We start from the raw sequence: 70974 nt of genomic DNA, 5'->3' as shown, positions 1-70974 counted from the left end.
AAAAGAAAAATCACACAAAAAGAGTTATATCTGCTCTATGTCCAGAAACCCGCAAATAACTCCAAATTCAAAGAGGGGACACAGAGAGATCACACAAGAAGACACACACACAAAATAAAAAAGTCATCAGCTACCGCCACACATAGATTCTAACTCTGTGGGAGCTAATGTGTTGTAACTAATTTTTCTAATAATACATTTTCTTAAATTTGTAGTGTGTTGGGTTTAGTGGCATATAGAAGGTTGCAGAACTGAAACTTCTCCCGTGTGCCAAGCGTGTAGAAGAACTTCTGTGAAAAGCAAACTGACCTATCTAGAGCCAGTGTTTGGTTTGTCCATCTTTGAGCTTCTGTAGAACCACATGGTAGACTCTATGGGAGAGAAACAGTAGATATAGATGGCTTATTCTTGGGAACAAAAACACATCAATCTTATTTTCAGGTGATTATACACTAATGAAAACAGAGTTATGGAGCCATTTTGGCAAGTAGATGACCCTAAATCCTACACACTGGACCATTAAGTGAGATTTTAAATCCCAGACTTTAACATATATTTTTTTGTATTTTGACATTGCTACTTTTATCTTAAGTCAAAGATCTTAACACTTTCTTCCACCTCTTGTATTAAACATGCAACAGCATAGTTCATTTTACCATAATTGCCACAGTGTCCTCAATCCAAAGTGTGAACTTCAAAAAAGCGAGCTTCCTTTTTAAATGTGAAGCTCTGCAGAACCTCTCACCACAAATCTGAAATAGGCAAATAGCCATCATAGACCAGAGGGCAGCGAATTGTCCTATGTATTCTATTAATCGTGACAGCCAACAGATGGACGGCAGTCAGAGGTTTCGTTTTTCTCGGGCTCTGTTGTGGAGGCAATTTGTGCATAAAGTGGATTGACTGGAACAACACCGCATCTAATAATCGTATTATGCATCATATGCTGCTGGTGATTAGGGAGACTATTTCAGTGAAGAATTCAGTGGATGTACAGTAATCAGGATTCTATGAAACTTGAGAAACAGGAAACAATCACTTCATATGGAAATTACCATGCGTGTCATTTATGTAAATCGAGATTATGTCCCTTGTTGATTATTTGAGTGGTCCTACACATATATAGGGAGCATTGTATGGCATGATTATGTGTGAAGATTGTCTGACGTAGAGAAACTCTTAAACAAATGTTCATCAGGGATTTAAATCATGCACATGTTCACTGGTTTTAGCTCTAAAATGTGAATATTTTCTGGTTTATACTACTTTTTTATTTGCAAGTTTGATATTCGGGAGTTTTATATTGTTATTTCGACAAATAAATTTGTGCAAATATGTCAAATTAGGAGGCAACAGAAATTATGATATTTCACTATTTTCTGAGAATTTCTTGACCAAACAATTGATTGAATTAATTAGAGTAAATTTTAAAAGCCAGTTGTCAAAATATAAATTAGGTAAAGCTTGCAATAATCACAATGATGTCCTCCAGTCTTTCCTATGTTATTTCCTTCTATTCATACGTATCAATACGTGTTACTCGTCATTCAGCAACTAATATTAAAGGGTACGCAAAAAATGATAATACTAGTAATATTTAAATGTAGCAGCAGCTTTTTAGGATTGATTATGCCTGCGAGGGAAGGTGTCCAAATTAAAAATAACAGGTAGCATAGGTAGAGTAACAATCCATCAGCTAAATGTTCAATCAACAAGTGAGGTGCTCGGCTCTACTTATGCAGCGTCAGTGTAATCCTAATGTTCTCTATCTTGTTTGGGGAAGCTCTTACAATTAAAGTTTATGGAGCTGCAATCGTTTGTGCTTCTCAATTCTTCCTCATTGAAAGTTTTAAATGGGATGTAATTGAGAAGACTGTCTTTGCATGCAGACATAATTATAAAATGCAAATGCTCCTCCTGTTTACGATGATACCCCACACCCCCTTGATGAGATGCGACCAGAAATCCCTGGGGCTACAGAGCCTCCGTTTAGGCGTCCACTGTTGGAGAAGGAGCCGACTCCAATGAACTCAGGCTGTCAATAATTATGCCTGCATCCTGACAAGAGTCACACAAGGGCAGCTAGCAGTCCACTGCCTGCGCCGTCTAATTGGCGTTTACGGTTTCCTGACAAAGTCATGTCCTGAAAATATTCCTTACAATGCAGCAGGTGTGGGCAGATGTTTTTCTGAGGTAAGGACTGAGGCTGTCATTGTTGGTATTCAGTCACTGGTTTCAATGTCACATCCAAAATGTTATTCAACTAACTTGTGCTGTAACTTAAATCCAGTGCTGTCTCTAACGATTATTCTCAGTTTCATTTTCAAACTACTGATTTTTTTTTTTTTATGTAATAAATAGTTGTTTGGTCTATAAAATGTCATAAATTAGTGGGAATGCCTGTCATTTTTCAGAAGCCTGGTTATTATATTTATATTCCTTGTTTTGCCATACCAACAGTACAAAACCCCAAAATATTCAGTTTACTGACACTAAGAAAGCCAGTACATTTTTGTCATTTTGCCTTAAATGATTTCTTAACTTGTGATGGAGCTTGTGCAGCCCAATCACCAGAGTAAATGTTGGAATTGTATGTTTCCACAAACCATGAATATGTTACATTTTTACACTTCATCTGAAGCAGATATGTTGAAACAGCATTTCTTTACAATTCTATTTCTGTTTTATGTCTGATAAACAGAGCTTTGATTAATGTGTGTTTAGGTTTAGGTGCAATAACCACTTCCTAATGGTTAGGAGAACATCATGTTTTGACTTTAATTACCTAGGTTGGTGATGTTTATTATTGTCATTTTATTATATTTTTCAAAAAATGAACACTAAAAGATTTACTTTAGACAGATTTTTTATTAATGTTCAGATTTAGTCATTTTTGGGCATTTTAACTAATAAATTCTCACACAATTAATATTTTGGTCTATAAAAACTCAATGTTTAAAATGCCTTGGCAAGTTCCTTTAAATTGAGATCTTCATGTAACTATTACATAAAACAAGAAAAACCAACAAGTCTTCACAGTTGAAGTAGTTAATATTCCACATTTATACTAAAACAGTGACTCTAACAATTAATCAATTATAAAAGTAATTGCTGATTACTTTTCTGTTGATCAACCATAACTTCAGCTCTGATCTAATCTCGTGAATTAAGACTTTAATGGCCAGTGGTGGGTGTGCCTGGCCTCCTAAAGACAGCTATTGTCACTACATTATGATGATAAGAGCACATTAAAAAGGCCATATTTCATGGTGAGTGAATTGAAGATGACAGCTAATGGCACATTTCTGTACAGTTTAATGATGGTAGTTAGCAGTCATATACATTACTCTCACACAGGACAGTTAGCAACAATAAACTGGGTGCCTCGTGAATACTATCTGTCCATCTATCTATCTGTCTATCTATCTATATGTCTGTCTGTCTGTCTCTCTGTCTCTCTGTTTTTCTCTCTGTATCTGTCTCGCTGTCATATCTCGAAGTATTTCAATACTTTCTCAGATGTTGCAAAGATACATCCTTGCAGCTGCTTGCTCTGTTTAAAGTCTAAACTGGATGCTATGTGTTAAGAATTCAGCAGCAGGAAGGTGTTACACTGTCAGAAATAGGACGAGCTGTTTGAGACGGCGCCTTTCAGCTTCCATTTGATTCTTACTTGTTTATGACGCCCTCTAAGTGAGCGGCTGATTATTTTAGAAATTGCACAAGTACCCGCTCCTCTTTCTAACAGAGCTCCATTGTGAATTTGTGAACCAAAAGTGCATTTTTAAGCAGCAGCCGAGTTGATCTTTTGTTCGTGTTTTCTGTCGGTATGTTCGGGAACACAAGTACAAACACACACTAACGGTGGTACATCTCAGCCTGGAAACTCAGTTAATTTATTCTTTTCTTTGTTTTCTCCTCTTGGGCACTTTCTGCTTTTTATCTTTGTTCAGTATGTTTGTCTTTGTATCAATGTGTAGATGTACATGGATATGTTTTCCCCTGTGCTTGTGTGTGGGCGGTTGCATGTTATAATATGCTCATATAGCTTTATGCAGAATTGTGCTTGTGTGTAAATTTGATGAGAGTAGTGTTTCTTATGTTAAAGGTAACATTTTATGATAGTATCTGTGTTCAGCATCAGGAACAGCATGATCCAGCAAATTTTCTCCGTGGATATCTCAAACTTACAGAGAAGCACAATGATGCCATAAGGGCTGTAACTAATGGTCATTTAGATTATTTATCACATTTCTGATTTTTTTTTTTCAATTTAAATATCAGAAAAAAAGTGGAAACTGTCTTTTGCAATTTCCTTAAGCTTAAATAAGCATAGTGAAGGGTTCATTTTTCTACTACTTTTCTAGCCCAAACAGACAAACAGTGTCGCCAACTGTTTTCCAATAGAAGTAGCCAACACTAGCTCCAAAAGTGGCCGGATGACATCATATGCTCATGTGCATGTTGGTGATGTCATTTTGCATTAATTTGTAAATAGAATAATGAAAGCAATGTAACTTCGAAGGCCATGATTGACTCAGAATAATGCCAGTTGAATCAGATTTGGCTGTTAAATATACATATTTGATTACTCTTTGCTTTTTTGCCATTTGTTTAAAAAATGACTTCAACATTCCCTTGAAAATAAAATTATGTCAGTCGGATCAGGTTTGGCTTTTCAATATGAATATTCACCTCTTTATTTGTTTTCCCCCCACAGCCCTTTTAGCCCTCCGAGCTAATGTATGATAACTAATGACAAAATTGGAAAAGTGCAGCAATAGATTTTGCCGACACTAAAAATATGTATTTTTTAAAAAGCTAGTCTAAGAAGTCCTTAAATTTGACCCAAGTTATTATTTTTTTTTAGAAATTAAGTTGCTAAAATGGTCTGGTCTCTAAATATAGTGAGAAAGTATATATAGTATATATGGTATATATAAGTATCAAATCTTCAGATTTGAGAGGCTGGAACCAACAACTGTTTTTCACTTAATAACTGACTTAAATGATTCATTTTTCTGTCAATAGACTTATAATTTCAGCTGTAGTTGTCTCTGGTGTTTTTATTACAGTTTGGTCCAGCATTAGAGGCAGGAGGACAATCACCACACAGCCAGATGTTCAGTAGCAAAAATCCCTCTTGTGCAGTGTTTAACTGCCCTCAAAACCAAGAATCATATATGTCTGTACACACCCACTGGTTACACTATAGCTCTGATACAAAATGCACAGTAATAATATATAAATCAAATATATCATCAGATACAAAAGTGTCAAGTCATGGCATGAGCCACATAAAATTAAAATCTCTCACCTCTTTCCCTTAAGAGGTACCTGATCTGCTTACACAGGAGCACCTCCCGCCATAGTTAAATGTCTTTACTGACGGCAACACTGTACGTTGCAAACAGCTCATCGTCCCTGTCCCCCGAGTGCCACTGCCATAAAAAAAACAGCTTGTTATCTCACACAGCCTTTCAGCATTTAAATGAAGTCTTTTTTATTCATGCTTGTTTTCCCACCTACTCAAATACACCTCTAATACAGATGAGAGAATTCTGGTATGCATTTTTAAGTTGTGTCATGGGGGCAAAATGAAAAAAAAAAAAAAAAAAAAGACGAAAACAAAACTTGTACAGGACAAATGCTCAGTATTAATTATTTAAATATTAAATATTTCGACCCATGTAATGCTTCAATACTGACTAGATTAGTAATAAAATGTATTTACAGGGTTTCTGCAAGTACTTAAAGAGTCTTAAAATGTCTTAAACATAAACTATTATGCATTAAAAGTGACTAATTAGTCTTATATTTGAATTTGTGACATCTCGATTGCCACAAACATTTGATCTAATTTCATTTATCCATCTTTTGATTTCTTTTTGACAGAATGATTCAAGCTTTTGTGCGTGAAAGCCGACAACTGATTTTACAAATCTTTAAACCTACCATTGAGCGTAATACAGTCTTTTTACTTTCTACTTGTTTGAAAATGTAGCTAGATTAAACTAACTCACTTTATTAATCACATTCTTACATAAAATCTGTTTTATCATACTTACCTGCAATGCTTGAATAAGAACAAGATGGGTTTGTCCAAATATCAGTCTTAAATTTGGTTAAAATGTACCTTTAAAAGGTATTTAAGAACATTACATGTGTCTAATATCTGTAGACACCCTGATTTATTTTAGACACGGGCATGTCGTTTTATCAGTGTTCGCCAGCTCAAAATTTGATTCAGATTTTATATCATATGCTGCTCAGAACTCATATTCAGGTTGTGTCTGGAGGTCTTCAGGGCTTTTAGTGATTCAGCTTTTTGTAGCTGGCGGCAACAGATGTCAAAGGAAGCTCTGTGGATTTCGGGATGTAGGATGATCCAGATTTGGAAAAACTAAGTGGAGTGTTTAATGTCAGGTCCACTCTTGGGTGGCTTAGGGGAAGCAGATATCCCAATTTCATTCACAACGAATAACACTGTCATCTCAGGGAAAATGGAAAAGACTTTAATTGGAGTTTACAAATAAAGTTTAAATGTAACTATGTTATTAAACCAGTTTCCAGAGGATTATGCAGATGTTAACATCTGTTAACATGTTTATATGTGTATACGGGTTTTGAATATTCATATCTTTATATATGCATTTATAGCTGTAAGCATGGATGTATGTTATTGTATAATTTCATTTGTATATTTAATTTCTGAACATAGCAGAATGTGAATATAAGCTATTCTAAATTTAAATTGAAATATTTTTTAAAACAGTATGTCCAGATATTTCAGGAGCTGTAAGTGAACTGTGTTTGTATATTATGAAAATTGTTGAAAGAACTGAATGTTAACCTGGTTGAAGTCGAACTCCCCCTCAGAAAATAATGGGGTGTATTTTTTCAATACCCTATTTTTTTTTTTTTTTAACGAAAGCACAGAAGGGGTAGATATATAATTCAAGGTCAGTAAGACAAGGATTCACTGTATGTTTGTTAAGAAATGCTATTTATGTGTTTTGCATAAGGCTTAATATTTGCTAAAAGGTTGACAATTTTGTTTCTTTTCCATACTTAGCTGCTTTGTTTATGTGTTATATTGTGTATGATGGTGTATGAATGTTTGTGTGTGGACACCAGAAAGAACAGCAAAAGCTTTATAGGTATATACAGGTTGTGCATATTTGTATCTGAATGCACGTATACACTCAGCCAGTCAGTCATTTTCTGTAACCGCTTGTCCTTATAAGGGTCGCAGGGGGGCTGGAGCCAATCCCAGCTGTCATCGGGCGAAAGGCAGGGTACAACCTGGACAGTTCGCCAGACTATCACAGGGCCGACACATATAGACAGACAACCATACACGCTCACAGTCACACCTAAGGGCAGTTTAGAGTCACCAATCAACCTGAGCTGCATGTCTTTGGACTGTGGGAGGAAGCCGAGACCCACGCAGACACGGGGAGAACATGCAAACTCCGCACAGAAGGGCTCCCGCCCACATTCCGTGTATATATATATATATATATATATATATATATATATATATATATATATATATATATATATATAGTTCATTTTATTGTCCATTTTACCTGTTCATTTAGCTTGGGAATGTAGGAATATTTTAATACAAGCTGCTAAAAGTTAGAATTTTAAAAATGTGTTAAAAACATCTCCAAACATTACAAAAAACGTAAATGGTGTATGTATATTATGAAAATGGTGTAAAAAATAAAATCTAAACCTGGGTGAAAGTAGAAGTCCCTCTTGTAAGAGATTATTGTAGTATTGTATTTTCTTGAAATTTAAATGTGTGAAAACACTTGAAGGTTAAATATATAATTCAGGGTGATTCAGACAGGGATTTATATTTATTAAGAAATGCTTTTTATTTCTAGATAGAAAAAAAAACGATCAAGTCTGCTATGAAAGCTTGAAGAATTGTGACTAGTTTCTAATTTTGTAGCTTATTTTTGGTATATTTGTTTTTTTTTCAGTACCTTAATGTTAAACTTATGAGTTGAGCTGCTTTGTTTATTGTGTTTATATGGTATATTGTGTATAAGTGTGTATGAGTGTACGTTTGTTGAAGAATCACCAATGCTATATACTGGTGCTAATGGGGCTCAGTGCAGACTAAAGAAAGGAAGAAGATTGCATTGAAGTAATTCATCAAAAGTCTTCCCTGTGAAAGGTTTTGCTCCTGCATGACTGGACACAAAAACCAAACCTAAACTCCAGCTCACCCCGTGCTATCGATTCGCCGGCTGGCGCTAATATTAAACAATAAAACAGAAATAGAATTGTGAGGCAGAGCTGCCCTTTTCTTTTAATTTACTCGGCCATTCAAACATCCATTCACGTCCCTCCTCACCTTCTCAGCACCCATTAAGATTGAGGCCTTGCTTTTTTTTCTGGGCAGCTCAACATCGTCTTAATGCAATTCAAAGACCTACATTCTACACCAGAGTTGCCGTGGCAACAAAGTCCCCCCCTCCCTCCCTTCCTGAGATGCTGAAAGATCAATAGAGTATCCTCGACGGTGTGGCAGGAAATGCTCGGGTACAGATGGTCCTCGGAGAAACCATGAGCTTTGTGGCCTAGTTACCATCTTAAAACTAACACAATCAAGCAAGAACACTGATATATTAAAACTTCAGCAGTAGTATCACACTCAATCTGAACCAAAGATCACAAAACTGTTGAAATTATTTCACTTTAGTCTAGCTTTTATATAGGAGTCTATTTAACAGGAAGTATGATCTGCACTAACCTACTTTTTTGTTTTAGCTTTTCCAGCATCTTTAAAAAGGGAAGTTTGGGGAATTAATTTCGACAAGGCAGGCACCTTCCAACAATAAAGGAGCATAGCTAAATAAATAAATTCTCTCAGGGGAGTTTTCTCACACAGTGTACCACATGGTGTTTGTTTCTGCACATGGAAGAGGTTTAACTATGTGAAGTGCACATGTTGTATTTTTATCTCGCTTGTATATTCTTTGTTAAATTAAGTGCACAGGAAAACAATTTCAAATGTGTTATGGTGGTTGTGTTTTAGAGATGGAGGTTATAGCCAAGCCTGCAGAATCATAACAAGGAGACAAGAAAGTGTAAACACAAACCAAGTGAAGGTGCACCACCTTTTATTAAGTGCAGTCTTATGGTCCACTGAGTAGACGACAGTCAGTTTTGAGTAATTTTGATGAACAAGCTTTGAGGAACTCTCCCACTGGTTTGAGCTTCAAACTGTCCTACTTTTCTCAGAAAAATGACATCACGCAAACCCAGATTTTAATGAGAGCTCTGATTGGACAGCAGTGTTTCATAGTTAACGAGGTGCCCTGTTGTTTGTCAGATGGTAGCCAGACAGCAGCGTGTGTCTGTGCAAGAGAGTGAAAAAAGGAGAAGTGAATTATCATTGCCGGGCTGGCAAATGCAATGCAGGTTGATGTAAAATGGCAGAAATGCACTTGCACTTTCACACTTCTCTCACTATCTTGAACAGCATAACAGCTCTCATCATACCAAGTTTGTTTAGTTTAGGACAAAAGTGATAACATAGTCGCTGTGCAAAGCAAGCGAATGGGGAATAGCTTGAGAGATGGAGGAGGAGAGCTTTGCTTGTGCTTTATTTCTGCTATGAAATTTGACATGTGGCATTTAGAATACTCCATGAATCTCACCGCAGGCGTTTTTAAATCAAATTTAATTTAGGGTTATCAGTACTTAGCCATTAGATGCTTTTGCTTTGGGCACAATGGGGCACGAAATCAGTGGTATTAAGGACATCAGCAGCACCTCAACATGGTGAAAGACAGATAAAGCCACTAAAATTAGTCATGACAAATGGGATGACACATCGAAAATGTTTTAAAAACCAGACGCTTGTTATGTTGAGCGACTTGAAATAATTATGCTGGACCTCTTAAATATGGGGATCAAAAGTGTTGTCCTGTGGGGTTGGGTGGGGTGGTTTCAACCCAAATGTCATTCTCTAAAAGTAGAAAAGAAAAGTCAGTTGTCATCCGCTTACTTTATCGCCGTTAACAGGCTCTCACATCAACTGTGAAGCTTAAGGCGTCAGCAATCAAGATGGATGCCAAAGAGGGTAAAACCACTGACAATGTGGCATCAGCACATCACTGTTTGTGCTCCACTGGGGTCTCTTATGGTTATTGCAGCCAAGGATCACTTCTTACTGCTGTCACCACAGGCGTGTTCTCTGCGAGACGGAAATCAATACCTCTAAATAGAAATCAGAGAATCAGAACATCCTCAATGTCTCCATCCGACGGACTCGAAAACAAGCCACCGTTTTCTCCTTTTACTTTTTGTTGCCGTGATTTACATGACAGGTTTCTGTCTAATTTTGCAGTACATCTCTGAAGCACAGGGAGAGCAGAGAGCATGAAAAGGTCATGAAAATCCTTGAGCGCTGCTGACAAGCGCCCTTTTCTACCTTTAATTCTCCATCCTGACGTGGAACTCAGCAGCAAGAAAAACACACAAGGCTTGTTTAATGATGGAAATGTTCATGGCACATACTTGCCTAATACAGGAAAACTGCCCTGTGATCATTCAAGAAATTAGATGGTTCAGTTGTGATGCAGCCTGGTGGCACAAAAAAAAACATTCTGTTATTTCCATTAAAAGGCTACAGAGACACGGGCTTCTGACAGTGTTGGTGCAGCCTTTCATCATCCCAGGTGCCATTATTTCAGAAAAGCTCCATTTCATTTTGTGATTGATACCTTGCTGGCAGTCTCAGCAGTCTTGGTCAGACTCTTGATTTTTGCAGCAGGCTCTCATAAAAGCCGCGATGCTATTTATTTATTCAGATATCTCTATTTTCCGACTCAATGCTTCTCCTTTTTTTTCTTTATCTGTCTCACATGCAGGACCTGAAAACTGATCAACAATGGACCGGTTGGTTCTGTGCGTGCTGCTGTGTGCAGCTCTTGTGAAGGGATACAGCTGCCCTGGCCGCTGCATTTGTCAGCACCTCTCCCCCACCCTCACTCTGCTCTGCGCCAAGACTGGTCTGCTGTTTGTGCCCCCCACCATCGACCGCAAGACAGTGGAGCTGCGACTCACTGACAACTTCATCACCATCATCCGCAGGAAAGACTTTTTCAACATGACCAGTTTGGTCCACCTCACCTTGTCTCGTAACACCATTAGCCAGATCACCCCCCATGCCTTTCTTGGACTAAAATCCCTGCGGGCGCTCCATATGGATGGAAACCGGCTCAGCGTGATAAAGACGGACCATTTTAAAGGCCTCATCAACCTGCGGCACCTCATCCTCGGAAACAACCAGATCCACCAGGTGGCACCCACCTCGTTTGATGAGTTTGTTTCCACCATAGAGGACTTAGATCTTTCCAATAACAACCTGCGCAGCCTTCCGTGGGAAGCCATAGCCAGAATGACCAACATTAACACGCTCACGCTGGACCACAACCTGATTGACCACATTGGAGCGGGGACATTTACGTTGCTCACCAAGCTGGTACGCCTGGACATGACCTCTAACAGGCTGCAGAAGCTGCCACCAGACAGCCTGTTCCAGCACGCTCAGGTCCTGTCTGATGCCAAGGGCTCCAGCTCGTCCACTCTGGCGGTGAGCTTCGGCGGAAACCCTCTCCACTGTAACTGCGAGCTACTGTGGCTTCGCAGGCTGACAAGGGAGGATGATCTGGAGACCTGTGCCTCGCCTGAACACCTCATGGACAAGTATTTCTGGTCCATCCAAGAGGAGGAGTTTATCTGCGAGCCTCCGCTGATCACCAAACATCTTTCAACCAAACCCTATGTGATGGAAGGGCAGGGCGTGACTCTCAAATGCAAAGCAGTGGGTGATCCAGACCCAGATATTCACTGGCGATCACCAGATGGCAAACTGGTGAATAATAACTCCCGCACCATCCTGTATGATAATGGCACCCTCGACATTCTCATCACTACGCTGAAGGACAGCGGCGCATTTAATTGTGTGGCGTCCAATGCCGCAGGCATCGCCACAGCTGCTGTTGAGATCAACATGATCCCCTTACCCTTGTTTGTTAACAACACAGGCCACATGCGTGAGGACCCCGGCCTCTCAGACATCACCACCTCCTCCAAATCTGGCAATGACACCAAGGGCTACGATAAGCAGGACAGGAGGGTGATGGTCACTGAGCTGACCTCCTCCTCCGCTGTGATCCGTTGGCCATCTGAACGCCACATCCCCGGCATCAGGATGTACCAGATTCAGTACAACAGCACGGCGGATGATACTTTGGTGTACAGGTAAGCCACAGTGGAGGGGGTGTAAGGATGAAGAGAGGGGAGGGGGGTAGAGCAGGGACACGAGTAAAGGTGAGACATCTGGAGTTACCATCTGCTGAATGACACAATGGTGCATGATGGCAGATTGACAGATCCCAAAGATGCAAAATGATTAAGTATTTCCAAAAATAAGCAGAACCCCTATAGCGTAGTCTGAGGAACAGAGGAGAAATATTTTTCCATAAATTTAAATGCTTTCAAATGAACAGTAATAATCATATGCATAAAATGTACAGTTCAATTAAGATATTTCCAGATCCAGTAAACAATTTTTGATCTGTGATATTTGAGTAGGCTGTTGCAATCAGCTGGCGAGATTATGGAGTCCAGCGCTCTAAAGGACTAAAGGGCCCTTTCAGCATCATTAAAACATAATATGACAATAAACAATAACATGAGGCCCAACTATTTGACTGCATGTAACTGTTTGTATCATTAGCAAGTGCCTGCATTAATTGGTGGAAACACGGAGTGCGATTAGATGTGGTTGTCTAATGATAGGCTTGGTTGCAGTGGTGGGAGAAGTTTTTAATCATTTACTTACCCAAGTAAAGTAGCAATAAAGTTCAACACTTGCAATTTCTAAGCAGCATTTTACTGTTGTAGCGGGTTGAGGTGGAGCTACTTTTACCTACTTAATATACAGTTAATTTGATCAGTCAAATAGTTCCCAACCAGCTCTGCCACACAAATTTGACACAAAATCCTTTTTTTTCTTCACTTTTCTATTGGGTCAAATAACCTCTTGGGCCTGAAACTGTTAATTAAATTTAAGAAGTTCATACGGGAAGTCTTTGGTTGGACAGATCACAGACACACACACACACACACACACACACACACACACACACACACGCACACACACACACACACACACACACACACACACAGCGTTTTAGTCTCATCTTTATTCTGAACATGCCGAAAATAAAATATAAGCAAGAAAAACATCACCAGAATAACCATCGGACACAAGATAAGAATTTAATGTCCAAAAGGAGTAGGAGGAGGTGAATACTTATCACATCCTATTTTTTTATTTGTTTAAAATAATAATAATAATAATAATAATTTGACAGGAATATTTCCAGTTTGTGTTCCATTATTCATGATACACATCTCAATCAAATCAAATAAGAATTAAGACAAAACAAGTACAGATCAATCTGAATACACAACAAAGAATACAAAACAAAGAAAAGACATTAATACTTAGTTTCAAGTAAGGCTGTAAGTCATTACAGGAGCACAGATAGAAAAATCCTGGAGGAGAAAGTCAAAAACAAACAGAATCCGTCAACTAGGCTCAGAAATGATGTAATTATGTGGCAACAGTAAGTATGTATGTGCATACACCTGCATATATGAGGAGTTTGCAACATTTAAACCCCAAGTGAGTCATTTCTGTTGATTTGGTGGAGACACTGAAAATGCTGTAAGAGTTTGTCAGTTCGGGATGATACCTAAGGTCAGTTTGTGTAGCAGATACAAAAAATGGTTCCCACGTCCTCTTAAAACATACATCTCTTTTTTCCATATTAACAATGTAGAAGATATCTCGAATGAGAGATGGGTAGATGGAATGTGGAATTTGACAAGAATCAAGTGTCTAGCCAAGAGAGTTACAAGATTGCCATATTTTTATTTTAACTCTAAAAAGTAACTTGAGCTGTTATATTAATGAAAAGGGGAGTGGTTGTGTAAATGTAGCAACCTAGTTACTTTCCATCACAGAGTAGGTACAAAATGTAACTTATAACACACTGTGTTACCCAAAATGTCCCCTTTTAGAATGTTTTGAAGTATTAATGTGTTAACAGTATTTTTATATAGTAGTCTAGGTGGAGCTCATATTTTATAAGCTTACTGTATGATTTGTACATAAAGTCTTTATCTAAAAAGTTTCTAATAATAACATTAATAATCTAAAAATCTCTTTATTCATCACTCGTCATAAAGCAAATTCACACAAGGCCATTTGAAAATAATCTCTGCAAGTCCCTCCTTTTACAAATACCACACATATGCATCCTGGAGGGGTCAAAGTGTAGGGTCAGCCAGTGTGTGGTACCACTGGAGCAGTTTTTTGTTCTTCTCTGCCTTGCTCAAGGGCACCTCAGACATGCCCAGGAGGCAGACTGGCACCTCTCCAGCTGCCAGCCCACACTCTATAATTGGTACGTATCGGGACTTGAACCGGCGACCCTTCGGTTTCCAAGCGAAGTCCCCACAGATTGAGCCCTAGTCAGTAATTAGTGACTATAGCTGCAAAGTGAATATGCAAACAGTACAATTTCAATTAACATTTCCCTCTGAATTGCTTTGATAAAAAGTATAAGGTATTATACAATGAAAATGCATCATATTGCACCTAAATAGAGTGCATGAGTCACTTTCCACCAGTGCAACAAATATAGAGGAATACCATACAAGCAGAGGGTCAGTATACTGTAGTCAAGTTTCTTATAGTAAGTTGCAACACATGAGGTAAGTTGCAGTGTGTAATGTTTAAAGTGCATGTATGGAGAAAAATCAATAAACCTGGGTAACAGTTAGAGTGTTTATAGTTGAGCAAAATTTGCCAATTCTCTTCAAAACGTTGAGTACAAACATCTGCAAACCACATTAAAATACTGTTTTAAATATGAGAATAAGTTTGATGTTCTTCTTATGCAATATGTGACGCACATGAACTGAATCTGATATACCGAGTAGTACTTCAGGATTTATGTATTCATGGAGGGAGTTAATAATAGTCGTCGACTTTTTTTTTTTTCCAGGTTTTATCAGATATAATGAGTCGCTCTCCTGTATAATTTTCTCATCCAGTTTAGGCATGGAGCTGAGTGTTGTTTTGTCTTTAGGAGGTACATTATTACCTACAAATGATAACCATCAAAATCTCCCTTTAGGGAAAAGGAACACGCTTCTAATTATATTAGTGCCAATTTTGACCTGAAGACAATGCCTTTCTCCATCGTATTTAGAGTCGTGTAATCTTGCAGTTGCTGACAAAATGAGACCTTAGGTATTCACACATCAAAACCGCCTTCACATCATGTGTCACTTGTCCTGCAGCCTGCAGCTGTTGTGGCATATTCTTTAGCGAGCGAGCCTCCTCTGCCTTGTTTATCACCTTGTGGTTTACCCTTGCTGTCATTTTATACACAAACCCAATAGAGCAACTTTTCACTGCTATTTTATGATATAACATTCATGCATAAGTCAACTTTAATGAAGCGTTGTGCTTTTTATGTTTCTTTAGCAGAATGAGTGATATTTAAATGTAAGAGCTGCAGTGGCCCTGTTGTCTTTTTGTTGTAAGGAACTGACACCTTTGTGTGATTTAATGCACCTTATGCAAATCAGTAAATGTGGGCGTTGTAATTCCAATGATTAATCTTCGGCATCTTCACCACTGCACTGTGTCTCTTTTCTCTGCAGAATGATCCCATCCACCAGCAAAAACTTCTTAATCAATGATCTGGCTGCAGGGCGGGAGTATGACCTTTGTGTGCTGGCGGTTTACGACGACGGCATCACATCATTAACAGCCACACGTGTGGTTGGCTGTGTGCAGTTCCACACTGCCAGTGAGGTCAGCCAGTGCCGCTTCATGCACAGCCAGTTCCTGGGAGGCACTATGATCATCATTATTGGAGGTATAATTGTTGCTTCAGTGCTGGTGTTCATTATCATCCTGATGATCCGTTACAAGGCCTACAGCGGCCCAGAGGACAGCAAGACCAAGGTCAGCTCCAGCATGCACTCCCAGACCAATGGCAGCCAGCAGCGACTGCAGCGCTCCACCTCCAAGCAAACATCTGACGAGGGCCAGCGTGAAGCTCACGCACCCAAAGAGTGCATGGCGCTGGTGCTGAGGGTGGACAATGAGAAGAAGGAGGATGCAGCAGCCACCACTGCCATCCTGGAGGTGGAGCTGCCGCCACTAAATGTAGACAAGATGAAGAGAAGAACCAGCTTGGATGCACAGTGCTCCGGCCCGCCATCTGAGGACACGCAGACGGACAGTAGCCTGACTGGCTCCACCATGTCCCTGTGTCTCATAGGCCCCAATGCTGGCACCAAGGAGGCTCCCAGGCTCAAGGACAAGAAAAGTGCCCTGGCCAACATGGGATTGCTCCCTAATGAGCTGGCACGAACTAGGCATAGATTCTCCTTTGACGGAGGGGATTACTCCATTTTTCAGAGTCATAGTTACCCACGCAGAGCGAGGACGAGGTGGCACAAGTCCACCAACCAGCTCAACATGGAGTCATCGCCGCTCGCCAACAGGAGAGTTACGTTCAGCAGCACTGAGTGGATGCTAGAGAGCACAGTCTGAGGAAAGCAGTGTAGTCGAAAATAAACCCGGCGAGGCCACATACATGTAAAAACACAAATACATGCCATATAACACACTTTGCCTGCAAACAGCAGATGACGAACATAAGCACATTTACTTACACATGCAAACTTTCTGTGAGTTGCTGGAGAAGAACACAGTCTCCCTCCATTCTGCCTCCCCATCATACTCCCAGAGAGGTTTTTTGGCCATGTCCTTTCTTTATGCAGCAGTGCCTTATTCTAAAAAATGTACGAATGGAGGATGCTGCTCACTGTAGTCATTAAAACCGTCCTCTCCATCATCGCCGCCCACTCACTCTGATGATGGGAAGCGTGTCTTTGGATTTTTAATTTCCTCCTTTTTTTCTGTGACATGCCAAGGGGGTGTGGCATTTGGATGTGACTGTTTAATTGTTTTAAAAAATAAAATGAGAAAAAAATTCATCATAACTGTAAAGTGAACAGCCAGGTATCCTGTTATGTCAATCATGTTTTGGGTTCTTTCAAAAAAAAAGAAAACAACAAAAATAAAAAAAAACTTTTGCACAGAAGACACGAGATACAAGGACAAGTATCACCACCAGTCTATACAATAATAATAATTTAAAAAAAACAACAGGATTTTACACATGCCGATTTCTAATGTTACCATAAAGAGGACAGACCTGGAAACCAACCATGGATTCCTCTTTGACAGTCGGACTGTATGATGTTAAATAGGTATTGTTCCAGATGTGACTGTATATTAATCGGTACTGTATCTGGCTGGTCTAGATAAAAAGACAACAAACAAAAAAGACATATATAAGTATATTAAAACATTGGTGTATGTGTACTAACTATGTAAGTAAGTAAGTCATATGTCACATGACTTTTTACAAAGCATTTGGGTGTTGGCTGCAAGTTTTTACATTAAAAACCTGTGTCATCACACCTCTCCCTATTTAGTATGTCAAAAGTTTGGACCATTTATCCCCTCACGAAGGGTATTAAATTTTTTGTGTGGGTTAACTGTATCCATGGCGTTTTCTTCTTGTGCTTCAGGAGCAGCAGCAGTGTGTGTCGGCTGCAGGGAGGTGCGCACACACACACACACACACACACACACACACACACAAATTGAGATGATAAATATTTGATTCCAGAGTACTATTTATAAGGCTTCTGTGAAAGCTGCTCGACAACCGCAAAAGCAGAGTGGGGTGTGGGATGACGAGGGACATGATAACTCGATGAGATGCTTAATTCAAATGCAGCCAGTTGTTATTAAATAGGGTGTAGAGTCTGTTGCATCCCACTAGAGGGAGACAAGGCTGTGTAAGGTTCCCTATGACATTTAGACTGCAGGGGAGATGCTGTAATAACCATTATTACATTTTTTTTTATTTAAAAATTCAACTTTCTCTTATTTTGGACAAAGCTCAGATCTTGAAAAGTGGGAGACACTTTACTGTTTTAGCACATATAAGCATAACTGTATGTAAGCTGTCACTTATTGGCTTATAACTTACTAATGTAATTAAATGCAGAAATAAGGGCATTTTTCTGTGTTTATCAACACCTATACCTCCTTTTGCAAAGTATCTGTAACTGGTGAATTAATAGATAATGGATGATTAATATAACAAAGCCATAATCATATTTAATGATATGTTATTAAAAATCCTCAAAGTGAAAAACATTCATTTTCTGTTTACACACATCGCTCATTGGCAGGTTTAAAACAGTTCAGAAATATGTTCGGAACACAAGGAAACATTTAAAGTTTTTTTTAAACATCTCCCTTTGTTTAAACATGTTTGCAAATATTTAATTAAAAAAGTAACAAATGTGATGAATACTTGTAGACATTTTTGTATGTTTGCGCCTGTGTTTTAGCATTGTGTAACCGATAATACTCCAGTCACAGATACTTGATAAGAGGAGACAAAGTTGTTGACAAATCGACTCATGAACACTTCAAAAATGTACTTAAAATGTAGTTGAATGTATCGTAAACCATCTAAAATTGTTTACATGCTGCAAATCAAAACTGCATATAATCTTGTTTCGCTGCCTGCATATACTGCAGGCAGTGAAATAAGGTATTACATAAAAAAGGGCTTGACAGCAAGAAAGATACAATCGCGGTGCATGTGGGATACTTGTTTGCTGCCACCCTCTTTCCCTCTGATTACAGCTACTTAGCACAGGCTGAGATGAAACCGAGCTGCGTGGACAGCAGAGAGATAAAACATGGAGCAGAGAGATAAGTCACACTGGAGGTTTTCAATCCTCTTGAATCTCTTATTTGCATCCACAGTGACAAAGAGGATTGGCTCTTAGAATGGGGCCATCCCTTCCTTTTTTTTCCTCATCATTGTAACCAGTTTTCAGCCCAAAAAAGAATGTCCATATTTTAGCTTTAAATATTGTTTTTTTTTTTAATTAATTAATTTTTAATAGCCAGAACACTTAAAGGGACAGTGCACCCTAAATTAAAAAAACATAATTTTCATCTTACCTGTAGTGCTATTTATCGGTCTAGATTGTTTAAATGTAAGTTGCCGAGTGCTGGAGATATCATCGTACATGGTGAGATTATGCTGCATGTGGTTATGCGGAGGCAACAAAAGCACATAGCTACCAATGCTGACATAGATAGTTAGGATTAGGCAACAAAGTCATAGATGGTCAGGATTAGGGGAAGGAGGCACATGGTAAGGTGTTGAAAAAAACCCCATCACATTCAGACAGGAAACGAGCACTGGACTCCTGCGTGAAAGTCTGAGGTTTATTGGACCCATTCACCCATTTGACCCTTGGGCTCCTTATATTAAACAGTTACTGGCACCGTTTCAACCTGACGGCGTTGTGTGGCGTATCATGTGAACGTGACAGGTTTTGTCTGGCTGGTTCTCAGCTGATGCTGCCCATCCGCAGGTGGGGAGAAAATTTTCAAAACGTATTTTTTTGGCACTTTAAGCACCACAAGCTGAGTGCCATCTAGTTCCATTATATTCAAGAGAGAGCAGGCATCTCTACAGCCAATATCTCCAACATTTTGCAACTCATTCCAAAACAATGTTTATTTATAAACAGCAGTACAGGTTAGAGGGGAAAAGTGCATGTTAGATTTGCAGGTGAACTGCCCCTTAAACTTTGGCTCCAAATGCTTAGCTGTCAATTTAAGGTGCAGGCATTTCTCAGCCCCTGTCCATCTCCTCGTTAACTGCTGATGGTTTCCAGCTGACCGTTTCTCTCAGCAGGAGAAGTGTTCCTCTGCTGCTCCTATGTGTAACCATTATTCAACACAAAATCTGCTTAGGCAGGAAGAGGCTGAAACTTCACCGTGTCTTCAGAATTGGCCCGGGCAGCCAAACTAGCAAACACTGGGGGTACAGCGAAGCGTTTTGTGTCTCATCAGCAGTTCTGAGTGACTGCAAGAAAAATGTGCCTCGACTTGATGAGGGTGAGTTTTTTTCACTGAAGATCCCATTTTATGTTTAATGCATAGTAATGTGTGTTTGAAGGGCCCAATCTGAACATGGTTTAGTAGCTGTGGCCGTTACAATCTTATCCGTGTTAACTGTGCTGTCCGCTCAACAATATCAGTGCTTTTTTTTTCAACAAAGATTATTCCAACTGTGCAGAAACTCAGATGCTGATGCGAAGTTTCTATATAACTTTGTAATTGGTGGATTTTTATCCTACTTACACTTGACACTTTACAAAAAATGAAACCTGCAAACTGACTCCAGACTGCAGTGTTCTGATTCCCTTTCTATCCTTGTGTTCTTGCTTTCCCAGTAGTCTCAAACCTACATGTGATGCTTCCTTTCTTTATTTTAGTCTAATTAACATTTAAAGCAATTTACTAATGATTTCTTGTGTCTTTTGTTTTTAGCAAATGTTTGTATCCTGAAAATGGAGTCAATCAAGACACTTTATACATAGTTTTTGTGGAGAGACATTCTCTAATTGAAACTGTAAATTAGGAATAATTGTCTTAACAGCCTTTTTCCTAATCCTGCTGCCTTCTCAAATATTTGAGCAGACTTGCAGTAACAGACATTTGTAAAAAGTTTTACCCTCAATTTAGTAATGGCTCTTTGAAAGCTATAATATGAGCTGCACACATAATGTAGTAAGATGCAAATAGGAAAGAAAAAAACTTTTATTTGCATTTATTTCTAAATAAGACTAAAGAGTCTCCAACCATAGTATTGCTACAATTGTGCAGCTTTGAGATAAATATTAATAAGAGCCTGCTAACATGCTCAAAATGAGGGTTTTTCCAGGACCATGCTGTGAACTGCACAGTAAGGTAAAGCTGTTTACCTTGTGCTACTCACAAACCACAAGAGTCTGTCGCCTGCAGCCATCCTCAGCTCACTGTAGCTGCTACTGTTTGTACTATTCCCCCAGACTGATCTGCTGACCAAATAGTGCAGAATCACAATAAAAGCGTTCCGCTGGCTCGCCAGTGAAAAGCTTTTAATGTGAAGCAGCAAACGCAGGTTTGCATCAGCAGTTACTCAACACGCTCTCCTATAGGGCTGAAATCGGTAGGTCAACAGTAGAATAAGGCTGATATCTTGAAGTAAAACGGGAACACAGGAGTGAAACTGAACTTGAAACCAAAAATATTCAGACAGAAGCTTTAATAGCTGCAAGAGCCCAGAGAGCACAAAGAGACTTCTAAAAACAGCTATCTCTAGTTTTCAGCTCAGAAACATGAGTGTAGCTGCTGTGGATACAGCTGAGGGGAGGAGATCAGAGCCGGCCCTGCCTTTTTAAGCAATATCAGCAGTTACTTAAAGCCCCCGCGTGTTAAGGTTTTTTTTTTTTTTTTTCTTCAATGAACGAGAGACAATAACGAAATGCGAATTTTGCTTTCTAAAGAAAACCTATTTCTAGGCATTTACCAACAGAAAGTGACAAAACAGTAAAGTCAGAGATGTGCCAAATGGAAAATATAGACAGGCTAAAACAAACACTGAGGACAAACAATTCTGTGGTAAAATAAAAAAGTATAATCATTTATAGGGTTGTGGGTAATATACTGTATTTACTGTAGCCTTTTTTTTTTTATAGTTGCTGCTAATAGGCCTCACTTTAGTCTTTACATGCCTATTTGTATATTGCAGGAAATTAATGCTCAAAATTATCTGGAAGAGTATGCCCAGACCATCTGTTTCATGTGTATCCCTCAAACAAAACCTTTATTAATCCTGAGGACAACATGAATGTCTGGACAAATTTCATTGTAATCTATCTGATAATTGTTTAGACATTTCGCTCAAAATTACATAACAGGTGGTCATCAAGCTACAGTGTGAAGTCCACATACATTTGTCATGATTTTCAATGAAGCAAGAATAAAAATGCTATTTATTGGTTATTTCCTCTAGATAATTATTTTATGAATACATTGAATTAACGTTAATCCATAAAACACACTCAATTTTCGTTTCTGCCCTCTTGCCAAATGCTTATTAACCTTGACAATGTGTTTTAAAAACCTCCGTCAGCACTGATTTGACCAGTCAGATTTCGTTTGCTTTTTTCCGTCTCCAAGATTCGGGCAGTTGCAGCCAAGCTCAACACAGCCCACACTCTGCTGCTTACAGAGAACACTTAGCCTATTGACACCGACTCAGTAAAGTGCTTCAGGCTCCTCCAGTACACACACACTTTCAAAATGGTTTACCAACACTTTCTTCAGCTTCAGATTATCTAAAAATATCCAGATGGCACAGACCTACTACTCTTCACCAGGTTTATATAGACTTTGTTTTAATAGAAAAAATATTTTAAAAAGGCTAAATAGAAATGTAGTCTGACAAGTGTAGTAGGAAGGAACTGACCAGTGGCGCAGCACATGATGTTAATGTTGTTTGAATGGTGCTGTTTATGGGAGCGTTGTGTTACATTTTTATTTTCAGGGCTGCTTTTGGCGTTACTGGATATTTTTCTCAGGCATTTAAATTCTTCACTTCAGAATGCAGCTGAACCACTTGGTGCTCTTTGACTAGAAGCAGCCTAAATCAGTAAATTTTATTCTCTTTGATCATGAATAGCATCTTTTTAAGGTATATCTCCTGCATCATAAAAAGACTGTGTTCAGACTGGGACAAAACTGCAGAGAGGTCTTTGATCCGTGATGGCCGATGTAGAGGAAGCCGTCCTCTCTGTATTTCTTTACAAACAGCCTGACACATCGAAAAAATTAAATTGGAAATGTAATTTTTCTCATGCAGATTATTCAAAATATGAAAATATTAATTATTATACTGACATATCTAGACCCAAACTTCCACCTTATTGCATCGCTGAATTTGGCTCCGAAGACACATTAATGTTATCTTAAAAGACAGGTAGAAACTGTGGTTCTTACATTGATATGACAGAAAGTCCAGCAATCAATGTTAGACCTGTGACTCATAGTTTAATATATTATTATTTAAGTTCAAATATAAGGCTGGTGACATTGCATTATTGCTTATATTCTAGACAACTGGGTCTATGGCACAGAGTAATAAGGGACTATATGAAAATTGTTTCACTTTGTTACCTCCTCCCAATGAGACCCCCTGGTGTTATTAATGTTTTCTTAAATCTTAGAAAAAAAACTCTAACACCCCTTCTCACACCATGTAAAAATAATAATTGTTAAATTGGTTCAACATATTTAATCATTTACCCCAATTTAAATCTTATATACATCGCTTTTGGTGTGGAGGACCCACACCAAAAGCGATGTATATATATTTAGCTACATTTAGACTGCAGAAAAATTAGATTTGTCTCTAAAATCAGATCTTGAAACGATGGTCCACACTAGTATTCACAAGTATTTAGATCAGATTTGTGTGTCCAGACATCACAAACCTAATGGTATGCGTTGCTGTGGCAATGGCACAGGCGTCCGTAGCTACAAAGCGTTGTTGGTAACGCGACTTTCCTATGCAGAAGCTTGAGAAAGTAGAGTCCATCATTTCACACTGAATTTATTTTGGTATTTGTCCACCAAGTGTTTTTTCCTCATGTTGTCCTCTTTAGCATCTGCTACTAGCAGCATGGATTCTACTCAGCACTTTTGTCACTCTGGATTTGATGTAGTCATTGTGCGTTGTGTTCAAAGACACTTTTAAATCTGATCAGAGCAGCCAGAGCATCCAGACTGAGATGCATCTGTAGAAATCAGATTGGAATCACATCTTAAACCACTTCCAAATGTGGTTAGGGGTAAGATTTACAATAAGCACATTTTATGTGTTTTTGACTGTCCACACAATTCAGATATGCCAAAAAAATAAGAAAAAAAAAGAAATGGGCTAGCTGTCTGTACAAGCAACAAAACTAGCTATAAATACATAGTTTTAAAAATAGTTCCAACTCAAGTGGGTGGCTGAGTCCACACGCCACAACTATAACAACGACTGTGGCAAACCATATCATTGGGCTGACTTTCAGAGCATTTAGATGAACAATAGAAATAATGACAGCAAATCAAAATCCCTCTGTATTTAAAGGACCTCATAACTGGAATGTGCAGTGGGTGCATTGTGCCACTGTTTACAGAATGTCATCATTCACCATTATTCAAGCTCACATCGTTATTATTATTATTATAGCTATTGTCTTGGCCCTCATATCTTTATGGAACTTCTAATGTGCACCACCAATGTACAAACTGATAAAACCCCTTTTACAAAGGTAGAGCTGTTCTCCTCTGCTTGTGGCAAACTGCACATTTATAAAGCATGGCACAGGTGAAAATTGTCTGTATTGCAAAGTTAGGCTAAAATAAAATATATATTTAAGACAAAAAATCTACCCAGCTCTTTCAAAAGGTCACACTACCCTCAGCTAAAGCAAAATTATAATACCTTTCCCCTTTTTTGATGTCCTTTTTTCCACGATAATTTTTGTATAGCCCCTAACTATATTCAAATTTAACTACACATACAGTACTTGATTGGCTTTATTCGTTCAGTAAGAATACTAAACTTGTTTATTCGACATTTTAAAATAACAAAGTTTTTTTAAAAAAAGAAAAACAACAAAATAGATGTTTATTTTTCATCTTGACAGTGTGCTACTTACAAATATCAAAAATTACAAAACTAAAAAAAATGGATAAAAGCACATTCTGTCATATGTGATGAGGAAATTGCATATTTTTTTCTGTCCTCTCAAATAAAAAATTGCTATAAAAAACACTCAGGACAGGTCTCCATGTGAGGCAGACAGTCTGAGGCCAGAGTCAATGATCAATCAATGAGCCTGCAGCCGACAGAATTCTTAATGAGGCCGGTGTGGATACCCCACCTTCACTCTTCATGCTACAGTGTGCTTCAAACCACTGCAGAGGTGGATGAGGTATTGCTATACAGAACGCCCACAGAGTGCCGACAGCACAGGTTTGTTGATGTCTAACAAAGTACAATACAGAATGTCCCTGCAGAGAAAAGCTCTGTGAAGTTAAGGCGAACAAAGGAGTCTACAGTAGTTTTCCTGGTCGTTAGCTGAGCTCTGTGTCTGTTTGTGTCTTTCAACCTCAGGCTCTGGAACTATCATCTGAGCTCTCCTCACCTGCTGCTTTCCAGTTTTTCCTGGTCTTCTTTTTGGAGTTTGGCCCTGAGTCTGAGTCTTTGTGGGAGTCTTGTTTTCGCTTTTTGCGTCTCTGAGTACGTCTCTCTCTTTCTCCTTCATCATCACTGTCCTCTGAGCTGCTGTCCTCGTGTCTCCCTCTAGCTTTTGCAATTTTCTTGCTTTTATGTGGACTCTTGATCCTTTTCCTCTGCTGCTTATCTTTGGTAGCATTGCTTTCATCGCTGCTGCTGTTGCTGCTCGAGAACTCTGCTTTCTTGCGCTTTTCCCCCTCATCTTTCTTTTTCTTTTTCTTTTTCTTCTTCCGAGAGGATTTTTTTGAACGTTTTGATAAGCTGGCTTCTGTGTCAGACTTGAACTTTTTCCTTTTGTGGCGGCCAATCTTCTTTCTGGCACTGTTTTTTTCACTATAAAAAAGACAGATTGAACAAAATACATGTAGGTTAGACAGGTATAGTAGGTTCAGGGTTCACACACATATTCACTTTAAAAATTTGTAAACTTTTCCACAACTTTAAAGGACCCCAAACTATTAACTATAATAAACCAAAATAATTTTTCCCTTGCCCAGCATTTTTTAAACATATCACATTCAAACTCTGTTCAAACACAATTTCAGTGTCCCACATAAAGTGTTCCAGGACCACCAGAAGTTGGAAATCCAACAATAAACTCAGATTTTACAGTTTCTTGCTTGATAAATGGTCATTTTGGCAATTTTTTAAAGAAAACCTGCCTTTCAAAAATGTAAGCAAAAATAAACAAACAGAAAAGCAGCCTAAATCTTAAGGTTTTGTAGAAAAATTGCCAAATCTTTTTTTAAAAAAGAAGAAAAAATTCGCAAAAACGTTTTAATAAAAACATGCCTTCCAATCCCATTTTCTTTTTCATAATTTTTTTTTTTTAATTCTTCAAAATTTTTTGTTTCAAAAAATATCTTTTGCAAGAAAAACAAAAGCCAAAATCTTAAAAAAGGAGACAAAAAATATTTTAAATTTATTTCACACACAACACGTTTCCATGATTTTTCCCCAAACATTCAATGATATTTACTACTTCCATGAGTTTTCCAGGCCTTGACAATGTGATTATGGAATTCCATGACTTTTCCAGGTTTTTCCATTACCCTGGGAACTCTGTAGTATAATAAAATACTTTATAGGTACAATCCAACTATTTCACACATCAAGATCAGTTTACTTGTCGTAAAGAGTACTACTCGGCTCGTGAAAACGGTTATAAAATCTCTACTGAGACTCTGGAGGGGCTTTATAAAATCTAAAAAAAACCCTCCATGAGGTCATCAGGGTTATCTTGGCTTTGGCTTGGAGACCGAAATGTTTTGTTAGACAGCCTGCTTAAAAAAATGCTGCATGGTGTTCACCCAGCAGCTAGTCTCTACAGTAATGCCGCGTTGACATTCAGCATGAATGACAGATGTGCGAAAGATTCCCAGGTGAATGACCTGCGAGTGTTCATGTCATTAAGCTGATTACAGCGTTGTTTGTTTGAAGACTGAATACTGTGTATTGACAATATAACACTACATCCGTTAAATTTGGGTTTAATTACATTAAATGATGGTTGTTTGTTGATGTCAGACAACGACAATTATTGTTTAAATCTCTTTCTCACGAGTCTCTAGAATGCTTCTTTAAAATTTGAGTCATAGCTCAGTTCTTTTCATTTGTTTATCTGATGCAGTGCTGCATTTTTGCTCACCTGTCACTTTCAAACTCCTCAGGATAGAGCTCCCTGAAGCCACTATGTCCCCACCTGAGATGTGAGCACATGAGATGAAAATTCATCAATCTTGTCTGACTCCTTTTCATTGAAATTAGATAAATGTGCACTGTACAGAATACAAATAAGGAAACAAATTCACTTTCTTCTTTCAGAAATGAGTCCCTCTGAGATTTTCCCAAGAAATTTCCCAATAAGTGAAAAGTAAAAAAACAACAACAACAACAACAATAAAAAAAACCCCAAAAAACATATTCACAGTACGTGAAGAATTAGTATTCAATTTTACCTATCAGGATCATTGGCCTCAAATTCATCCAGTTTGCGACTCCAGTATCGGGCCCCTCTATCATCATGTTCTGAGACTCGCTCTCTGGGCTGATTTGACACTCGATCGCAGTGCATTTGCCCACTGGAAAACAGCCATCATCAATAAATCATACAACAGTAACAGCTTTCTAAACTGAGAGCGACATTATGACACATACTCCCAAATGACCTTTGGTTATCTCTTGTGTTGAGGTGGCTCAAATTAAATTGAGGCATTCACTGTTCCTACCTCAGACTCTTTGCATCTGATAAATGTTTACGGTGGGCCCCGTGAACCTCCCAGTCCCGCATTTTCCACATCTCCATCTCCTCCTGGATCTGCAGCGGGTCAACAAGAGTGAGTACATTAAAGACTGCCCATACACTATTACATATACAATGTTAATGCCTTACAGGATTCAAATATTTACAGAGATTATATAAATTACTTAAACTACAGGTAAAGTAAAAAAGCAGCAAATTAATGTGTGAAACATTCAGCTTGTGAACCTGCAAAGGCTGCGAAATATCAGTAATTGTCATTCGTATGGTAAGTCAATGACATGTGTAACGAGGGCTTGAACTGGATTAGTGTATCATAAAGAGCTTTAGGTCCAAAAAACGCTATGACTTTATAAAGTATTAGTCAGCTGTAATGATGTACAATGACGATAGAGATTATTGTGCTTCAGATGTTGTCAGTAGTCATTTTCATAAAGCTAGGTTATACTTCAGGAGTAAACAAGTCAACAGCACCACAAACTTCAAAATGATCATTAAGATGAAAAATAGCCTCCTGGCTGATTGTGTCATTTTTACACCTTGTGTATTTTTTAATTTGCATTGTCCCTTTTTAAATAAAAGCTTCAACAAAATCGAACAGAGGATTTTTCTGTAAACCCGTTGTATTATTCTGTATTAGTTTAAACTGGGCGTGTACCAAATGAACTGGGCGGGCATGTCTCCCAGTTTCCCCATTGACACGCAAACGCACCTTGTTGTGAGCGTCTGTGTGGCGGATTACATTCCTCAACAACGTCTTCCCCAGCGGCTGCTTCGACATGATGACACCTGACATGAGACAGAGGTAAGTCATTGGTAAGCGAAACTATTAGTTGGTAAATGAACTTTAGAGGTAAAAGTGCAAAAAGACCATCTTCTTCTACACGACAGCTGTAAGACAACAGTTACACTGAACAGCTCCTGTTAGCCTAGCTCGCTAGCTAACACCGTTGCATATTTTAGGTACAGTTTTATGATTCAGGCAGCAATAATGAGGCTGTTTAAATCTACATCAACTACAATTGCTACGCTTTCACCGTTATCACGTTAATGTGTACAAAATGTACCTCTTTAAAAACAAGTAGCATTCGAGGAGAACAACACACGGGGGTCCACCGGTACTTCCGCCTTCCTGAGGTACGTAACGTTGTCGTACTCCCTACGTCATTGGACAATGATAACACTTAACTGTGATTGGGCCAATGGTCCGTCAATCACCCTGGGAGGCTGTACAGTCCCAGCTGGTAGATATTCAGCGCTGCAGAGGTACATTAAGGCATACCGGTTTTTGAATTAAAGTAGAAAATGTATTTCCTGCAGAAAAGGTGCGTGAGTACTGACAGCTGAAATCGGACAGCATTGCTACCACAAATATGGTAATAACAAAATGCATATGCACTAAGTTGCTGAAAAACCTGGAAATCGTAGCCTATGGCTGGCAAATTAGAGGCTAAACTTGAAAAGTTGATATACTTTACTAGAAAGTTGGAAGCTGAAGTGTAATACTATTAAAGCTGCATGTTAAAATGTTTAAGACTGAATTCTTAGTCTTAACTTCATTAGCCTACCAAAAGAAGGTAAGATGTAAAATACACTGCTAGAAGAGTTGGAAGCTAAACTAGTACTATCAAAGCTGGAAATTAAAATGACACGTCTAAAAGGGAAAAAAAAGAAAAAAATGCTTTGTATTCATCTCATTGCCATTAGATGGTATGATGAACAAAAAGCCTGTAATATTTTAAAAAGTAGAAGAGGTACAAAAACGTTTATTACAAGCATAAAGTCCTTAAAGAGCTAAACACATTGACATTTTGAAGGTTTCTGTTGCTGAAATATGCAGAATGCTGCTAATTTCATTCATCACTAAAATGATACATTTTTAATGACACAAACTCACCACAATCTGGTTAAGGAGCAAATAACACTTGGTAGCCAAATCAAAAATTAACTTTTGCTCTTGATATTTCATACATACCAAGCCACAATTTTAGCCATCAATAAGTAATATTATATTCTATATCAACAACGTTTAAATGGCTCACAGTGATGTGGATGCTCGTGCTGAGAGGTTGAGCTCCAGTTTTGCAGCTTCAGCTAATTTTAGGGTCATCCCTATGGTCCCATGGTCCTATGTCTCTTAGCATAACTTACATTGTAACAGATTGACATAGGCTAGCTAATTCAAATTGTAAATGCACGATTGGAGATTGATGTTTCAAATGCAGTTAAAAATCCTAAAATTAGCAGTAAAAATCTGTTTATCCACTGTGGAGATAACCATGTATAGATTCAGTTAACTTGTCCTGCCCTCAAAATCTCAGGGCTTTAGGTTTCAGAGAGTATAACATCAGTAGGCTTTAAGTTGTAGGTGGGTGATTTCAACATATTCACCACGTAAATATACACAATGTTTGATCCATAGGGAAATACATCACCAGGAACAAAGAACATGTTGAAAGTTTAAAAGGTCTCCTCATGAGTTATTTGAAGAATATTTAATGGGAGAGCACAGTACCCTGGGCACACAACAAAAAACTAGAACAACTTTTGACTGATGAAGAAACTCAAACATGTAAGAAGCAAAAAATCATAAAAACAATCGGTTTTCTTCTCTTACTATTGGCAGACTGAACCAGAGCAGACCAAAGTGGTGGCAAACAGCAAAAGAAGGAAGACCATGTTGCTCATTCCTGCTCGATAGTAAGTACAGTACGATACCCTTCTGTTTGCTCCAAGTTCATCAAAACGACTTTATAATCTAAAGTCTTGTTCTTGTGATTGAGTTTTGAAGTTTTCTGCTTCGCATATGGCATTAGGTTAGCTATCTGTTGGCTTAAGTAAGGAAAAAGCCCACTACAGTTAATGTATTGATTGAGACAACGGTCATCAGATGAAATAAGAAGTGAAAACTATAAAGTAGTGTACCATCATAATTTGCATCTTGTTAGCTATTGTAGCAACAGGCTGAACACAAATGCATCACAAAATAACCTTGGTTTCCACTGTTATGAATATGTGCAAAGCTGACAACTTCACTCTGACTACAGGTATATAATTCCCATTTAGCCAGTAGTGGAAAAAGTACTCAGCATATTTTACAAGCAACAGAATCAGAATAAAGGCCTACTTATGGTACCAAAAGTACTCGTTTTGCAGAGTTTCACAGTATTATATATTAGGCTAGAAAATTACATTACGAGTATAGAAGGATTATTGTGTAGCCTACATCACTCTTATATTACAGCGGGTAAATCTAGGGCTAATTTGAATTTATTTTTCCATATTTTATTTCTCCACCCTTAACTCTTTTCCCGCTATTAACAAGATTCTCCACCATTTAAGAACGAAATGCTTCCCCGCCATTGGTGAGATTTCCCGTCAATCAATGTTTTCACTGTTATAGTGTAGGGGACACTGTTACGAATTTTGTGCAGTAAAACAACATTTCCACGTCCAAAAACAAATGAACAAGACGATCCAAGGTCCCAGGGTGACGGGAGGAGAGGACCACTAATGTGCTGTAGAAGCTAGAATAAAATCTTTTATTTTGTGTATGAAAGCTGAAGATCTGTTATTTATCTTCATGTATTCACTGTTTATATGTTCAAAACACAAAATAATCTGGAGGTCTTGAAAGGTTAGTAAATATGACCAAAATGCTGGCTCTTGCTGACAACTTCATAAAAATACTCGGGAAAAGAGTTAAAAGGAGCTTCACTCATGAAATGTGTTTCACTTAGTCATTCCATGTTACCCTGGCTTTGTGAAGACAACTTTGTTTTTCTTGCATGCCCACAGCAAACATGTTGATTTATTGATTGGGAACCATGTTAAATAACAGCAAAAATACTTAACAAATTCGTACACAACTCGTATAACATAATCCTATATAACATAAGTCTATAACATAAGTCTCATTCATCAACTTGTATACTTTGCACTTTCCAAACACATGATTTTTTCCGCTTAAAACCTTTGAAACTGAACTTAAAGTGAAATGTATCTATGCTTTCTTCAGTTCAAGAATCCAGTACTCAGCTTTTTGTTTGTGAAAATGCATGTTTGGGAAGTACTGAGCATGTGACTTAGCATGACCTATTTCTGACCTAAATAAAAACAAACTACATCTAAAAGTAGCTACACTCTGTGCAACCCAGTTCCACTAATGTAGAGGCCTTGCACATGGGATGCTACAAACAGCAGAACCTATCTGCAACATCAGCCATCCACGTGGTGATCAACAGTTCTGATAATATATGCACATATATACGAGCAGATGAATCACTTTGTTAAAACCAATTAGGCCTCAGCCTATTTAAAATACCCTGGCAGTTATCCAAACCAATATTTTAAAGGCATAGTATGATGATGAGTAAGTGCTGCTCAATTAAGTGGTAGCCTAATTAGAGGTAATAAATAGTATACTAGGCTACATGTATGAAGTTGCTCCATATTATCACTGAGTGAAGATGATTATATGCTCCCAATATCACCCGCTGGGAATTTAACTTTCATCTCATTTTAAATTATATTATGTATGTATATTAGACCTTATTCGAGATAAACGCCTGTCAGCCTTACGCCACAGTTATAGTGAATATATAATTAATGTTTTAAATAGGAGAAGTTGACTTTGAAGTAGGCTACAGGCATTTCATTGGACTACTGCTTAAGCCAAAACATCACACTGACAGAAACAGGTGTGTTTTTACTGGAAAGCTAGACCTTTTGAAGTTTTGTTTGTTTCTCCTCAGCAGTGTATCTGTGTTTTGTTTTTTATGACGCTTAATGCTCACTGAAGCTTCTGTAACCTGTGACACCAGTCACCGCGGACGATTTTTAACACAAATCATAGACGACTGTTGAACTAGGAAATGTCTCCTTTGTAAGAAGAAATATTTTCATTATTTTCTCTCAAAATAGATCAGTGGTTCAAATGTAACCAAAGAAGGGTGCTTAGTCTTTGTTGATTCAGATGAATTAAAACAGATGTGACGCAGTTGTGTCAAAGTCATTTAACGCACAACTGTGGGCCACTGAGAACTGTCCTATCGAAAACAATGGTTGATATTTACTGTAACAACAGTAAATTTAAATTAAATCCGCAGAAGAGTCCATTTATTAATAATTGAAAGTAATACACCACATTCACCCAAGTACTGTAATCTTGAGGTGCTTTTACTTCATGTCAGATGTTCCCTTTTCTGTGAATGTAAAACTGAAGAGGGCCTTTCAGATGCATGCATACTTTTAGTTTCAGTACATTTCCTGAAATTGCTCTTACACTTTTTTTATATGTCAGGGTTTGAATGCAGGACTTGTATTGCTATTTTTACAGATCTGAAAACCTCCACTACTGCCATGACTTTTGGAGGTATATTTTTCAGTTATATTTATTTGTTGTTTGTGAATACGTAATTAATAAACAAGATATAGGACAACAACTTTTCAGCAGATTTCAGTGAAATTTGGTGGAAGTATTTGTGTTCATACCTGAATCTAACTGGATCCAGGATTGCATTTTGCAACCCAGATCCCATTTTCCCATATTTTCTACATTTCTTCATTTTTTAAAAAAATTGTTGAGTATTGAGTAAGAGTGTTGCAGCTGCCAGCTGTGAAAAAGGCTGCAATGTAAACACTCACAGCACCGTCAATTCACTGTCAATTTACGTCCACTATTAGTGCTCCTTCTTGCTATTGACAGGCTCAGATTGTTATTCTACATGTCAGACAACATTGTGGAAAAGATTTCTGCAAAGAAAGACATTTAGAGTAAGATTCATTTCTTTTTCTTTTTTTTTTTTAAATAAACAGTAAGTGTGAATAGAGGCACTATATTTTCACATCTAACTGGGTGAATTAGGTTTTATTTTGAGCCAGTGCCGGTGATTGCTAGAACAGTGGAAAAAAAAACAAGACAGTTTCTGTGAGTTTAATTTTATTTCTGTCTGCTTTGAATAAAGTGTGTTTTACAATATTAAAATTGCTGCTTATTCAAATGGAGTCTGGTGTGTTTAACAGTAGGTGTTTTGGGGCTGTCTCTGGTCAAATGAAAAGGATCTTACTTTTGTAGATATAGTCTGTCTCTGTGGGGATCCTTCCCATTATGTTGTCATTGTTGTCATATGTTGACACTTGAAATACCAGTTTGAGCCTGTGAGGGGCACAAAACAGGAACTTTTAGTGGACTTAAATTGATGGTGAACAAATGCCCCAAGTGATTACATTGCAGCCCTTTTTTGCCGATGCAGCAGTCTCCACAATACTGGATGAATTTGTTGTTCCAATTAGTCACTTAGACACAAAAACATGGGAAAGAGGGTCTAGTTTAAACAACACCAAAATTACCCTTTAAGATTACGGCATTTTTGAACATATGTGTTATGTTCCCTTTCACCAAAAAAGCTACTTAATTGAATTAAACAGCTTTAAAAAGCTTTGGCAGAGGTATGAGCTCTAAATGCTTGATGATTTTTAGATAATTTTAGAAAAAAATAGTTTACTATGGCAGATATATAAGGCACACACATTTTGAACACCAGCTGATTTATAATGAAAAGGATTGATCATTTACTGTCTCCAGTGCTATCTCCTGAACAATAAACCTAAATAGCTACAGACTTTTTCTCTAAATTGTATTTGACAACAAAAATAGATGGGATTTTCAGGGACAAAATCTTATCAGCCCACGGTGTTTCATGCATATCTGTTTGAAGGTCACTGATATAAAAGAGATGGGTAACTCTTATTTCACGGCGGGCATAATAATAATTTACAATCAGAATCCACGGTGACCACGCAAACAATCTGTCCTATTTTAGCAGCTCATTTGATTTACAAATTCGCCGACTGCACACTGTCCCTGCGGCAAACCGGCTTTCTTCTCACCTCCTTCTTGCCTCCCCAGTGGTGGAATGACTTTCCCGCCACACTTTGAACAGCAAAGTCACTCCTCATATATCATCCATGCATAACTAGAATATTATCTGTTCAAGAAACACTTTGTTTCCCCCCAGTTCCCTTAGTCACATCTTGGTCTGCCAAATCATCATCTGCCGGTCCTGTACTCGAGTTTGTCCTTGTCTTTTTAATATTCGAGCAAAAACATTCAAAGAATAGAAATGAGCTCACAAAAAACAGTGGAAACTTTATGAAGGCTGTTTCTGGAAAGGTTTTGAAGAAGCTACTGAATTTGCCAAACTGATCTCGACCAGCAGCTCCTTCTGCCCACTATTCTTGCGAACAACAGTGTTTGTTCTCTGGTGTCGGATGGAGATACTTTGAATTTGCCATTTGATTCTTCCATCAAATAGATGGATGTGCATATCACTTTGATTTACTTGCCTGGTGGGAGATTTTTGTTGTAGCCTTCACAGAAAAAAGCAAACTTTCCTTGTGTGCTGCTGTTTGCAATTTTGCAAACTTCTACCCAAATTTGTTCTGAAACCAGATTATTGAGCAGCAAGGTGTAACATATTCAAAATGTAAAGATCACGAGAGCCAGTTTAACCTATTAAGTGCCTCTCAATGAGCTTGGAGTGAGGATTGTTAATTTATGTGATGATTATAAAAGTACTGAATAATATTATGATAAGATCCAAACGTGTAAGAATTTGTAATTTACAATTAAAAGTATACTATGCAGGATTGTCAGTTACTGTTTGTAAACACACTCGCCAGTGAAGATAAACACCAACCCCAGATTTACTCTGCTTTGGCTGTGTGCCTTGCTATATTTACGTTTTTTTCAAGATGTAATGACACACCGTCACAAACTACTGACTTTCTCCGCCCAAGCAGCGCTCAAACATTGATCCAAATTAGTTTGCACGGAGTTTGAAAGAGAGACTGAATACAAATATGAAATATAAAAAGAAGTAACCACCATTAATTTTTCACGGGCCTCCATCCATGCTAGTCTCTACTGTACCTATTTTCTGACCTGTCTGTGACGCTGAACGTGACGCACCAAAACAAACCAAAAAAAACCACACACATACAGAAAGGCATACTAATCTACTGCAGAGCTGTGTGTGCAGCTCTAGTCTATTAGCAGTGGGAAAGCAGTCTATAGCCTATTTTTAGTTGGTTTACTGGTGTTTAAAATCCCTGCATACACATGCTAATTTGGGTCGAAAAGGGGTATCAGATGGCCCCCGACCTCACCTGAGCACTGCGGGAGTACACGCCTATAAGAGTTATGAACAAAAATAAGATAGTACTTAACATGGAGAATGCAGGCAGGAGGCAGAGTTTGTGCAGAAAAATACACCACCACACACGTCATAAGCAATAATTGAGAGGGATTACTTCTGTATGAGTCTTTCCATTTGTTTTAGGAAAACCCTGCAGAGTATATCTTTAACAAAACCCTTTCATATTTTTTAATATTTCATTGTAGTGTATAATAGTTTTTTTTTATTGAAGGGAAGATCTGGTGTGGTTGTAGCTCTTTCTGTCTCAGCACCTGTAACTTGCTGAATGTTTGTTTTGGAGCTCTCAAATTTTGGCACAAAGTATCCTTACATGTCCACTACAAAAAGCAATGTTTCTAACTTCTCCAACTATGTCAGATGCTTAGTACCCCATGTGTAGTGAGTTCACAATGCAGGTCTACTGACTCAGTCAATTAAGATATGTGCCTGTTGCAAATTGAAGACTTTTAGATTGCTGTGCTAACCCACACAGGACAGCTATTTTTGCAGTATCTGCTCAGTGTCACATGGCTTGGGGACAGACCTTGCTGTCTTTCCCTGCCTCACTTTGTGCACCTGTCAGTTTTTCTCACCAACTCTCTTGGCATGCTGAAAAAAGTAGCAATATAGAGAAAATGTGTTTAGTAGTCATTATGATTTGTTGTGATACTTGTTGTGAAATCTGTTAAAACCATCCACGCCTGTCAGCGAGTGTTTAGCGAGCTGTTGCTGCATGGTGGTTTGAAATGAGCAAAGATGAAATGCCTCGCGTTTTACCCAAGAGACTTCTTGCTAATCTTACAGAAGTTACATGATTCTCACATGAACTGTATCAGTCTGCCTACTACTCAAAAGACAGACTTCGTCCAAAGAATAAATTTCATGCAAGGTCAGGAATAAATTTATTACACAGCTCAAGGGTCATCCCTTCCTTATGAAAGTGGTGCTGTTACAACTATTCCACTGTTCAACTCTGTTGCCTAGAAATTACATTTGTATGTTACTAAACTGCTTTCTTGATTACATCCTTGTGGCAGCGTAATCACTGCCTGGCTTATGTTCAAAGATAAGGAGAGAGGATGGCAAGTGTACAAAGAGCAGGACCTTGACACTTGAATTTCGGGTGTGTGTCCAGAGCCTTTGTCTTTTAGGTCTAGACAACAAAAGCACTTTGGTCATGGTTAAAGAAAGATTGTGATTTAGGTTCAAAATTAATTGGGACCAAAACATCTTACTGATTATTTAATAATATTGTTTTTTTGCAAGTACAGGACACTGTGCAGGACCCCTCTTCTTTTACCTGCAAGTGTTTTTTCTCCTATGCACCTGTCCACATAATATTTGAAGGTGTGCACTGGCCTTTCTATTGAAGTTCAATATTAATAAAAAAGTTAATAGAATTAAATAAAATTATTAATATGAAATAACATTAATAATTCTGTTGTGACTACAAGTGGACACTGTATTGCTAGATTACCTAGTTTGGCCGAAAACACTTGAAATTTGTTTTCACTATGCAATATTTCCTCTTCTTGTTGTGTTTAAACAAATTTGCAGTTTCAAATTAGTTTTATAAAAATATATTTTCAGGAGACAGGGCTGCATGGACCTAGTCTGGCCCTATTCTAGATCATAAATACTGGAATTAGATGTTGTGTTTGAGCTACCAAAGATATTGTTTTTAATGATATGACAATTAAAATGTTAGTATTTACGTTGAGCTCTAAGTTCTCTAAGTACACTGACAAAATAGAGTAGTAGACAGACAGACTTCATTTTTCCTATTGTTCCTATTAATTATCAGTGTCCTCAGTGTAAATCTTTTTAAAGTTTATAGAAAATTATTTTCTTCAGACAAGGCTGCCTGGTTTTGGTTTTGAACTACTTGTGTCCTATCATCTGTTGAATACTGACACTAATGTGAGGAGTAGTAAAAACCACTCTTGCCTCTGCTGTTTGATCTAGTACACAGGGTAAATCTAATGCTGGTGGTCACTTTCATGCCTCTGCAACATTGCTCTACAGTAAAGTACCTCATTTAAGCATGTGTTGATGGAGCTCATGCAAATTTTAAGACTGTCATTTTGTTCTGGGCAGAACTGCAAGCTGCCACACAGAGACCTATTTAACATGCTTACTGATGACAACAGCAACATTTCTAACAGCTAAATGACAGTGTGCTCAGCCCAAGTGGTTTTTAAACATGACTTAAAACTGAGCGGCACATCATTAAAAAAAAAAAACCCAAAACCTTTTGTTTCTGTTTCCTGCTGCTCAAATGATAAATCTGACACATTTTACAGTTTGGTTCAATCTGATAGCTCTAAGGTTTCAGGGCATTCTCTATCTAACTTTTTTTTTTTAGTTAAAATGCTGTTGATTACTGTCTGAAAAATGTGAAAATAGCTGTAATTGTATGCTAATCTTTGCATTCTATAAATAGCATTTTTTGTCTGCTAATATCCAAGTAACTCTGTACTTCTTGCTGTTTAAGTATATCATCACATGTTCTGGCTTGCTTGTTATGTTTTTGTTACGCAAGCCGGTGATTTGGCAAAGAAAACAACAACTACATTTTCATGTCTCTTTGTCGATTCACGTCTCATTTTAGCTGCAGTGACATACAGTCCACAAAAAGAAAAAGAAAAGGAGAGAAAAGGAGAAAATCTCCCTCCTCCTCCTCCTCCTTGTGAAAGGAGAGAGCAGTGAGCAAAGGAGAGAGGAGGAATGAAGGAGAGGGGGAGGGTAAACACACCCAGACAGAGCCATGTCTGACATCCTCGCTCACTGAAAGAAGGAAGGACTGATACAAAGCCAGTGCGACCGAGCAGAAGAAAAAGAGGGGAAGGAGGGAGGGAGTGCAGAGGGAATAAACGCAAAAAAGACCGGCCGTGAAAAAAGGGTGTAAAAGATGCACAAGAGCTGCATCAGTTCTTGTCTGCAAGGAACAAAAAACATTGTGTTCGTGAATGGGAGCGGGTGAGCTCAAGCACAAGGCGAGTGCAATGAGAAACCAGGCAGACTTCAGTCGCTGGTCTTGCTGAGCACCAATCCCTCTCTCCCTCTGTCTCTCTCTGTCACTCTCTGCCAGCTATAGGACTCAGCCTTGGTATGATTTAGTCGAAGGATTCAGGGCTTTTGATTAGGATTTGGAGCTTTATGTTTTAGGAATATGCTGCTGGAGAGGATTTGAACGTGCTGTTATTTCTGATTGAACACAGTGTGCGACGTGGAGACGCCTCTGGTTGCTGCTTTCAGGGCTGCTCCCCTCCCTGCTGTCTCCGGCTGTGTTTGGGCTATGGTCCTGACTGAGAGGCAGAGCATCACCCAGATGCGGGGCAACGACTGTATGGGAGGTTAAGCCTGTAAACACCAGCATGGGAGCCAAACAGATGAAATGGTAAGTGCTGTTTTTAAAAATTATTATTTTCACTCTCTGTCAAACCAAGCTGCTATTTTTGTCTGCTGGCTGCATCAGTAGTACAGATATACAACATATCAGGCCTAAATTCTGGAGAAAATACATTAAATTAATAGTCTTGATCAGCTTGTTGGTCTCATGGGTTAGTGTTAGTAATGCATTTTACCATAACAATGTGACTTAGACACCCTAACTGTCCAGGTCATTGTTCTCAGTGTTTACAGTGCAGTAGGTGTGGGTGTGTCCCTGCCACTGTGAGCTGAGCTGCTATTGCCTAGCAACCACTGTCTCACTTCCATTACCAGCTCGTCCATTTCATGATTCAGATGAAGATTAAACATATTAAATTATATCTAGACAACAAGTACACGCTGTCTATTTTTCCACATTAAGGCTCACTTTTAGACTGCAAACAAATCTTAAAAAGCTTAGATTTGTTAACAAACAAGCTAACTATGGGCTACTGTGTTGAACTAGGCCTAGTCCTTTCAAATTATCTCCTGCTGGTTAATGCTTCGATTTTTTACACCAAGAAATTACATATCCACTCTGTATTATATTTTTTAAAGTTGCATTGTAAAATCCCAAAAGAATTGGTAGCATCTGTTTAAAAAAATAAATTATTAAAAAATGCACTTAAAAAATACGTGGTTATTGTTTTGCCTGATGAAGGTCTAGCTACCAAAAGCTCGCAAAAAAGTATTTCTTTAGGAAGTTTAACAGTGTTTGGGAGTTTCTGGTTTAATCTTTAACAAGGCATTGTATTTTATAAGATTATTGTGTTTTTAACATAATATAGTAAAAGTTCAGTAAAAAGTTCAATATTTTCCTCTGACATGTAGTAAAGCAGAAGTATAATGTAGCATTAACGAGAAATAAAGTATCTCAATATTGCACTTCAGCACAGTACTGGGGTAAATGTATTTAGTAACTTTCTACTATTGCTGATCAAATTATGTTAATCTGTTGCACTGACTGAGGCTCATCTCTTGCAAATCCAAACGCTTAATCTTTGGCTTAACTCATATGTTTCAGATCTATCTGCATGTGTGTTCTTTTGGTGCAACAGACAGCAGTGAGTATCAGAAATGAATCTGTTAGTTTATTGAACTGCTGCAGCTTGAGACAATGATAGAGGGTATCTTGCTAATGTCATCGTCTGCAATGACAAGATTAGTCGAAGGCAGCTGCTTTGATCCTCTCTGCAGAAACACTTAGGGATAATCACAGCAGCATCTGATAAGACTCCCAGTTCATGCTTTTACGTGACCTGGTGCAGTTACTCTTTCTGAGACGCTGAGAGGACCAAACTATCTCAAGTCTCTCTGTGTGGTGAATCTAATTCTCATGTGAATAAACTTTTCCAAATTTAAAATTTAAATGAGATTTTCATTTGCATGCTGGCAGAAGGAAACTATATTGGATTATTGCGTTTTCCTCCACTTTGGTCCAATCTGAAATATGTCATCAACTATGTGAGAAATTACCATGAAACGGTGGCGCCCCCAGAAAATTTTCATTGGGGTGGCCAGATGGGCCACTGAAAAATTTTGGGTGGCACAACAAAACCAAAAGCCACAACTGTATTTCAGGAATTGTGTTATGCCATTATATTATATTAGCTAGCAGAAAACTGTTACACTATGGAGAGTTAAGAAATTGCATACTCATAAACTTTGGTTTCTTATTTTACAAATAACCCTACTGAATTATCTGATGTATACTGGAAGTACCAGTATAGTTCACATTTGAGTTCTACAAAAATCCTGATTTAATGTGTTATCTACTGTATCTATACATGTTAGGTGATTGATGGCTCTTCAAATAGGATAGTTGTCCTCCTCCTTAAAAAGACAAATATATACCTTTAATTTAAGGGTGTACGTTTGTTGTCAGAAATAAAACATTTACTGGAAACATGCTAATTTAGGGGTGACTCGTGGGAAAAGAACCCATTTTCATTTAGAGGGGTTCCTTAAACTCTCACCTCATGAGTTTAAGGAACCCCTCTGAGAAAGGCTATGCTAGTTGTTGTCTGGCCAGAGCTTTGAAGCGATATTTAGCCCGTTTCTCAACTAGCTATGCCAACATAGCTGATACCAATGGATGCCTTAAGCCTCATTCCCACTACACAAATAACGCACTAATACCCACTAACATATGGCTTTTTAATGCAGTGGTAATGCGTACAAACGGCATTCACACCCGGGTCAAATATTTCTGCAGTAGACACGGGTTTTTGTCGCCTCCAGCTTTGATCAGCATTGATGGGAACACAACACCTGAGTGATTGCAGTAATTTCAGCTCCTAAACCAGCGAGATGCAATGATGTGCTGTCTAACATTACTCACTTCCGTTTCTCTTCTTGTGCGCTGAGCTGAGCTGCCAATCAGAGTGATTTAGTTCACCAATGGGCTATAACGTCTCCAATGCTGATTCAATATATCAAGTCAGACAAAAAAAGCTGACAATGAAGGACACACAGGAAAAAACTAGGGCGACAGACGCTGATGGCCCAACATTGACCGACATTGCCTTGGTGCTTCAGGGCCCTTAAAGACAGTAGTTCTGTCCCCCAGTTATTTGCCCCAGGGGAGGGGTAAGTGATGGGGGGCCTGTAATTGTATCAGGGGAGCCATGGCCCCCTTTGGCTCCACCTTGAGAGTGCTATTGAAGTATATTACAGATATCCATGTTGTCCAGACAATGACTCAATCATTTTGGTGACCCTCTGACTTTCCCTACAGGGCCACCGTGAGGTTGTGGTTTTTAGTGTATATGTGGTACAAATATTCATTACCCCCTTCTGGATTCATTATATTAACTTGACAATCCCTTAACTTTCCATAGCAGCATTATCATGTCAACCAAATACCTGCAAAACATTCACATCAGCTTTAGTTGTACATTGTGTTTAGTGCTAATAAGCACTAAACACTAAATGTCAGCATACTGGACTAAGATGATGAACACGGTATACTTTTTACCTGCTAAAGATCAACATGTAAGCATTGCAATGTTAAGCATTAAGCATAATGACCTGAGCATGTAGGTCAAAGGTACCCTTTAGTACAGCCTCAAAATGCTGCTAGCATGGCCGCAGACCCTTGTTTCCAGTTTGTTTGGTGTCTAAGAGATAGAACTTAGGTGTGCATAATGGTAAGCAGTCACAGGAACATGTGCACAATTATTCTCTTAAGAGACAGTGTGAACTCAAATGTGACAGATAATACAACTGTTTACTGTCTGTTGGGATATTAGCTTGCGCTGAGTAATGCTATTAGATAAGCAGAAAATCTCATCGGCTGCAATCTAAATCTCTCTGCATATGGGAAGAACATGTTAAACTGTGCAAATGCAATCCCCCAGGGCATTCTTTGGTTTCTAAACACAGTTTTTATCCCACAGTTAGGTCCACAGTTATTTTTTTTTTCTGTCTGAGTTTTTGGCCTCAGGAGCAGGGTGATGAATTGCGATGCATCTTTTTTCTTTCTTAAGCATAGAGTTTAGGTCTGTTTCCACAGACACAGGCCAGATGCAGAGGGGAAAAAAGAAGGAATCCCATGCTAAAGGACCATGCATAATGCCATAGGTTACAGGTCACAGTAGCTGTGTCCTGTTTCTACAAACACAGCAGAGTGAAGATGACAGCCGGCCTGAACCTTAGGCGGCTGGAGATGCTCTCAGAAAACACAAAACACATATTCAAACAAGCTGCAAGAAAACCAGCTACTCAGAAACCATATAAGCATCATGTTTTGAAATTATGGCCAAAGGGGGAGAAAACTATGTGAAGAATTTCCTGTGGGAAAGATGACAGTGTTGGGTGCATTCCTGTTCCTGCTGTGTATTTTCTGAACAGGTTTCAGTCCTGTTCTGTTGTGTGTTTTTATTATTTTATTATTTGTTAAAGAGTGTGTGATACACTGTATTCCTATGGGCATTGCATGTTTAAAAAACAGATCTGGTTTAAAATATTTAGCCCAGATGCAATTAACTCACATTTTTATGCTCTTTGGGGAGTTATTAAAGCGTATATCTCCATTTTATGTCGCTAGGTTTATTTATTGTCGTTCATTTGGCAGAGATGCAAACACACACACTCATTCCTGCCTGTGCCCACCATCTGTTTCAGTCTCAGCTCAGCCAGCCCCGCTCACTCCCCCAAAGAGGAGTATGTTATCACCCAGTCCGCTGACACCCCTAAAGAAGAAACACTCCATGATCAGTCTGAGGACCAGGGGGAACTTCGGGATGACAAATCCGAGCTGACAGAGAAGAAATCTGTCACAGGTTGGTTGGCTGCACATCAACTCTTGTAGAGCAAGATACGATGCAGTGAATCGCTACAAAGGGAAAAAAATCGTTCCCTTGCCTCATATCCCCTGTACCTCTCTTCCTTTCAGAGGATGTGTCTCTGTGTGGATTGTGTCCCTCCCTTGGGCATGATGTGCAGGAGGAAGAGAAGTCTTGGGAGGAACAGCTGGACGCCCACCAGGAGCAGCTGGAGAAGGAGATGCAGGAGGCCAGGAGGATGGTGTTCCGCCTACAGGTAAGTCCTGGTGATGACACACTTGAAAAACAAACTGCCTGGTGATGACACACTTGAAAAACAAACAACTGCACTTTTAATAGAAATGCAGTAACAGAAGGCACACAGACTGCAGATGCAGCACACAGTGAGATTTTGATCTTCTTCTCACACCTACAGCGTTTTCCAGCAGTTCAGATGGATTAAATACATGTGAGAGAATATGAATAAAATAATAAAGGTACATTCAGATAATAAAGAAACAAATGAACATGATTTCTTTGTTGAAACATTTGGCTGAGAAAGGACACGTTACATCCCTGGTCAGGCTAACAATTTAATCTCAATTTTTTTCACTGTAAAATCAATATACAGCTGGTCCAAGTGTATGCAAAATAACTTATGTGATGATTGAACCCATGGCCAGATCAATGCCAGACCTAGCACTCTTCTTCTTCTTTTTCTTCTTCTTCTACTTATTATTATTATATTTATTAATAACAATAACAAAATCTATTGTGTAATTATCACAAATAAAGAACACAGCTAAAAACAATAACAACTGGTAACAAACAATAATAGATTACAATATGTTCAAATTGGCAAATTGAATCTTCTTATTTATTTTATTGTGCTGCATCCCAGATGGCTTTTGCCTTTTCATTTCATTTAAAAAAATTTAAAAATGTATTTATTTATTTCCTATCAAGCCAAACAATGTCAACAACATAGAGCAGGGTGCACACATACATTACCAGCTCACCATGGTCACAAAACCCGACCCACCATTGGCATGTTATCTAATTCCCCCAAACAACTACCATAACATATAAACATATACCAAAGTACACATACCCACACACATTCACACCGATAATGCAATACTTAAATTGACTGACACGTGCTTACAAATAAACATGCATACGCATACACTTATGTTCAATTTTGTTTTTGCGAGTGTCACAAAAGCCAGCCTGTGTTACATATAGAAAGAACTGCCACTGGGTCAGATGCCTCTAATGTTTAATATCAGGAATATTTGCAAAATATTGCAAAATCTGTGCTTTTATTGTAAAAGAATTACATGATAGCTGGGGCTTTCAGGTTAAGTATATGGTAATCAAATCTTCTACTGTTGTAGCATTTAGTGCATTTGTTGCAAAAGTATTACAACCCACTTAACCTGTACACAGTTGTTCTGCTGCTTATGGATAAAAAGTTTTAGATAAAAATATATGGTGTCTTTATTATTACCGTATATTGTCCACATTTTCACCATACAGTATATATGTAAAATAATAGGTGATAAACTGGCCTTATATTTTGCAAAAATGACAATGCACCACTAACATGACAATCTATATTTTGTCATGTTGGTGCTACATACTGTCGGTGTTATTTAAAGATAGATGTGTAAGTGTATTGCACAATAAAACCCTTCCTTTCCACTCTTATTTATAATACATGTGCATGTTTAATGCAATGTTTATGAGAAGCTGACCAGTTCTGTCTTTCTATATTTGTCTTCCCAGGTTTCAAATTAGTAAGAAACATTTTTTTTTCTAGATTTGAGTTTTCGTAGCCTGGTTACAGACCTCAGAATCACCACTCATATCTAATATTTGTTCAATAATTCAAATAATTTAAGTAAAAACAAAATACAGCAGCTTCATTTACAGATTTATATGGACATATGTAATTGTACATGCACCATGGTGTAGATTTTGTTTCAACATTTGGGGGGACACATATGTATGTATGTTTAGGGTGCCTGTCGGAAATCTTTGAGCATCAACACTTAATTTCCAGTATTCTGGTTAATTTTTAAGCACTAATATGGGGACCTTACCTTATGGGCATCAGTATATGGTATAAATGTTAATTCGATCAAGTAAGAGTCCTCTGCTACTTTAATGTTTTTATGGAGGGAGGCAAATGCACATGTTCTAAATATTGTGGGGGCATGTCCTCTGTGTCCCCCCTGAAATCTACATCTATGTACATGTAAGAAAACAAAAGAAACTGGAAAAAAAGGTGTACCATGACCCTTGTTTTCCGGTAATTGATATAAAACTTAACTAACTGCAATACAACAAAAAATAATGACATAAATTATAAGAAAAATTAATTGGTTATCAGTATTTATGCATTAAAAGAAGCTATTTTGATAAGCTCATTGCTTAACCCTTCAATAATTTTCATTATTCAGTCTGATTATCAAGGCACAGTTTTTGTGTTATATTTGAATATGTTTGTGTATGCTACTATGCACTGTGTATATAGGTTAGAGCAGGTGAGAGGCGGAAGTCTGTGTGTAATCCTCCGGGCTTTTCAATAATATTTCAATTTGATACGGTTTAATCCAGTTAAATTCATCGTCTTTATCAGCTGAAATGGGAACCTTGTTGTGCAGCCAAGTATAAAATTCCAAACTGCTGTATTTACAAATACAAATGCAGAAATAAATCAGGCTTCTCTGCCATGTTTATTTAATTATGACTGCCTACAGGCCTTCACTCAAGGTGTATCTGTATGTATGTGCATTATTTTTGTCCTCAGGCATTGCTGCTTCACGGCTCCCTCCCCGAGGAGGACCAAGATGGATCTGTGAGCTTTGGAGATAACCGGGCTAACGCTGAACAGCAGCTGGTACAGTGCCCTCTATCAGCTAACTCGAGAAACCAACACTTGCTCACCACTCTGTGTGAAGTGTCAGTGTCAGCCCTTCTGTTGTGATGATGTTTGCAGCCATCACTGCTCCTGAGAGTGGCTACAGTAGAGCACAATTGAATCTCTCTGATCTGCTAGGCCGCTGTCATGCAGGCACACTGCCTGCTCATACGTTTTGACATTTTTCCATTCTCTAATTATGCTGCTCGTACCCTCTCCCTTTGAAGGTTCTAATCCGCAGTCGTCTGGACCAAAGCATGGAGGAAGCCCTTGATCTCAAGGTACAGTTACTAAATGTAATTAGGTTTTAATATAGATGAGCTGTCGTACAAGCAAAGAACCCTTTTTCTCTAATGCCTCTGTTCATGGCTCTTAGAGGGAACTTCTGAGAAACAAACAGGAGGCACGCCACCTTCAGGCCATCAAGGTAAACCTCTTACTCAAATTTTGTCCTTTGTGTGTGAATTAAAATGGATTTAAGGATGTAATTCAATGTATTCCACTCCTGTGGCGTGCCAAACAGATGATTCTGCAGTTTCTGTCATGCACAATGTGTATTATTTAGTTTCTTCATAAAGATAACAAAGTTTAGATGGTGGTGTGTGCCGTTGATAAGACAGGTGGATGCGGCGAATCTGTATTCAGGTCTCCTCTGGACGTTTCTTTGATCTCCCCCTCTTCTCATTAGGATGCTCTGCAGCAGCGTCTGGCAGTGCAGGAGGATGCTGTGCTGCAGCTAAAGCAGGAACTACTGAGGTGCAACATGGCCAAAGATCAGCTGGAAGGGGAAAATGTGAGACAAGTGATGATTTCCATTTGACACGATAAAATATTTGACTCGCTTGACCCGTGGATGTGGGTTTATGTGAGAGTGATGTAACACATATATCACGCAGATATGTCTGTTTGCAGGTGGAGCTCAAACTAAAGTTGAGTGAACGGAACAAATTACTCAGTGAATATGAGGTATTGTCTTTCATTGTTTATACTTCAATGCATTTTTGGGATACAAATATATGCATATGCAGACTTACTGTTTATCATCCATCTTTCCTGTCACCATAGCAGCAGCTCGGGAGGAAGGACAGAATACTGCAGCAACAGCAGCAAAAGCTTGATGAAGCTCAACATAAAGCACATGAAGTTGGCCTCGGACGGGTAGGGATTATATGTTTCAAGTGTTTAAACAATTTACCTTTGAATATGAAAAGCATGCAAAATAATAATAATAATAATGATAATATTTATTTATAGCCCCAAAAGCCCCAAGGTAATTTTTTTGTTTGTCTTTTTGCACAAGATTATTATCTTATCTTATCTTTAGTAACAAGCATACTTATTTTAATCCAAACCATTATTTATTTTTCGAAACCTAACTATGTTCTTTTTGTTACCTAACTAAGTAAACCTAAAAATGAAGTTTTTACCTACACTCTAGGTTTATTTTTTAACAACACTTTTTGCATGTAACTGGCAGAAATTGACATGCTGTCCGTGAACGTCCAAAACTGATGCAGGAGGGGAACCTAGTACATCATATTTTGATGTGATGGGCCTTTGACCAAGCGTCAGTATTTGACGATGAGTTGGGGTAGAGAATGTTTTGCATAAATGAATTCACACAAGACAGGTAATTGAAATCAACAAATTTTAAAATCAAATATAAAATTGAATCAGACAACAAAAGACATTAACTGAATAAGAATAAAACTACTAACACCAATTCTAATCACAAACTCTGTGATAAAAGTACATTTTACCAAAAGAAGTTGCTTGTATTCTGTATTCTTGAACTCACCGCTAAGTCTGTTAAATCTACTGAATATGTTTAAAAAGCATATATATTTTTTGAGCCATCTCAACAATATCCTTAAATAGCTGGCCACTGTAGTTTTTAACAAACATTACTTAAACAGAAGTAAAAAGTGCATTTGTTCAGGACTATTTTCAGTTGCGCATTAATACACATTTGGTGAGTATTTACAGCAGCAGGATGGTGTATGAGGGATTTTCTTAAAAATAACCTACAATATGCTTATGCTCATTGTAAAAAAGAAACATTTAGTGCAACAGGGGCTCACAGATGTATTTTAAATTGGTTTTGGACAACAATAGAGGCTTAGTGCATAGAGAAATAAACTTAATCAGGCTTTGGCTACACAGATTTTGTTCTTTAATGGCATTTTGTTTATATTTACATTATTATAGGATAGCTGCAGCCTCATTTTTATGTATCTTTGTCCATTTTGCAGTCATTCAGGAGTGAAAGTGGAGGTTACAGTAACTCAGTGGTGTCGACATCTCCTGCAGTATTCCAACACAGTGCACCAGTGCGTACCCTTTTTATTTTTTTCTGTAATATAGTGAAAAGACTGATTCTGTGTCAACTTTTATATCATAAAGCAGGCACATGTGCTACGTAAGTACTGTGAATGTATAAAATTGCTCAGTCCACAGAGAAATGCACAAAGTCCATATTTATTTACTGTGCCTTTAAATAAGCCGTCAGGACTTCAGTAAAGTTGCGATGTCACAAATAGGTTGAAGATACCACTACAGTGTCATACAGCCATTTTCATGCTGCAGTGACGGTGCAGAGACGCCTAGCATGCAGAAGTGGAAGACCTGGAAATGCTGACCAGTCAGAGACAACTGTGCTTTTTTAGGAGGGGGGGCTGAAGGAGAAAAGTGTTAAAACTTAGCATCTCAGAAAGAGGGTGAAGAGAGGTATATTTAGGCAGATAGTATAAGGCAAAGTGTTTCTTGAACATTGAAGCACATAATCATGTTCTAGTAGAAACCCAAAATACAAGTATGAATCTGAAAATGAGCATCATATGGGACCTTTAATCAATACCAACAATTGCTGTTTATTGTCGTATTTTGGTGACTTATTGTATGGAAGTTCTTTTCTGGTAGGAAAAAGAATATTATTTACAAGTTATGCATGACAAAAAAAATAAAGTTACTCTTGGTTAGTCAGAATTGTAAGAAAATAATTCAAAATCTTGACTTAGTTGAAATTATAATATACTGTATTGAAAATTTTGAGGCACAGAGTCAAAAAGCTATAAGATACTTTGTCAGAGTTATGAGATAAGTCAGAAATCATGAGATGTTAATTCAAAAACTTTGAATTACAAATTCATACTTCCGAGACACTAAAGTGAAATAAGTCTGAACTTTAAATCAGGGAGTCAATTTTTAGTTTGACATTGCATAATTTTACCACAAATGTAACTTTTTATACATTTTCTCTTGGTTAAAATGGGCTTCCATACTTCTTGTCTTAATATTAAAAGCAAAATTTATAGAGGTTGTTTGACAATCAAGAAGCCGTTTGTCATAGGGGGAAGAGCTGCAGCTGGTGAGGGAGGCACTGCGTAGTCTGAGGGACAGCTTTTCTGGCCATGACCCCCAACATCACACTCTGGACACCTTGGAGCAGGGCGTGTCCAGCCTCATGGACCGATTGCACACTTTGGACAGTCAGCGCAGACAGGACAGAGGGGTACACACTGTTTCTCTTTCTCTCTCTCTCTCTCTCTCTCTCTCTCTCTCTCTCTCTCTCTCTCTCACTCACACACACACACACACACACACACACACACAGCATTTCAGAGTAAATCTTAAGAAGTAGCAACACATCTGTCACCTGATGTGTGAGTCAACAACAAATGGCATTCAACTGTTTACCATGAGTAATTGGTTCTTCTTCTAGGAGGAATTTAAATCACCAGGACGCAGAGCCAACTCGACAGACCGTGACTCCTGGCCGCAGAGCTCAAGTGAGACAAACAAAATCCTTGTTTTGCTTAGGATGTGCCACCCTCTGCAACATCTCAACACTGGCTGTTAAATCAAATTGAGCCGTTCAATTACACTACTGCTATGTATGGAGAGGACATTTATTGGCTGTGAAGCTTAAGCAATTTTAGACTCCACTTGTTAAAAACAGTGTTTGTTGTTTTGGTATTTATTTCCAGAAATGGCGCACTCACACAGCAGCCCGGGCCTGGACACTGCCGTCTCCACTAAAGTGCTCTACTTCACTGATCGCTCACTCACTCCATTTCTGATTAACATCCCAAAAAGGTGAAAATAAACACACTTCACATAACATTTTTTGCTACCTCCCTGTATCATGCATTCACTTTAAGCAGCTGTTTGTGAAGAGCTGCACACTGAGGACTCATGTCTTAATTCAGGTATGACCTGAGCTGTAAATACATGCTGTAGTATCTGTGCTGGTTAAATGTTTATCTTAGAAAAATGTGTATGTGGGTGTATGTGTGCATAGATCATCACTAACAGCTCACCCTTACAGGCTGGGTGAGGTGACACTGCGAGACTTCAAGGCCGCCGTAGACAGACAAGGCAGTTTCAGATACCACTTTAAGGCCCTTGACCCAGAGTTTGGCACAGTGAAAGAGGAGGTAGGTGTGGGAGTAAAATTATTGCCCCTACTTCTTTTCACATCAGCAGGTGAATACGAAAAGGCAGTTAGGGAGTGAGATATGCTAATAATAGCTGTGGCTGTGCTATATTTCAAAACACTGCAGGAGGACTGAGGAGACATTTTCGCTTTCTACCCAGACCTTTGTGCGTTATAGTTGCAAGTATCTCTTAGATATGTAAATGCTGGATGTATGCTGTTCAGGTATTCCAGGATGGAGCAGTCGTGCCTGGCTGGGAGGGGAAGATTGTAGCGTGGGTGGAAGAGGATCACGGAGAGAGGAGGTAGAACCCAAAAACCACAGATCACCACTACAAACCTCAGTTGTTCCCACTGGACCAGGATTCTGAAAAGACTTGTGATGCCAAAAGGTGAAACACCCCAGGTGAAAACATACTTTTTCATGCAGTGGTCAATTTTGAGATTTTGGGATACCTTGTCTTTGCAACTAATGGAAAGAAAATACCAAAATACACATTGAGTTGGTTATTTAAGTTCAGACTTATGTTCTGAAATTTTATGTAAAAGCACATATTTAATTAGACAATGCCTCATTTGCATAATTACACATACATTTCCAAAAAATCTAATCCAACATTACAATAATTGTCTTAACATAAGTAATCAACTGGGGAAGTTTCATGGTAATATACATTAGTTACATTTTTAAATTTTTACCCCACTGTCTTATTTTTGGTCAAATGTATGGAATTGTACTTATCTTTAAAAGCCATATTCTCAAAGGGAGTTTTTTTTCTCATACTCTAAGCCAAAAATCTCAACTTCAGTAACACTGACATACACCAAACTTTCTAATGTCATTCCTATCTATATTATTAACGTTTTTACAGCGAGGGTTGTTCATAAAGCATTTATTGCCTGGTTTATGTAACATTTTATTCCTAAAAATATGGCAAAAAAACGATTTTTTTAATGGCTGATGAGTATTGATAGTATTTTCAAAATTTTTGAAGGGATCAACATATATATATATAACCGAAACTGTGGCTGAAAAAACTTTGACTCTAACATGACAACAACAAAGAAAGTCAAAAATTTTGGGCCTGGCTTTATCTAATGTTCAGATATCTGTTTTGGAAATGTATGCATATAAGTGAATATTTAAAGATAATGCATTATTTGCATATTTAAACATAATAATTCAGAAAACTTGTAACACACCCACACACAAAAAAATGTCTTACTACAAGTTATCATCTAGAGAAGTTTTATGGTGATATTTACTAGTCACATTTTTGCAGTATTCACCTGGGGTGTTTCCCTATAATAGAGATATGCTGTAATACAATTAACTGGGACCAATGGATCTAACACCATTTCGATACAAAACCATGTTTTAAAAGTGAATGTTTAATATGAAGAATTTGACTTGACATTTTGGTACCACTTTTCTTTTGAAGGGATGGATATTGGACATTGTTTGCGGGTCATAGTAATATATAACACTACCCAAAAATGGTCAGTAATAGGATACTTGAAACTTAAATATGAAAGAACGTTGTTGGATTAACAATGAATGACATTAGCTATGCTCTAAAAAGCTGTAACCAGTGCATAATATGCAAACCTTAAAATAAAAGTGTTTACTGACATTTTTCACACGTTCCAGATTGCCAAATAGTGATGTTGTTGTTCTGCATCAATTTTAACGTTTTAATAAAATTAATTATTGCATGGATCATTTTGTTCTCAATTACTCCTTGGTCGCACGGTAATGACACTGTACACCAGCTCCTGGCCATTATACACCTCCAGTCAGGCACCCACACATTAAAAAACAAAACACACAGAATGTTATTAAAGTAAATTAATTTTTTTTGGGGGGGGGGGGTTAAGAATTACATTTGCTGCTGCAGATCAGCCCACACAGCACAAAGAGACACAGTGGCATATTCAGTAAAAACATCACTTTGGTTTTGGGAGCGGATTACTTTACAGGGAAGCTGTTTGTTGTTTGGTAGCAGAAGTTTTGAGGCAGAGCATGAGTCCCTCTGTAGCATAATGTGTTCACAACACTTTTTAGATTGCATAGTAGGAATTTGTTTTGGCTGGTTACTTCAGTCCAAGCTTCACAGTTTCTTGAGCACATTCTCAGCTTGACTGTTTACTTCGGTGCGCATTTGTTTGTCCAAACAGTCAGAAAACATCCACTCTCAAAGTCAGCGTTCGCTTCTTCTTGTTAAAAATGGCAGATGCGGTGTCTTCGATCACAGTTTTGGGGAATTCCAAAAGCAAATAGTAGACATCCTCCACTTCCACTAAGACGTCGTCCTGTGGAGAAAAATATGTTCAACACACTGTTTGACTTGCAAGGCCAATTATATATTTTTTACATGACACCCAACTACGCACTGACACACTTTGGATTCTAAAGCGGCTCATTATAACTGTTCAAGGGAGTGTGTAACCACTAACCTTGGAGATTCTCAGCTGGCACTCTGACATGGAGCAAACCTTTGGCAGCTCCACTGTCAGCTCCATGCTGCGAGCAACTCCTTCTGTATCGGTTTTCACCTCGAGTTGGTACTCAGGCTTCTGAGGCTGCACAAATGTAGTGGAGATGACCTGGATCAAATCCTTCTTTTTGTGCTCTGCAGGTCTGCAGATAATTTGGGCTGCTGGTTCTTCGTGTTGTTTCTGTGAGCGTAGAGAGGAGATCTGCTGTAGGAGGGCAGCTGGGGTCTGACTGGCTGTAAAAAGAAACACTATGGATTATTAGGAGCTACTGTAGAAGGTGAAAGATGATTCACCTACAGTAGCCAAGAAAAATATAAAGGGCTTGTAGCAGCTTATCGGGGTATAAGACTTATTGCTCTACCAGTGTCTGGTTGTGTGGAGGTGTTAGGCCACTGTCGAAACCCAAGCCGGCGATGCAAGTCATCTGGGCTACTTCTTGGGCTACAGCTGACGACAGTATACTGCTGGGATAATGTCATCCCAAGCTGCTGCTGGGCACAGCTCAGGGCCAGCAAATACAATTCTGTTTTGTCTTTCATACATTCCTGTAGCACTGTATAGTTTAATGCCACATCCAACACAGTGTACAAGCCTGCAAAGGAACCACACGTTAAATTTATTAGTTTCCTTATTTACGTCTTATAACAATTCTGCTTGTGATGCAGCACAGCTTTGTCTTTTACTTTGACCTTCATCTGTGTCTGTTTCCGGCTTCCCTGCACACACAGGTAAAGGCCTGCTGGGATCCTGAGGTGCAGGCACACGTCTCCAGCTGCATATGTTGATGTACAGCGACCCTTTCTTGGGCTCCTGTTGAGGACACAGATGTACCGTCTGGCATTAGAAAAAAAGGCAAATCACACCCTATCTTTAAACTATAAACACACAGATGTGGCAGCTTTTGTATTAGACAATTTGTCAATGAAGTAGGGCTGCACAATAAGCAAAAACAATCATACTGTGATTATTCTGATAGTGTAATTTGTGTCTGGGATATGATTTGTAGGCTGGTGCATCTCCGCTGCATCACAATGCTTCATTTATGACAGCATGTTGTGACACATATTATCTTTAGAAAAAAAATGACAGAGAATGCAATTTGGATATTGCACTTGTGATTTCAATAATATTTTAATAAACAAATTAAGTGATCGGTCCACCAACAGAGAGTCAGTTCATTTTTAAGGAAAATGAGACACAAAATGCAGGTTTCAGGATCTCAAAAGTGAATATTTTTAGGGTTTTTGGGGTGTTTTTATTCTTACTGTTGCTTTGCAGTCTTCTACAATGGTAAACTGAAAAAAATTTGGTGAAGATTGTTGAGTGATCATAACAAGATATTTGAAAACGTTAAATTTGTGTCTTGATGTCTCCTTTTCACTCTTTTCTTTTATAGAGCCAGTGAATATTCCACAGAACATCTGTAGACAGAGATCAATATTTACTCAGAATTTATGGCGCACTATTTAAGATCCACATTACAAAGGCATTTAAGAAGGCAGCAAATGAAGTTTTTAAAAGAAAACACAAATAAAACAATTACGAACACATTTTTTTTGCAGCATAAAAAACAATCCAGTGATGATGTGCTTTTTGTAGTCCATCATGTGAACATTGTAGTTTCATGACAGCAAACCGACGTCAAAAACATTCGCCGTCGCATCATCACAGAGCCGAGGAGGAGCGAGGAAAAGTGGTTAGAAAAGGAAATTATTTGAGCTTATCAACCGCAGCCCTGGTAATGTGCATGTTTGCTCAGCCTCACTCTCACTGGGACTTATGAATATTTCAGAGCTTTCATTAGTACCATAAGTAACATCTGTATATTTGCTGCTACGATAGGCCAAACGTATCAAGCTCTCTTCTCCTGCTAACAGGGAGACACCATTAATGAGGCACACGTGTGCTCTCCCTGCTGTGATGTGAAATGTCAGTTGAGCGAAATTAGAAACACAGGGTTGATAACTTAACTGAAGTTAACTAGTAACAATTTATTAATAAACTAAGCTGTTACCACGGTTGTAACTTACCAAAATTTCAGTGCACAAACAGGTGTCGAGCTCAGGCGGTGCACTGAATTCAGCTCCTTCCTTCATCTGTTTGTCAATGAACATGCGATACGCTGCTGGGTCATTTTCAGAAAGTTCATCCAACATGGACCAAAACTGGTTGACCTGCTGCAAAACATCCCCTGTGCTGCTAGTGGAGCACATCTCGAGGTGAATATGCTACTCTGGCGTTAGTAAACAAACGTTAAGGTTAATTAGCCGCTAGCTCGTTAATGCTAACTTTCTACTAGGAAAACTAATCAACCTCAGAAACGCTGAAGTTTGTAGGCTGAAGTTACTTAGCTACGAAAAACAGGATCTTGTCTACAGTGTTAAACGCGTGTCACTAGTGAAAGAGACTCTTAACATTAAATTATACAAAAGTGTAACTATTATTGTGTTAATGTCTAACGCCAGTGTAGCCAAAGAATGTTGTATGTTGCTATGGAAACCAGATGACAGGAAAAAGTCACACAAACGCCACCCTGCCTTTAAAAGCAGACCTGCAGCTAGATAATAACACAGGACACAGTTGTACAAGAGCCATAATTTATATTTCATACATGAAAAATATAACGTAAAAATGCATTTCTTCATGTCCCCAGTCTTTCTCTATGCATACATTGTATAACGGACATTTAAAGTAAAAATATCAACTTTGATTTTCAGATGTTCCACACAGTAATATCAGTAGCATCCTCTGCTTGTTTTGCTTCATGATGCTTTTCTTAGTAATTCTGCAAAGAGAAACAGTTACTATTAGCAAGCAGTCTTAAAGAAATTTCATTGTGCAGTTTCTGGTTCATTGTCGTTGCGCATAATATAAAAATCATGATAATGACTGTGAATGAAATTCATTAGGGCTCTCTGGTAAGTTAGAAATATTGTCATCTGTTACTCAAATATAATAGCAATGTAAAACTAGTCAATTAAAAGTACAGATACTGTGTTTTTTTTCATAACAACCTGGACATACCTCTTACTTATTCTACTCTAACATTAATATTTGTTCATAGCTAAGCGCTTATATTTCTTATGCAGATATAAGTACGGATGTCATATAATTCTGTTTTTTATATGACATATCTTTCTTATATTTTTATATATAGTATGTATGTATTGTGTTATATTTTTATTGTAGCATACTGTATGTTTTTTTTCTTATTTCAGTGTATTTCAATTAATTTCTTTATGCCTATAAGCAGTATAAGAGTGACCATAAAATCTTACAATTTTTCCCTGGAAATCAATAAAATGTCTTAAATATGAATCTAAATTATCAGCAACATTAAAAGTAATGACAGCTAAATATCTATATTATTGTTGTGCTACTTTCTGTGTAAGCATAATTTTACTGTTGGTCAAGGTGGAGCTAATTTTAATGACTTTACAGCTGTCTAAAATGCTGGCAAATTAAAAGAAAATCAATTGGTTATTGTTTATTGTGATAATTTATTCATTTTACAAATGAAAATGTTGAACATTTGCTAGCTGCATTTTCTTAAATGAATGGATTTGCTGCTATCTTGTGTCTTATATGACAGTAAACTGAATATCTTTGAGTGCTGGTTGTCACCTTGGGCTTTGGAAAAAATTAATTCTAGACGCATTGATTAATTAAGAAAATAATCTGCAGCTTAATCTTTAATGAAAATAGTAATTAGTTGCAGCCCCACTCTAGTCTATCCATAATACATCATATTTTATTAGATTATCATGTTTTATGTAATATCTTCACCTACAAAGTATGGCGTGGTAAAAAGTATATAGCAATATTAAGTATAAAGTAGCATCAACTAGAAATATTAAAATAAAATACCATACTTCTGTCTTGTACAAACACTTTTTACCACAGAAAAGTCTGTTGACCTCAATCATGTCGTAGATCCAGCCCAAGAATTCAGCCACTTTGGTGTAAACTCCAGGATGATTGGGCTCAGCGCAGCCTGTCCCCCAGCTGACGACCCCCACCAGCCTCCACACATTCTCATCCTGGCAAACCAGAGGACCCCCACTGTCTCCCTAGAGAGGTACACACACACACACACACACACACTGTTCACTGCAAACTCACACAGCCTTCATTATGTTAGCGTTTCACCTTTAACAAGTCACACAAGAGAGGATGGATCTTAAAAATGCCTCTGTAAGGTACTGTTCAGAACATGCATCTGACCTGACATGCATCCACTTTTCCCTCGGTGTATCCGGCACAAAGCATCCGTGGCGTGATCTCTCCATTGTACATGCAGGAGCTGTTACACTTCTTTGTGCTTATTATGGGAACTGGCGCCTCTTTCAGGGTGTCAGGTGAGTGAACTGAGCGAGAAGACATGTTGTTCTGTCAATACACTTGGCACACGCTGCCATCATTTGTGAATTAGACCTGCAGTAGATGTAAATGTGATTTTTAGAGCAGTGCAGTAGCGTCTTACCACCGTCAGGCTGTGTGTATCCCCATCCAGAGATCCAGCACTGAGTACCTCCTGGAAGATCATAGTCGTACTGAGGCAAGCAGACAGGCCTAATTGTATCTAGTTAAAGGGGAAATTTACATAATAATTCTCACAGGTTAGAACATGACAACTTTGGTTAACGCTGTGATTTTTCATTCAGATCATTTTTATAGTTATAAGGTTTTTTTTTCCCCCACGCTATTTTTGAGATGTACACATACTACATTTGGTATGGCTTTGTCTTGTAAAGGGCTCCCTCAAGTTTACCTACTGTGAATATGTTTGGGTTATTGTTGATTAGATCTCTTAAGTCCCCCCATCACTCAAAAATGTGTTTTGCTTGTTGTTGCTTCACTTGGCTGTGCAGAATGATGAATGTGCAGTTTGACTCTAATGTTTTCACATAACTTGCTTAATGGAGAAAGTTTTACTGTGATCACCTTAAATCTCAGTTTTTAAACATGTAAGAACATGCAAGGAAGCCGATTATGGTATATGCAGCCTACAGAAGTTTGATGTGAAATTTGGAGGACTCCGGTGCAAACTCATAATTGACTTTTCGGTAAAGTAGCAGACATCCGGTGTGCAGTAATAAAATGTTTGAAATTAAGAATATTTATGAATTCATTGATTCTGGATTATCAGTGAGGGATAAGGAGTAGATATAATTTAAAGATGTTTTTTTTAAAAGGTAACTGTTTTTTTATGAAGAAACCAAGCAATGCAATTTTATAAATTAAAAACATTTCTGGAAGGGATCTCTAAACTTTGTTGAGGCTGTATGCCCAATATAGAACTGGTATTAAGAGTTGTTTTTTTGAGATGATATTGTTGGAGAGAGGTATTTAGTCTCACAACACGTGTTTGTATCCTTTTGGTTAATCAAAATATTATGCAGTATTGCAATATGGCCAAGTGCAATATCTAAATCACAGGAGCCGCAGTTTTTTGATAAACGTAAAATGTGTTGCAACATACTATTATAAATGATGCATTATAAGGCTTTAGAGATGTCTTGGCCTTTTTTTTTTGCATGTCTGCAACACTACTTTGGATTAAAACTGTATATGATTGGTGTGACCTGTAGCTCACTGGGTAGAGTGTGTGCCCCATATAGGCTTAGCCCTTAGCACTGGCCTGGGTTTGAAGCTGACCCATGAACCTTTCCTGTCAAAAATGAAAAAAAAAAAAAAAAAATAAGATAAAAGATGTGTATTCATTTATCTCATTCAGCCAGCGCACCATTCCACCCAGGAGCCAAATTGAATGCTTCAGGCGCTCCTTTGTGCCTACCACCATCAGACTGTATAATAGCAGCGGAGGCCACATGCTGTCACTGCACTGATATCCTCCAATCCACAATCCAAACACTGTCAGTACAGACTCTTGCACTTTAATATTTATTTTGTACCTCTTATTTTTTATTTGTATCTTTTACTTTTTTTTTTGTACAGTATATTGATCTTATCTTATCTTATCTTATCTTATCTTATCTTATCTTATCTTATCTTATGATTTTTCGTTACAGTAACAGAAGTTAGTTTATCTTACATATTTGGCAATTATTTTTCAATACTTTTTCATTTGATTTGTTTTTTTCATTTTGTTTTTACTTCAGTATCGTTTCCTGATCTTATTTTTATGTTATGTAAGGTATTACAATACAAACAACACTTTGTGAAGACAGATGACTTACAATCATTTAGACATAAGTGCATCAGTATCAAAGTTTTCATTTTTAGCATTTTAAAGATTATTTTTTGGGCTTTTATTGCCTTTAATGGACAGGACAGTTTAAGCGTGAAAGCGGGAGAGAGAGAGGGGGCCGCATACAGCAAAGGGTCGAGGCCAGAATTGAACCCGTGGCTGCTGCGGCGAGGATACAACCTCTGTATATGGGGCGCTGCTCTATCCACTGAGCCACCACACGCCCCTCATTTTTAGCATTTTATGTTTTTTTTAACATTTTTATTTCTGTTAACTGAAATTGATATCACACCTAGTATTGGTTTTTAATTTTGTTTTAGTTAACTATAACAGCCTTGGTCTGATTAAGATTTGTTAGCTGAAATGTGTTAGCCTAACAAAAAAAAAACTTAAACTGAGGCCCTAGTATTGCCATTTTTGTTGTCTTTTTGGCGTGCTGCTCTCTTGTTCGTGTGTCAAGTTTATGAGTAGCCTCCTGTATTGACCTGAGAAATTCAGCGGGGTCCGCAGTTTCATCAGGGCGATATCGCTGTCATGGCTCCTGTGGTTATAGTTCTTGTTGTAAATGATCTTCTCCACAGCATATCCTGTGTGCTGAGCCATTTTAGCCGAGCTGCGGGTGACAATCCCGGCATAGACTACCCAGCTGGACACCTGAGGTAGCCTGTAGCTGACATTTGAGAAAAGAAAAGAGCAGGCAGAGACAGATAAGAGAGAATTGTTATCTGTCCAGTTTGGTGCAGCTGTTAATGACTGATTATCTGAGTCTGTCGCCCCAGACCTTTTAGTGCTGGTAAGGTCAGCTGTCTTACTTGTGCACACAATGGGCAGCTGTGACTACCCATTGACTGGTGATGATAGAGCCTCCACAGGTGTGTCGGTTGCTGTAGTAGAGGCTGACCTGCCAGGGCCACCTGCCCAGCGTGGCCTCGATTCCCCCGATTATCCTGGGCAGCTTTGCTCGTGTCCCACACTCTGCACAGAGGTCCATTCATCAAAAAGTGGTCAGAAAGTGCTGCAGCAAGTGGCATCACTCACTCCACTGATGTGGAGCTTTTGTGAAGTGCTGTGACGGAACTACGGGGTGTTTGCGCAAAGTCAAACAAAAAGTTTCATTTACTCACCAAAACACTGCAAAGCGATAACCTTCCCTGTGATACAGTTCCCCCTAAATGAAAATAAATTGCGTAACTAATGATGCATAATTAATGTGTTGGTAGCCACAATTTTCTCTTCATTTCTGCATCATTATGATGTCCTCAGACAAATTGCCATACCTGAACTGCCATATATTTTCCAGATTGCTCTTGTGTTCTGAGGTAATTTGTATGAAGCCATCAGTATAGTTTGGCCCGATATCAGTAAGATTCACTCCTTTATGCTTGGTCAGTCTGGTAAGAGAACATATGCAAAATTAGTGGGAGTGAGTGTTAAGATAATTCAGACTCATAAGGTGTGAAGCAAGGTTGCAAATGAGGTATTAGCGAATCATAAATAAGCCAAGCCGTCAACCTTGGCGAAGCAGGCTGAGATTAAACTATAAGTTAGTGTGTGGGTGCCCCAGTCTCAATCAGAGTTAAGGGCTGAGGTGGTTCTGTCAGGAGTGCAAACCTCAGATAACCCAGCTGTCTGCACACCAGTGTTCCCAGAGAGGAGTTCCACCTCTCGTAGCACACCGGCAGCCAGGTGGGCAGCTTCCCCAATTGGATCTCCAGTAGGGAGTTCTCTGGGCTGATTCTGTAAAACACTGAACCTGATTGATTGAAAATCCCTCCAGAGACATGCTCTCAGTCAACAGTAATGAACGAGCCTCTTCTATGAGTGGGAAATGATTAGGAAAAACACATCTATGCTAATGTAGTCAATACAAACAGATCATTATGTGTAATGTTTTCATGTCAGTCAATGGGCATCTCTCAGGAGTGAACAAAAGGCAACAAGAAGCAGCTGCTGAATGATAATTTTTGCTACTAAAAATCACTTCAGAGGTGAACCATGAACCAATTTGATGAATTTCAATATGCAACCATACAATCCTGCTCTGTTTTTTCATAAATTAGTGAAACAAACACCAAAGAGAGGAGGAAACGCAGACCTTTCCGGGGGTCAGAGATGGAAATATCCTCTGTCACATTGCAGAAAGGAGTCTCCTTTGTGTCCCCGAGTCCCACTGGACTCTGGGAGTAGGAGGGCCTCAGCAGAAGTTTGACTGTATGCAGATAAAGATGTAGTTAGTCAGTCATTAATTTAGCCAGTGAGACAGGCAACAAAAATATGTTTATTTCTATTAGATTTTAGCAGATTATCTGAATTATTACCCAGAACAGACAGACCCTGTATGGCAGCACAACTATATTCTGCAAAAGAGGATGAAATTAAATATTTTCATATCTAAGAGTTCTACTTTATATAACAAAATGAGACAAATAATCACAATTTGGCTTTAAAATGGTACAAAATGTAATTTGTTGTCCAGAGTTTATCCCGTCTGTTCTTATAAGAGTTACTTAAAGGGGTCTGCACTGCATCCTCAGGGAGCTTGTTTCATGTTTTCACTACACAAAATATGAAGAAAAAAAATCGCCTATCAGAGACCATCTGAGTGGGAATAATTTGAAGGAGTTCCCTTCTACTTAAAGGTGATGATGAAGAGGCTCAGCTTTAATATCATATATTCTTTAAACAAGCGTATAGATCTTAATCATGTTACATCTGTGTCTCATGTATGCTTGGTTATTATAATATTAATTGCAATTTCATAACTTCTTCTCATATACCATTTCTTTTGAACCTGCAATTACTGTAGGAGCTCTATAAAATTTTCTTAATTTCTGTAATTTATAAGCTCTCCAGACCTAACTTGAAATTCAACATCTCAATACGGATTTATATAATGGCAAAAATGTCCACTGTCAATCACTACAGCTATATATTTTTCTTCCTCCTCTTGCTGCTCTTCTCTGAGTTTGGATCATTAGTCAGATAAAACAAGCATTCAGTAATGGCAATATTTGTCAGCTGCAGCCCTATAGAACATTGTTAAACCTTTCAAAAAGTGATGTTGTCTTGCCCGCAAAAATCCAGTATCTATCTGTTAGCCTCTGATGTGACCTGAAAAGGTACAGAAGCTAGAGTAGCTGTAATAAGACATTTTGCTCCTTCCTCTCAACGGTTCCCAGTCATAGTTAGGCTAATTTACTGATTCTATCTCAACACAATGACTCACCTAGAAACCAGACACCTACAGCTAAGCCTCCCAGGAGTCCAACTGCACACACTGCTGCCAGCAGCCTCAGCAGCCTGTGAGCTAAAGCATCAATTAAGACAGGAGTTAATGCCTCCTGATCCCAGATATGAGCTGAGATGAATAATTAAATGTCAGCTGTTACATATAGCACATTGACGCACTGAGACATAGACAGAAAATAACAAGCTATATCCTTTACATGCACAACAGTTAGGAGTTGAATGGTAACATTTTATCGCATTCTCATCATTGAGTTTATGGTTGACTAGCTTGCTCTTTATATTTGATGTCTTTTAACTCCTTTTGGGTATTTTTGCACTTGTGCTGTTGCTGTTGTTGTCTGATGCAGGTGGTGTACCACTGGAGCCTACCGTGAGTTGTGGAGTGAATGCCTTTTAACCAGCCCTGCACTCCCTTGGTCCCCGCAACTCCTGCTGTTTTCTCTGAATGAAAGGGATGGCTGACAGCCGCCGGGTTCTCAATCACTGATAATGTGTCTCCATCAAGACTCTGTAAGAATTACAGTTAGCACGTCAGACCTCTTTTACAGCTTGTTTCTATTTGTTAGAGTTTTGGCAAGTTTGCTTACGTGGGACAAAATCTACCTGCTGACCATCTGCTCCTTTACAACAGTGCACCTGTCAGGCTCTGTCAGATTTAATTAGGAGCACTGTAATCCTGGATATTAATCCTGGATATTGCTGTAGGTGTACACAGGTGTGTGTGTGTCGCATATCCCATCAGTGTGCGAGGTATAATGAGCAAGTTGAAGCCCGGGCATGTCTGTTAAGACACATTTTTTTGTTTGTTTTTCCAGAAAAGTTTTATCACTCTGGAGTGTGTGTTTCTGTTGGGCTTACTCTCCAGGGAGCAGCTGCTTCTATAAGCAACATATTGAGAGTAATACAGTAATTATAATAAAGCTCTCCTTAGATGTGAGATGCAGACTTGATATTATACAATTACAGTACAAAATCCATCTAAATAAATGCCACGCCATCTGCTCTCTTGTATTACTGTAGCACTCGAGTGTAGCTAGACATGTAATTTTGGATTAGCACAAGTTGTGTAAAGCAAGAGCACTTTGGAAATTCAGTACAGCTGTGCGGCATAGGTCAAAAGATGCACATGAATTCTGCAAAAATAACACATAAGTAAACTTGAAGGATACAAGTTTGAGGTGAATGCTACATGTGTAAACAGCAGCTGTGACTGTAAACTGTGACAGTGCAGGATTGCAGACAGATGGAGCAAGGTGTAGTGAATATGTCTCCCGTTCTTACCATGTTTTTCTTGCGTAAAGCCCTGAGGAAAAAGCTGCAGTGTCCGTGCTCATCTGTCGGCCTGTGCTGGAGGCAAAGAGGTCCGTCCTGCTCGCAGTTGATGCACCATTTGCCATTTAACAGAATGCAACTCTGGATTTTCCCTTCACAAAGAGACAATGAGGTCAGCAGTGGTGCAGAGAATGAGGCTGTTGTTTGTCCAGGGGGGTCATGGGGCCTGTTGAAGCAAGCTGAACCAGGTCTTTGTAGGGGGGAGCATCTCCAGAGATACCTCCAAGCTAGACTATTGACAGGACACCGGGGTGTTGCTAGGTAACACTTTCTACCTGTGCCAAAAATTGTCCATTTTCACCCAAGACATGTTATTACCTGACAGTTTGTAGGTTCGGAGAAAAGGTCATTATTGCAGATTGTTGAAAAGTCTCATATCATGTCAATCCCCCGTCATTTGGAATCCAAAGCTATCATCTCTCAACACTCAAGAACAAAATGAAGTCTGTTCTGTCTCGCTGCTGACAGATGAGACTTTCTCCTCTCTCCTCGCCCTTTTAACCAGCTCATAGTCGGACTGTTTACGTCAATAATCTTTGTCTGTATTTCAAATATCATCTTTGTTTTAAGCACGTTCGAAGAGATGGCTTCAAAAGGAATCATTAACTCTAAGAATAGTAGGAATAATTAATAACTGGGATTTTCTCTTTGAAAATGGTGAGAAAATGTTTTGAGGGAGATCAAAGCCTGTCTTCACGTCAACTCTCAGAAAAAATATTGTTTTTTACTGAAAAGAAATGGCTAATTTGATTCTCGTAGGTAGAAGAATATTTGATACAAAGGTTGTTTATGTATCTCCCAAATGCATGATGTGGGATTAGTGAGAGTCCAGGTGAAGGTAACAACTGCCAGGAAGAAAATTCCTCCTTGTCCAACTGTCCAAGAAATGGCTCAGATCTATTTGGCTCATCTAACAGGTGTCATATGGAATTATTTGGAAATCAAACACGGAGTAATGAGCATTGCACCAGTTGCGTGAATTGCATGCAGTGGAGCAACAGCTGAAATTCATATCAATGGGGTTATGAGGTTAATAATGTTTGATAATATTTGCATTGCGCTTAATTGTTCTCCTGCAGAAGCAAACAGAGGAGCAGGGAGAGCATAGCTGCTGTTTGATAATTTTCACAGGGATTTGATGTCTCCCTCTTCTGGTGAAATTTGTTTTCTCAGACAGCAGAGTCAACAGTGATTTACAGAGCTGCCATTCATTGGCGTAATATGTCATTCGGGATATGAAAAATGTGCCTTAGCCAAGTATTTAAATCAGTTTCCCAACAATTATATGCTGCGTTTTCCTCTTTCCTTTTTCAACATTTTACTTTGTGATTTTGAAGTCAAACTCAAATTCTTAAATAAAAGGTAGTGCTTATGAATAATACAGATATTTTCCAACCACTCACCAGTTTATCAGGTATACAACTAATTCAGCCTATCCTGCTTTCATGAAGGGCAGAATTTTCAGTTTGTGATTTAGAAACAAGAATAGTGAATATTCACTCCTGTTGTTTTGCATTTTTTAAAAGTGTGGTGTGAGAGCATGTGAAAAGTGTCAACTGTGTAAGTCTCATGGTCAGTGTGTGAGAGTGTACCGGTGTATGTAGAACTGAGAATTACTTGCACAGCACAAATTTTACATGCACTACCATGCATATGCACTTGGTATATTGAGCCCTGACAATGGAGAGTTTGGATAACAGTTTTACTTTTACCTTTTTTTTTCTTCCAAATACTTGGTGTACAACTTGTCTGGTTGCCATACTGCTCAAGTTACTTAACAGTATTAACTGACGAAAATCAAACCCAAGTTGTAACAAACCGTAGTTTGCCTTTGAGAGAGGGAAAAAAGTGATAATTCAACTTAATAATCATATTTGTGGTGCTTTTAAATTCATATAGTATTTTGGGTCTGTGATGAGATGATATAATTCAGTAGTCGATCAACAGAAATCAGCTGCCAATAATTCTGATAACCATGTCATCATTTTAAGACATCCAGCAAACATGCCAAATGTTCTGTTTACAGCTTCTCACATAACAGGATCAGAGCAGATTGCTCTTTTTTTTTGTATCATTTTAACTTGAATATCTTAATTAAATTAAACATATATGCAGTTAGGACAAAAGTAAGCAATTTGAAGATATCAGCTTTTGGGAATTTTTGCAGGGCATTTTTCACAATTTTCTGATATTTTCTAAACAAATACTCTAAAATATAATCAGCATATTAATTGATAATGCAAATAATCAGTAGTTTCTGCCCCAGTCATACTGAGATATTTAGTCTACCCTTTGAAATAACTGAGCTGTCTCAGTACAATTTGACAACACCGCAAAGTACAGTCTCCAGAATGATCATAAAGTAAATCAACAGCTCTTTTCAAACACTACAATTGTAGTAAGTATTGTTTATTCCACTTGATGTTATGAAACAACCACAAAATGATCTAAGCCAGCCCTCTAATCCTAAGTAAATATCACAATTTGTAACCAAGCAAACACAAAACTAGACACTGACACAAAAGATGAACACAAGCCATCATGTTTGTCTTTTGATCAGAAATTTAAATTTCATGAGTTAATCCCACCAACAACAACAATGACAGTCTGTCACCTTGGTGTCACAGACGCCCCAGTGTGGACTACATTCATTCATTTATTCATGTGCCACAGTCTACTGTGAAGAGGCTGGCCGCAGCCCAGTTTGGAGCTGCATCTATCTCTCTCTGCTCAGAGGGGGAAGCACTCTCCCTGTTTGGTGGAGTGAGATTTGATCAGCTCCACTCTTATCTCAGCCATTAGTATGTATGCCTCTCTCAGTGTCCAAACCTTGAACATCAGATGCGGTCTCCCGGTCCCTTCTCGGAAATCCCACAGTCGGTTCGAACTGAGCAGAAAAGAAGGGAGCGTCTTTTGAGAGTTTGGACAGCATTTGCTTTGACAGCTTTTTGCCAAAAGTCCAGCCCACCAAAGCATTTAAAACTGACTCATTGATGTATGGGCTGTCAGGAGAGGTGTGCCATTGATGCTGTTGGCTGTGACCTCTCAGCAGAGGCGTCCGTTAAGGGTTGGAGTGCTCACAGTTACAGGGCAGAGTGGAGAATGTTAAAGGCACAATCCAAATTCCAAATGCAATTTTGTGGGATATCATAGCACCACACCCTATCACATTTAAGTACCTATTAATACCACCATTGTGTTCCTAATATGTTTAGCCTATTTGAATGGATTTTAAACTTAACATTTGTTGTGGAAAAACTTGACTTTTTGGAGAATACGCTTTACTTTCTTTCCAAGAAATGAAATGATTGATACCATTCTTGTATTTATCCATTAAGTGTGAAGCTATAGCAGGTTAGCTTAGCTCGATATCTAACCTGCCTCTGTCCAAATGTAACAAAATCCTCCCAACAACACCTCAAAAGCTCACTAATTACCACACTATATCTGGTTTGTTTAGTTTGTATAAAATAGACCCGAAAACGCCAAATTTGTGGCTATGTGGGGGCTGTTTTGATGCGGGTCTCCAATCTTTATGCTACACCAGGCCTTTCACAAGTATTTTAACCTTTGGAGCCTGAACAAGTTTGATTTCTTTCAAAAACATGGGAAAAAGGCAATGAGCATTTTGGCAAGAAATGTCCCAAAGATTGCAAGAAATTAGGTTGGATTTAGAAAACTATTAAAAATAATATTTCCAAAAATCTTGTTTTATTGTATGGTTTGTTTGTTGTAGTTGATGAGTCTGTTGTGGAAGTCCTATAGCACTTTTTAAAAATCATTTTCTTTTTTGTAATTTTTCTTTTTCTTTTCTTTTTCCTTTTTTGTTGCTAATTTTCAGGTACTTTCCTTCTATGTTTTACTAATTTCTTGTACATTTTTAGATCAGTTTTTCTCATGTAGCTCATTGCCTTCTTCACATGTTTTTAAAAAAACAGTTTGCTCAGGTTTCAAAGGGTTAAATACAGGCTTGTAGCATAGAGAATTTTAAGATTGCTTTGCCAGTAAGGTTTGCTTGCATCAGCAGTTGATTTTAATTTAGCCTGTACAATGTAAATTGGCAATCAAACTGCCAGATTTTATAAAACTTTATGGTTAAACTAATGACTTCCTTAGTTGCTGTGAGGGTCTAAGGACAGGGGGATGTTGTATGCTGTAAAACCCTTTGAGTCAAATTGTGTTTTGTGATAATATGCTTTAAAAATAAAATTGAATTGTATTGAATACTTAACCCATGTGTGCTCTTCAAATCAGGCTTGGGGGATAAAATTCTTATTGGGTTTTTTTTTCAAATTTGTTTACATTTTGCAAATCAGTAAGACTAAAAGTATGCAGAATTAGCAGCTCCTGATTGCATTGTATTCATAGATATAAAGGTAGCTAAGACCAGATTACTGTATTACTGTAGAAAGCTTAAAAACGTGATTATTCTTGGGTGAGTTCTGGAGTTATAAGGATTTCTCAGTGGATTTATGGGTAATTCTTTGTATATGAACATGATAATGATTTCCTTGGAGAGTGTAAGCAGTGGCGTAGTGAAGGGTATGTGTACAGAGTATCCTTTTCTGGCTGTTTACAGTATACTTACCTTTCAGCTGACATAGCCACTGGGAGAGTAAACCCATTTCTCTTTAACTCGGGGGTTTACAGCCTCGGCTTTGCCTTGTTTGTCAAAGCACTTTGTAAACTGTGTTTTTAAAGGTGCTATATACCCCACAATAACAAGTTATTTATTATTATTATTATTTCCTTCTCAATAACTCACCTATCTAATAGTTTGCCCACCTCATCCACTTTCACTACACCACTGAGTGTAAGGCACACTGAAACAAAAATTATGTGTATCATGTCATCATGACTTAATCCTCCAGCCACAGACAGATCCAAGCCCTAAAGCTGTGGCTAAAATGCTTATTTTGATCTAAACGCTGACCTCTTCTGTTATGTGAATATACTGTAACTCTGCATTGGGTCAAAAATGACTGACTAGGCCTTAAACTTTACCAAGGCATGGTTGAGGTTGCTGGCTCTGCGTGTGTGCGGTGTCATGACACTATCATTTGTTCAAGAAGTGAAGCCCACTGTAAGCTGCCAGGTCATAATGCAGCACAGGGCAAGGGGAGAGACCACTAATCTATGCCCCCTTCCATCACAAAACACACACACACACACTCACACACTGCCAGACTCTCTCCTCTGTGCTTCAATAATTGTATTGCTCTGCTGCCTGCCAGTGAGCTCTGGCTTCTCTGGAGCAGTAAATACTTTGCGCTCGAGCCCAACCTGCAGTCTTAGCTGAATTTTAGCTGTGGTAGCACACTGCCCTCCAGTGGTAAGTATGTAGATTCCCATGTAAGATATCTTGAGGACAACCATGCAGCTTAGTCAAAGTAAAAAAAAAAAAAAAAGGGTTCATTTTTTTTGTAAATATTCAACAAATGGTATTCATCAAATGTATGATGGTTATTTGCTCATATAGAATTTTGCTTTCTTAAATATGTTGAAGGTCACTGCTGGAGGTCACAGCTAATGAAAAAGTGGAGCAGAGATGGCTGACGAAAACAGCCATTGATAGAGAACCTGTATTTGTGGCTTTTAAAGTCTTTGACAACTATTTTAATTTGGGCATTTCAGTGTGACAAATATTTTAATTTGGACGTTTACGTGCGCAGCGTATTGTAATTACTCAACAATACATTTATGACAGGTCTAAGTATGGCTTCATCGTAGCAGCTAAATGGTATGCAGTTGTGTCTGTATTGGAAGTGGCAGGATGAATAAATAGCTGTCATGTATGTGTTTGCGTCTTGTCTTGTAGTGGCTAATGATAGTGAGGGTGGGTAAGAGCAGAGCTGCTCCCCACCAGATGGTGGGTAATGTGGTTTGGTTTAGCTGCCCACCATGCTCACTCTAATTAAACAGAGGAGATTACATTAACACTGGCTCCCTCTCAATCTGCTCCTCCACTGAGCGTGGCCTTGTGCTGAAGGCGGGGTGGAGATCGAGGTGAAGGGGTTACAAAATTACATATTTGCTTCAAAGCAAAATTAACTTCTTAGTAAGGAAATGAAAGCTGGAGAAGGTTAGAAGAAAATGCTTTAGTCCAGATGGTTGGATCAACTAGAAAAATCTAAAATCTTTTCCCACACTTTTTATGACTGCTGTTGACGCTCGGAATACCCTTGAGCAAGGCACTCAACACCCATCTGCTTGGGTTATGAGATCAGTGGTCAACAACATATGACACTGGCTCTACCATAAAGCTTGCATGTTATAATAAATAGTAATGATAAACTGTATTTATATAGATATCTTCAAAACACAATTACAAAGTGCTTTACAATACATTTAAATACATACAAAAAGTGTGATAACATAAAACAAGTAAAAGGTAAAATGCAATAGTGGCAAATTAAAAATAAATAAATGGAAATAATAAAAACAAAAAATTAAAAACCAACATGAGACCAAAAAAAAAAAATCCTCAGCTCAGATAAAATTGTCTATGAAACACTTGTCAATCAAATAAAATTATCTATATAGCACCTTTAAAAATGGACTTTACATTGTGCTTTGACAAGCAAAGCAAAAGGCAATGTAACAACAGAAAGCGAAACAGTCCAATTAAACACGGACGAGACAAAACTAGGGTAGAGTTAAGATTAACTTAAAACAAGACGACAATTAATGCAAGATGCAGGGTGCAAAATATCACTACAGGGTAATACAAATGAAAGACCCCAAACAACAAAAGCAATAAATACACAAAATAAAAGGGAATTAAAAAGAACCATATATTAAATAAATAAAAATAA

At 38.3% G+C, this 70974-nt stretch overlaps 5 protein-coding genes across 10 annotated transcripts; 2 read left to right on the top strand and 3 right to left on the bottom strand.

Annotated features, from left to right (window-relative positions):
- Positions 1–10911: 10911 nt before the first annotated feature.
- On the top strand, positions 10912–17458 carry lrfn1 (leucine rich repeat and fibronectin type III domain containing 1). The gene is made up of 2 exons (XM_042486853.1): positions 10912–12294; positions 15778–17458. The coding sequence occupies exons 1-2, from the start codon at positions 10919–10921 to the stop codon at positions 16676–16678; spliced, it is 2277 nt and encodes a 758-aa protein (XP_042342787.1). The 5' UTR covers positions 10912–10918; the 3' UTR covers positions 16679–17458.
- A 7212-nt stretch (positions 17459–24670) lies between these two features.
- nkapd1 (NKAP domain containing 1) lies at positions 24671–28749 on the bottom strand. Of its 2 annotated transcripts, XM_042486736.1 has the most exons (6): positions 28680–28749; positions 28325–28401; positions 27581–27669; positions 27311–27433; positions 27001–27054; positions 24672–25685 (listed from the first exon to the last, which is right to left on the bottom strand). In XM_042486736.1, the coding sequence occupies exons 2-6, from the start codon at positions 28391–28393 to the stop codon at positions 25226–25228; spliced, it is 795 nt and encodes a 264-aa protein (XP_042342670.1). In that variant the 5' UTR covers positions 28394–28401; positions 28680–28749; the 3' UTR covers positions 24672–25225. The 2 variants fall into 2 exon arrangements, with proteins under 2 accessions (XP_042342671.1, XP_042342670.1); XM_042486737.1 differs by lacking the exon at positions 28680–28749 and having other exon boundaries at positions 24671–25685; positions 28325–28397.
- Positions 28334–52589, top strand: dixdc1a (DIX domain containing 1a). Of its 5 annotated transcripts, none has more exons than XM_042486735.1 (17): positions 28334–28417; positions 30239–30312; positions 39032–39210; positions 43368–43525; positions 43639–43784; positions 46323–46412; positions 46661–46714; positions 46810–46860; positions 47122–47226; positions 47346–47399; positions 47502–47591; positions 48686–48763; positions 49783–49944; positions 50155–50221; positions 50420–50528; positions 50761–50869; positions 51094–52589. In XM_042486735.1, exons 3-17 carry the CDS (start codon positions 39188–39190, stop codon positions 51175–51177), a joined length of 1380 nt encoding a protein of 459 aa, XP_042342669.1. In that variant the 5' UTR covers positions 28334–28417; positions 30239–30312; positions 39032–39187; the 3' UTR covers positions 51178–52589. The 5 variants fall into 5 exon arrangements, with proteins under 5 accessions (XP_042342669.1, XP_042342665.1, XP_042342666.1 ...); XM_042486731.1 differs by having other exon boundaries at positions 47499–47591; XM_042486732.1 differs by having other exon boundaries at positions 28379–28428; positions 47499–47591.
- Positions 52590–52739: 150 nt separating this feature from the next.
- Positions 52740–55580, bottom strand: pih1d2 (PIH1 domain containing 2). Its single transcript, XM_042486814.1, has 5 exons — positions 55398–55580; positions 54057–54177; positions 53729–53959; positions 53326–53600; positions 52740–53181 (listed from the first exon to the last, which is right to left on the bottom strand). The coding sequence occupies exons 1-5, from the start codon at positions 55578–55580 to the stop codon at positions 53047–53049; spliced, it is 945 nt and encodes a 314-aa protein (XP_042342748.1). The 3' UTR covers positions 52740–53046.
- Positions 55581–56020: 440 nt separating this feature from the next.
- tmprss5 (transmembrane serine protease 5) lies at positions 56021–68784 on the bottom strand. Its single transcript, XM_042486973.1, has 14 exons — positions 68748–68784; positions 64109–64434; positions 63197–63335; positions 62805–62885; positions 61674–61787; positions 61190–61325; positions 60856–60969; positions 60703–60746; positions 60391–60553; positions 60064–60248; positions 57851–57949; positions 57592–57734; positions 57285–57437; positions 56021–56152 (listed from the first exon to the last, which is right to left on the bottom strand). Exons 1-14 carry the CDS (start codon positions 68782–68784, stop codon positions 56144–56146), a joined length of 1743 nt encoding a protein of 580 aa, XP_042342907.1. The 3' UTR covers positions 56021–56143.
- Between the last annotated feature and the right edge of the window lie 2190 nt (positions 68785–70974).

Source organism: Plectropomus leopardus, chromosome 5 (genome assembly GCF_008729295.1).
Source record: "Plectropomus leopardus isolate mb chromosome 5, YSFRI_Pleo_2.0, whole genome shotgun sequence".
Classification (NCBI taxonomy): domain Eukaryota; kingdom Metazoa; phylum Chordata; class Actinopteri; order Perciformes; family Serranidae; genus Plectropomus; species Plectropomus leopardus.
Note: the sequence above shows the minus strand (reverse complement) of the source record. Positions and strands in the feature narration are given on the sequence as shown.

Excerpts from the sequence above, each read along its gene's own strand:
- lrfn1 (XM_042486853.1), top strand. The coding sequence starts at position 10,919 with ATGGACCGGTTGGTTCTGTGCGTGCTGCTGTGTGCAGCTCTTGTGAAG. Across the intron at positions 12,295-15,777 it reads GATGATACTTTGGTGTACAG|AATGATCCCATCCACCAGCA; the intron begins GTAAGCCACAGT and ends TTTTCTCTGCAG.
- nkapd1 (XM_042486736.1), bottom strand. The coding sequence starts at position 28,393 with ATGTCGAAGCAGCCGCTGGGGAAGACGTTGTTGAGGAATGTAATCCGC. Across the intron at positions 27,670-28,324 it reads ACACAGACGCTCACAACAAG|ATCCAGGAGGAGATGGAGAT; the intron begins GTGCGTTTGCGT and ends GACCCGCTGCAG. Across the intron at positions 25,686-27,000 it reads GAGGAGTTTGAAAGTGACAG|TGAAAAAAACAGTGCCAGAA; the intron begins GTGAGCAAAAAT and ends TCTTTTTTATAG.
- dixdc1a (XM_042486731.1), top strand. The coding sequence starts at position 39,188 with ATGGGAGCCAAACAGATGAAATG. Across the intron at positions 47,227-47,345 it reads ATCAGCTGGAAGGGGAAAAT|GTGGAGCTCAAACTAAAGTT; the intron begins GTGAGACAAGTG and ends GTCTGTTTGCAG. Across the intron at positions 47,400-47,498 it reads AATTACTCAGTGAATATGAG|CAGCAGCTCGGGAGGAAGGA; the intron begins GTATTGTCTTTC and ends CTGTCACCATAG.
- pih1d2 (XM_042486814.1), bottom strand. The coding sequence starts at position 55,580 with ATGTGCTCCACTAGCAGCACAGGGGATGTTTTGCAGCAGGTCAACCAG. Across the intron at positions 53,601-53,728 it reads CTCCACACAACCAGACACTG|CCAGTCAGACCCCAGCTGCC; the intron begins GTAGAGCAATAA and ends TTCTTTTTACAG. Across the intron at positions 53,182-53,325 it reads GCCAGCTGAGAATCTCCAAG|GACGACGTCTTAGTGGAAGT; the intron begins GTTAGTGGTTAC and ends TTTTCTCCACAG.
- tmprss5 (XM_042486973.1), bottom strand. The coding sequence starts at position 68,784 with ATGGGTTTACTCTCCCAGTGGCTATGTCAGCTGAAAG. Across the intron at positions 64,435-68,747 it reads GTGGCTATGTCAGCTGAAAG|GTAGAAAGTGTTACCTAGCA; the intron begins GTAAGTATACTG and ends TTTTTGGCACAG. Across the intron at positions 60,249-60,390 it reads GCTGCCCATTGTGTGCACAA|CTACAGGCTACCTCAGGTGT; the intron begins GTAAGACAGCTG and ends CTCAAATGTCAG.